At 41.7% G+C, this 72,089-nt stretch overlaps 2 protein-coding genes and 1 long non-coding RNA gene across 6 annotated transcripts; 1 reads left to right on the top strand and 2 right to left on the bottom strand.

The window, feature by feature from the left end:
- The first annotated feature begins 41,379 nt into the window (after positions 1–41,379).
- Positions 41,380–42,381, top strand: LOC131251132 (putative disease resistance protein RGA1). Its single transcript, XM_058251665.1, has 2 exons — positions 41,380–41,864; positions 41,965–42,381. The coding sequence occupies exon 1, from the start codon at positions 41,381–41,383 to the stop codon at positions 41,852–41,854; it is 474 nt and encodes a 157-aa protein (XP_058107648.1). The 5' UTR covers position 41,380; the 3' UTR covers positions 41,855–41,864; positions 41,965–42,381.
- A 1,568-nt stretch (positions 42,382–43,949) lies between these two features.
- Positions 43,950–47,000, bottom strand: LOC131251130 (uncharacterized). Its single transcript, XR_009173596.1, has 2 exons — positions 45,544–47,000; positions 43,950–45,366 (listed from the first exon to the last, which is right to left on the bottom strand). It is a non-coding gene; the product is annotated as an uncharacterized LOC131251130 (long non-coding RNA).
- Positions 47,001–49,681: 2,681 nt separating this feature from the next.
- LOC131251129 (UBP1-associated protein 2A-like) lies at positions 49,682–55,442 on the bottom strand. 4 transcript variants are annotated; one of them, XM_058251661.1, is made up of 2 exons: positions 53,841–55,442; positions 49,682–50,004 (listed from the first exon to the last, which is right to left on the bottom strand). In XM_058251661.1, exon 1 carries the CDS (start codon positions 55,343–55,345, stop codon positions 53,852–53,854), a length of 1,494 nt encoding a protein of 497 aa, XP_058107644.1. In that variant the 5' UTR covers positions 55,346–55,442; the 3' UTR covers positions 49,682–50,004; positions 53,841–53,851. The 4 variants fall into 4 exon arrangements, with proteins under 4 accessions (XP_058107644.1, XP_058107645.1, XP_058107646.1 ...); XM_058251662.1 differs by having other exon boundaries at positions 53,852–55,441; XM_058251663.1 differs by having other exon boundaries at positions 49,967–51,777.
- Between the last annotated feature and the right edge of the window lie 16,647 nt (positions 55,443–72,089).

Genomic DNA, 72,089 nt, shown 5'->3' with positions numbered 1-72,089 from the left:
CGAATTCTACTCAGTTCGCATCGACTCACCCAGGTGGTTCAAATCGATTAGGGTCTGAATGAGTCGGATGAGTCGAGTATGCCGAGTCGAGTCGAGTCGTCCTGTGCCCAACTCTACATATGACTGAAGCTTCTAATCTCATCCTGGTGCTTCTCTAAAGGGTGTAAGATGTGGAAGGCTAACGGCATGAAGCCTACAGCGATGGTGTCCCAATCATATACATCATTTATTCATTTTATTTGATTTCTATACTTAATGCATAGCATGGTCCTTCATTTGTAATTCTGCATTATAGTTAATAATTGGTATCGACTATGACGAATCAGTTCAGATCATTGAATCTGTTCGAGCACCCTTAGGGTCAGATCTGTGTGTTCTATTCCATAGACTTTCAAGCTCAGATTTGAGCCATGGGGCTAGATTCCGACATCGTTTTAGGAATCAAATGATGATAGTGGCATAGATGCAGTTGCCATCAGGTCTCAAAACTATGCCGACAGCCATAGTTCTAGCCACAAATCCTTCTCCAATCCCCTTCTTTCTCCTCGTTTATCCACGCCTATATCGGTTCCATGGGTCTCCCAACAATCATAACCATTGATTTCGCCCTAGTTCCTTCAATATCTATCGAATCTGACGTCGATTACCGCGTATTGAAGCCGGATTCTATAAGAGGAGGTTAGTGATGTATGCATGTGTTGTTGAGCTTGTTTTTTCGACATTAGGATCACCACTCATTTCTAGGAAGAAAGGCGATTGTCATCCCTTGCTTCCTCTTGCGACAACGCCTTCTTTGGAGGTGGCCCGATAGAAGGGCATTTAGGGTTTGAGTTTTTTAAAACCCCTTTCGGTTTCAAAACCTTGTGAGGTCTCCATCTAGCACCTGCAGTGCCATCGCCATCACCGTATGGTCGCCAGATTCCACAGCCCTGTCGTCCATAGAAGCTGCCATGACTGCAGCTTCCAATTGCTTCTTCTTCTTTTTTTTGTTTCCAACGATATTAGCAGGGACTACAACTCGTCAATGCTATTACCAGTCAGTATCTTCGATGGTGGCTGACCTAGGAGAAAGAAGGTAGGGCAGTGCAGACGGTTAGGGTTTCTCTACCCTTTTTCAGTCGAACAGGATATAAGGCTTATGGGTGTTGTGGTTTGGGATGGGTTTTTCTACGGGACTTTAAGCCCATGATCGGGCTTCCCTTATGGGCTTGCACCCATTTTTCATTAAATGGGCCATGTGCACGGCACACTGGTCTAGGCATGTTTCAGTTGTAGGGTTAGCCTTTGTTTTGGGTCATACCTATTTAAAGTGTAAAGGCGGGCCATCTTTTTGGACTCACTCTCTTTTTAACCCAGGGCCAACATCGGGCGCTGTTTAATGCCCTTCTAAAATATGTACATAAGCCTCACTATTAGGCTTGTTTTCAAAATTATTATCTTAGATATGGACTATCCATACGGTTTTTAATGAGCAAACAATTCAAACTTTTCATTCATTGGATGATCAAGCACCTAGATTTTCCATCCTGTGGACCTTAAGTACCAGATGTGATCCATTCATTTAATGGACTCTAATAAAGGATTTGACCATCCATTTAAATGAGATTAAATGTTCTATCTAAACCATCTATGTAAGACCCGTATCCTAAACCGTACCATCCCATAGGCTTCCACAGTCCTTCCGGTCAAATTCCGGCAACCCTCGACCCATATCCGACGTTTACGCGCCATCCTAAGCTGAGTCCTGCATATCAGAGTCCACTCGACTCGAAACTTATATCCTAACGACCACGCCGTCGCTGCGGTTCCAACTCCATGACTCGCGCACCGATCCGATACCCAAGCTAGGAGATGTGGGCCCGCGTTCATTCCAAAGAAACGCCGCGCATTGCGAATTTCGAGAGAATATGTACAACATGTCTCATCAATCAAGTCAAGTACACCACCTATACCTCAATGCCACCTCACCCTATCCCAAGTACAAGCAACCATCACTCTTTTTCCCTAAGTTAACTCTCTCTCTCCCTACCCATCCCTCTTTTACACAATTTTCAACTAAGCCCATACCCTAACCATCCTTTTCTTACAACACTCATCCCATATCATCCCATCACTCCTTTCTCTCCCTCATTTCTCAACACTCTCCCAAGCAACAAATTCCAACGTCCAAGCATTTCTAAGAGCAAACAAGTGTGGCCCACTTTCCCACTCTCTCATCTCCCATCTCAACCATTCATTCTCCATCAACCTCCATTAAAATAGAAGGCAAGGAGCATACAAGTCCAAGGGGCTAAAGAAGAAGGCCGATAGGTGGGTGATCCATTGTTAAATTTCATTTTTGGGACCACATGTGGTGGGACCCATTTGAAGTATGCATTGTAAGAAATGAAGGGCCCATAGTGGTTGCGTCCCTCCTTTCCATCTCTCTCTCTCTCTCTCACTCATTTTCTTGGGGTGATGATGAAGCTACATGGCCCACCCGAATGGACCCCACCTTGATCTTATTTGTTGTATCCGCACCTCCAATCCATGGACGGTGGGAGAGGATTGGATGGTGTACCTCACGTCAGCTAACCAGCTGCTATATTGATGTGAGTAAGAACTGTGGGTGCCACCATCCCTATAACCACCAAGCTGGCATATGTGGGCCCCACCATCTGATGTATACATCAAAATCGTCCATACATGCGGGGCCTAACATCAGGCCGTCCAGAGACGCTGGGCGCTGACAACGCTGACACTCCCACCCTCCCACACACACACACACACACATGTATATATATATATATATAATATAATATAATATAATACTATGGTGGGCCACTCCCACGTGGGACCCACCTTTAATGAGTAGACCATCACCGTCCAGATGGGTCTGAATGGTGAGTCTAGGCAATTTCTGCCATTGTAATATATGTGTGTGTGTGTGTGTATATATATATGTATATAAAAATAATATATATAATATTTAATATTATAATAATACTAGAGGTGGGCCACTACGTGGACCACACTATGATGTATGGTATTATCTGCACCGTCCAGTTGCCAGATGGAGCAGCTGGCCTAATATCCAAACCGTCCACCCATCTTACTGGGACGGGCAGGTGCTTTGTGTAGCCACCATGATGCATATGTTGTATCCCTACCATCCATTTGTGTGTGGACGTCGGGCCCACCTTGGTGACATGTTGAGTGCAGCACGGCCCCACCATGATGCATGTGTCGTATCCCTACCACCCATCCATCTGACGTGATGGGCCACGTATGTGGACCCCACTGATATATGTGAACCGTCCATCCTTTTGGCTAACTCACCTCAAGGCTTGAGACTAAAAATAAGATCGATCTAGTTATCAAGTGGACCACACTACAGCAAACAGTGGGTATGACCGTCTACCAATGAAATCCCATTTTGGGTTACAGAAGTTTTGAATTAATATGATATTTGTTCCTTCCCCCTATCCAGGTCTTTGTGACCTTGGGAACAGACTGGATGGGAAAATAAACTCTATGGTGGGCCCACTAGAAATTCAACCATGGAAATTATTAACACCACTGCCATTTGTGGTATGGTCCAAATGATCTTTTGATCTGATTCATTGTTTGGATAATGCTTTAAAATGATATCTATAGATGGATGAATGGTGAGGCCCAAGTTGTGTGGCCTACTTGTTATATTTGGGAGGCCTAATACCGTGTATTCGGGGCTCATGGGTTGAGGCCCACTGTGATATATTTGGAGCCCATGGGTAGAGGCCCATAGTGTTGTGTATTATGCCCATTTGTATCAGCCCATTGAATTTGGCCCATTTAATCGGCTCATTTAATTTGGCCCATTTATATTGACCCGTTTGATTCGGCCCATTTGATAAGCCCAATTGATTCGGCCTATTTGATCGGCCTATTTGACTCGGCCCATTCAACTCGGCCCATTCGACTCGGCCTATTCGACTCGGCCCATTGATTCGGCGCATTTGAATCGGCCCATTTGATTCAGCCCATCGATTCGGCCCATTTAATTTATATGAGGCCCAATGAGACGTATGTGAGGCCTTTGTGTGGGCCGAATATGATGTATATGAGGCCCATTGCAATGTAAGATTCCACCACGATGTATGTAATGATGTTTTGGTGGCCATGTCTTGGGAGCAATGATGGTTTGACGTCCACATTGTAAGAGCAATGATGGTTAAATGTCCGTATTATAACTCTCCCTAGGGCCCATTGATAGGTCTGTACCTGTAGTGTGTAGGCCATCTAGGCCCCTCTTCGTTATGAACAGGATCCATCACCACATAACATGTTTAGTATAGTTCCATAATCCATGCTCATACGCATCACATGTATGCTTGATATGAGGAGTGACTGATCATAGCATATGCCTTCGGGCATATTGTTTATGGGCTCCCTAATAGGCGGAGTTGCCCTTTATGAGCGTACGGTATGTGCAGGATTGTTGCATGACTGGTAGTGTGACTCATACACTTTGCATTTGTGTGATGGTGATTACTGTATGCCCTAGCGACATCAAGGTCATAGCCTCCACAGACACATCGTGGATGGCCAGATTGGACACTGGAAATACTGTTCTAAGCATCGGGGTCCCATAGATGTCCCTGAGTAAAAATTCCTAAACCCGATGGTACCAGAGGATGACTGCAACATCGAAATCGAGTGGACACATGAGCGCACGAGGGCCAAATACCATGAGGTCGTGTCTCTCACTATGTCGTGGTCGGTTGAAAAGGGGTGTGGCCTTACTCGCCCGAGGGTAGGGGGCATTGCTAGGCTGAGTTTGACCAGCTCGTGAATGGGTCCGCTATCGACGTGCCGGATAGATATTGGCAGATTATTGGTTAAGCGGATAGTGAGGTTTCTTACGCTCACTTGGACTGCGTACCTGGGAAAGGGGTAGTGCCATTTGGAGGGTACTAAACCCCGATGATTATCCAGACTGAGAACCGTCCTGATATTTGATGCTCTAGTAAGGAGCTACATTGATATATGGATGAGGATTGGCATGCATAAGTTGCATTTCGCATCGCATGACCTTGATATGGCCGATAGCATAGCCTTGGTATGGCTAATTACATTCGTGTACTCATCAGCATGATTTCACATTACTCTAATATTACATTTTGAGCACGCTCATATTGCGCACACACTTACACAACCTTCTAAGCTTTCTATAAACTTATGCACGATTGATGCGTGTAGGTGGCGCCAAGACGCAATCGTAGCTTCACCACAGTAAGAGCGTGCAGTTGACCTTCAGGAGTTTCCATTACTATCATTATCTTGTATTTCCCTTCATACACATTGTACTCAAAGTTTTTTATCATAGTAGATTTTATGATGGTGTTCTTGTGGTTATTGTTCGTGGGTTATTCTTATAGTTATGCTTATACTAAATCAAAATCATGTTTGAAATCCTCCTTGTAGGATCCAAGCATTGGAACCTGGTGTACAGGTGTTGGGAGCCGAGAATGGGGTACTACGGAGGCTGTTAGCGCTGGATTCGATGATCGAAAATTTTGTGAGCCCGATTTCCAAGTTTGGGGCGTGACAGAAGTTGGTATCAGAACATAACTTAGGAACAACTCAGAATAACATCACATACCTAGTATGAGTTTAGGTCAATTAGGTTCCGAGTGCGTAATCTTCTGATTTAGTCCCTTAATGTGCCTTAGGGAGTTTTCAAGGATTGATAGGCGCCTTTGTTCTTTTCTATAGGACATGCCGCCTAGGAGAGCGACTCCCGCTCTACCACCTGAGACTCCCGCTTTACCACCTACAACTCCCACTCCACCTCCAGAGATCCCTGCTCCCCAGCCTGAGAATGTCGTTCCTCCACCTGAGACTGGTACAGATCCGACCGTACCTATGAGTGTCTCCCAGTTACAGCAGATGTTGCAGGCTGTGACGGCTGCGCTTCAGGGACAAAGCAGGCGCCTAGTTGTTTTGCCAGCATAAGCAGAGCAGGAGCGTGCGAGCACCCTACTTCGAGAGTTCTGACAGCTCGATCCTCCGCGTTTCCAAGGCGAGCCAAATCTGACTGCAACCGAGAGATGGCGCTCCAATGTCGAGAACATTTTTAATACTATAGCGTGTATGACCCATCAACAGGTCCGGTTGGCAGTATTTCTTCTCTAAGGTGAGGCCGAGCACTGGTGGACCTCCATTACTCATGTTGCAGGGCCAGATTTCGTATGGGCATGGGAGGATTTTGTAAACCGATTCGACCAACAGTACTTCCCCGACCACATTCATCGGCAGCGAGCGTTAGAGTTAAAGACTCTAGTGTAGGGGGACATGTCCGTGGCGCAGTATGTGGCCTGTTTTGTGGCATTATCGAGGTTTGCGCCATATTTAGTTGATGATTGGGGGCGGAAGGCCCACCATTTCGAGAACGGCTTGCGTTACGGTCTTCGAGGCCGTGTTATTGGGCATGACCTCCTGACTTTCCAGGCAGTAGTACGAAGGGCCCAGATTTACGAGACTGAGTGGGCCGGCGAGCAAAGCAATCGAGATCAAATGAGTGGTTGAAAGAGGGAGGCCCCCTCCAATAGCTCTCATCAGCATCGACGGCTACAAAGGCACAAGATCCACCCATCTGCTAGAACACCAGCAGTACCAGCGGCACCTTCAGCGCCACCCCAGCAGCCGTTTACATGGATTTGTTTTGGATGTGGTGGGACAGGGCACCATGTGTATGAGTGCCCTCACCCTCATCTGTAGCAGTCGGGAGGACCACAATAGCCTCTAGCGCAGTAGCAACCTCAGCCGTCGATGCCCCAACAGTAGCAGAGACAGCGGTACAGGCCACCACAGAGGCAACAGCAGCATCAGGGACTTCAGAGGGAACAGGAACCTCCCTAGCCAGCTCAGGTTAGGTTCTACGCAGCTCAGTAGGACCCACAGACCTCCGAATGAGTCGTTGAGGGTATACTTTCAGTCTTTGCATGCATCGCTTGAGTTTTATTTGATTCCGGTGCTTCGCACTCATTTATATTCGAGGGATTCTGTCGTTCGATTGGATTTTCGACAGATTCTGCTCGAGAGGGGTTGACCGTATCGATACCTTGGGGAAGACTACAATATTAGGCCGCTTCTTCATCTTACCCCGTGTTAGTGGGAGAGATTTTCTTACCCGCCGACTTGTACGTGCTACCAATGTCAAATTTTGACGATATCTTGGGCATGGATTGGCTTGTCGAGTACCACGACATCTTGGACTATTCCGCGAGGATGATCACGTTCTGCATACCGGGCTTGCCACAGTTTTAGTTCGTTGCCGAGCCTAGAAGAGTGTCATTGTCTGCTTTGATGTCCTATGCCGTTGAGGAGCCCATTGCCTTGTGTATTGACCAGTTGCCGGTTGTTTGCAATTTCCTCGATGTGTTCCAGGAGATTCCAGGATTGCGGCTGCACCGTCATATTGAGTTCAAGATCGATCTTTTGCCTAGTACCGCTCCTATTTGAAGGCCCCGTATCGTATGGCACCGATGGAGTTGCAAGAGCTGCAGCTGTAGTTGGACGAGTTGCGTGAGTTGGGATTTATTCATCCTAGTAGTTCACCTTGGGGAGCACCGATACTCTTCGTCAGGAAGAAGGATGGCTCATTAAGGCTCTGCGTAGATTACCACGAGCTCAACCGGGTCACGATTAAGAATAAGTACCCGCTTCCGATGATACATGATTTGTTTGATCAGCTACAAGGTGCACAGTTCTTTTCGAAGATTGACCTACGTTCCGGTTATCATTAAATTCGGGTCCGAGAGGAGGACATCCCGAAGATAGCTTTCAGGACATGTTATGGTCATTTTGAGTTTCAGGTCATATCCTTCGGACTGACCAATGCACCTGCGGCCTTCATGCAGTTGATGAACGAGGTCTTCCATCCATATCTCGATCAGTTTGTTGTGATCTTCATCGATGACATTCTGATATATTCGAGGACCCGTGAGGACCATATGCAGCATATGGAGATTACATCACAAACCCTCCGTGCCCACCAGCTCTATGCGAAGCTAGAGAAGTGTGAATTTTGGCAAGAGGAGGTGAAGTTTCTCGGTCATGTGGTGATGAGGGAGGGTGTCACAGTGGACCCCTCGAAGGTTGAGGCAGTGCCGCAGTGGAGCTAGGTCACGACTGCGTCCGAGATCCACAGTTTCCATAGTTTTGCGGGATACTACCGGCATTTCATTGAGGGCTTCTCCCGTATCGCAGCCCCATTGACCAGGTTGACTTGGAAGGGCACAGAGTTTGTTTGGAGCGACGCCTGTGAACGAGCATTTATGGAACTAAAGAACTGCCTCACGTCTGCTCTTGTCCTCACTCTTTCCTCTGGGAGTGATAAATTTGTTGTATTTATTGATGTTTCGCGTATTGGTTTGAGTGTTGTCCTGATGTAGCATGGGAGACTAGTAGCCTTCGCATCTTGTCAGCTCAAGGTCCATGAGCTGAACTACCGCACGCATGATTTGAAGCTGGCAGCAGTCATCTTCGCACTGAAAGTGTGGAGACACTATCTCTATGGGGTCAGGTTCGAGCTCTTCTTCGACCACAAGAGCTTGAAATACCTATTCTCTCAGTCCGAGCTGAACATGAGGCAGAGACGCTAAATGGAGCTCCTGAAGGACTATGATTTTAATCTCCAGTACCACCCAAGTAAGGCAAACGTGGTGGCGGATGCCCTCAGCCATCAGTGAAGGGGCCTGGTGGCACATATGATGATTTAGGAGTGGAGGATGTTCAAGGATATAACAGAGTATGACTTCGATTTTGGTCTGCAGTCTTCTATCGTTCATTTATCGAGCCTATTGATTCAACCCTCTCTTATCGCAAGGGTGATCGAGGCTCAACGGACAGACGAGTCATTATAGGATTACCGAGCAGAGGTAGCATCTGAGAGTCAGATAATTGGCAGATTGGATCTGATGGTGGACTTCGCTTCAGAGGCCGATTATGTGTCCCGGATATTCCTGAGTTGCGTAAAGATCTTATGATCGAGGCACATCAATCGCGGTTTTCTATCCACCCTAGCTCGATGAAGATGTATCATGATATGAGGAGATAGTATTTTTAGGCGGGGATGAAGTGCCAGATCGCTAGTTTTGTGGCTGAGTGTGACACATGCTGTAAGACCCGTGTCCTAGTCCGTACTATTCCATTAGCTTCCGCGGTCCTTCCAGTCGAATTCTGGCAACCTTCGCACCATATCCGATGTTTGCCCACAATTCTAAGTTGAGACCTGTATGCCAAAGTCGGATCAAACCAAAACCTATATCTTGGTAACCGCGTCATCGCCGCGGTTCCAACGCCCGACTCTCGCACCGAACCGATACCCAGGCTAGAAGATGTTGATCTGCGTTTATTCCGAAGAAATACCGCGCGTTGCAAATCTCGAGGGAATCTCCACGATATGTCCCATCAATCAATTAATCAATCAATTAATGTTAGGTACAACCATACCTCAAGTACAACAACACAACCCTACTTTTTTAAAAATTCACCCTCTTTCCACCTCACCATTCCTCTTTTTCCCATTTTCAACAACAACCATACCCCTTTTTCAAAATTTTCAACCCAACCCACCACCCATCACACCTCACCCATCCATATCATCTCTCTCTCTCTCTCTCTCTCTCTCTCTCTCTCTCATTTCCCAAATCTCCTAAGCCACTCAAGCCTCTCACGTCTAACCCCTCTCTTCCAAAAACATCAAGTGTGGCCCACCCTCTCATCTCTCATCCACACCATCCAAACCCCATCATCCACCGTCCAAGGCAAAGTCAAGGAGCATTTGAGGCCAATGGAGCAAGGAGGAGGCTTAGAGGTGGGTGATCCACCGTTAATTTTAAAATTTAGGGTCACTTGTTGTGGGACCCACTTGATGTATGTGTTGTATCAATGGAGGGCCTATAGTGGCGGGGTCCTTCCTCTCTATCTCACTGTATCTTCTCTCTCTCTCTCTCTTTGTAAAATAGTGATGATGAATGGGTGTGTGGCCCATCTATTGTGTGTGTCCCACCATGAAGTTTAAATTTTATCCATGCCATTCATCTTCATGTGGGACCCACCTGACGGGTGTGTTGGATCTACCCCATCCAGCCCATTAGCGAGCCCAGATGGAGGGGGAAAACATAAATATCAAATGGTCCAAACCGGTGGGCCATGTACATGTGGGACCCACCATGACATTGTGTTTATCCCAGCCGTCTAGCATCCCTGGACGCTGGACGTGAGGCAGGGGTAGCCAACATGGAGTGTGTATACTGACGCAGGTGTGTACTAACAAAAAAAAAGGGGAAAAGTTCCTTTTGGGGTGGGCCGTTCATGAAGGCCCCACCTTGATGTATATACACAATCCAAGCCGTCCATCCTTCTCCTCAGATCATTTTAGGCGTTGAGCCAAATTTTGGGACCAATCCGATTCTTGAGCAGGCCATACCATAAGAAACAGCGGTAATACCGTTAAAAAACACTTTGAATCTTCTATTCGCCGAGACTACATTACATATTGGTCTCATTTAGCCAATCAGAGGCCGTAGAATCCAATGAACGGATTGGATTTTTCAGATGTGGGCCATACCTCTGAAAATCTTCAGATTAAAAAAAAAAATCCAGCATGCAGCAGCGCTGCTGCTGCTATCAGAGCGCGGCTGGGGTTCACGGCCCCAGCTGTGGGCCCCACAGTGATGCTTTTCGAACATCTGCTCCATGCATTTGATGGGTCCCCTTGAACCAGATGACTACCCCAAAAATCAGCTGTGTACAGAACTCCGGTGGGCCACACCATTTAAAATCATGTGAAGACATGCCTAAATATATAAAAACACTTGGTGGGGCCTACCTGAAATTTAGATGAAGCTGAAACTTGGTCTGAACGGTCAGCCAAGTGGGACGCACCCATGAGTTGGCTGGATCTGTGGACCACATCGCAGTGGGCCCCTGACTGTGACCTTATGGTCAGTTTGGTAAACAAATAAACATTACCGTGGGCCCCTGGTCCACACGAACCGTTAACAGTTTGGATGGTAAACAAATAAACATTACAGTGGGCCCATTTTGGACGAAAAATAAATATTACAGTGGGCCCTATCCAGGCCCACGTGACGTTATGAATAGATTAGATGATAAATAAATATTACAGTGGGCCCTACCCTAGTCCACATGACCTTATGAACAGTTGGTTGGAAAATAAACATTATGTTGGGCCCTAGGTTGCTTGGAAAATAAATACTACTGTGGGCCCCGATCTGAATGACCTTATCAATGGGTTGGATGGGAAATAAACATTATGGTAGGCCCCACATGGGACCCACTTATGTATGTATTATAAACCATACCCTCCATTAGAGTGGACTCCATCATGATGCATGTGTTTCATCCAACTGTCCAACCATTTTGGAGATAATTTAAGGCCCATTGTTGAGGCCCACCTTGATTTGTATAGGGCCCATATTATGAGGCCCATTGTGAAGTATGTAAGAATCGTGTGTTTAGGCCCAGCTTGATATATTTGTGGCCTGCCCACTAAGGCCCACTTAAAATATATGAGCCCATGGTTTGAGGCCCATTTGATGTATTTGGGCCCTTGGGTTGAGGCCCAACAAGATCTATATAAGGCCCATTACAACGTGATTCTACCATGGTTCATGTGTTGATTATTGTAGTGGGTCATGCCTTGGGAATAATGTTGGTTTGACATCCACATTGCAAGTACAATGTTGGTTAAATGTCTGCATTGTCACTCTCCCTAAGGCCCATTAATAGGCCCATACCTGTAGTATATAGGCCGTCTAGGCCCATCTTCATTTTGATCAGAGCCCATCACCACATAACATGTATAGCATAGATCCATGATTCATGATCATACTCATCATATGTATGCCTGATATGAGAAGTGACTGATCATAGCATATGCCTTCGGGCAGATCGCTATAGGCTCCCTGATGGGCAGAGTCGCCCCACATGAGCGCTCGGTACGCGCAGGATTGTTGCATGTTTGGTAGGGTGATTCATGCACTTGCATTTGTGTGATCATGATTATTGTATGTCCTAGCAACATCAGGGGCATAGCCTCCACAGACTCATCATGGGTGGCTGGGTTGGATACCGAAAATGTTTGGTTCTAGCATACGGGCGTCATAGATGTCCCTGGGTGAAAATTTCTAAACCCAATGGTACCAGAGGATGACTCCAACGTTAAGACCGAGTGGATATATGAGCGCATGAGGGCCGAATACCAGGAGGCTGCGTCTCTCACTGTGTCTTGGTCGGTTGGAAAGGGATGTGGCCTTACTCGCCCGAGGGTAGGGGGCAATACTAGGCTGAGTTTGACCAACTCGTGAATGGGTCCTCTATCGACGTGCCGGATAGGTATTGATAGACTAATGGCCAGGCGGATAGTGAGGTTTCTTACGCTCATTTGGACTGTGTGGCTTGGAGAGCGGCAATGCCTCTTGGAGTGTATTAAACCCTGGTGATTATCCAAAATGAGAACTGTACTGATAGATGATGAGGATTGGCATGCTTGAGTTGCATCTCGCATCGCATGGCCGTATTATGGCCGATAGCATTCATATCTTTCACCGCATAGCCTTGGTACGGCTGATCGCATTCTTGTACTCATCATCATGATTCGGCATTACTCTGACCTTGCATTCTAAGCACGCTCATATTGCGCACACTTACACCACCCTCTAAGCTTTTTATAAGCTTATGCACGATTGATGCGTGCAGGTGACACCAGGACGCAGCCATAGCATAGTAGCAGCAGGAGTGTGCAGATGAGCTTTGGAGTTTCTATCTTTTTGCATTATCTTGTATTTTCCCCTTTCAAACGCATTATACTCAAAAGTTTTTTATCATAGTGAATTTTGTGGTGGTGTTCTTGTGGTTATTGTTCATGGGTTATGCTTTTGATTATGCCATTATGAATCAGACTGATGATTATAAATCCTCCTTGTAGTATCCCAGGATCGGAACCTGGTGAATGGGTGCCGGGAGCCCAGAATGGGGTTCTACGGAGGCTGTCGGCGCCGGATTCGGCGATTAAAAATTTTGTGAGCCCGGTTTTCGAGTTCAGGGCGTGACACATGCCAGCGTGTCAAGGCCGATCATCAGAGACTCCCTGGTCCATTACAGCTGTTGAGCATCCCGACGGGGAAGTGGGAGCACGTATCAACAGATTTCATTATGGGTTTGCCGAAGACTCAACGCGATCATAACACCATCTGGTTTGTCATGGACCGTCTGACGAAGTCGGCACATTTTCATACCATTCGTGAGACTTAGCATTCGGACCGGCTTGTCAGGCTGTTTGTTAATGAGATCGTGAGACTGTACGATGTTCCTGTCTCAATCGTTTCAGACCAAGACCTGAAGTTCACGTCTCAGTTTTGAAGGAGCTTTCAGAGAGCGATGTGCACTGATTTACAGCTCAACACTGCGTATCATCCGCAGACTGATGGCCAGACCGAGAGGGTCAACCAGATCCTTGAGGATATGCTTCGGGCCTGGGAGATTGATTTCGAGGGTAGCTGGGATGAGTATCTGCGATTGGTCGAGTTTGCATATAACAACAGCTATCAGGCTACCATTGGCATGGCTCTTTTTGAGGCATTGTATGGCAGACCGTGTAGATCTCCGAGTTGTTGGACCGATGTTGGAGAGAGGCATCTCCTAGGTCCCGAGCTTGTACAACAGATGTCAGAGGCTATCGATATCATCAGGCAGAGGATGCGCACAGCTCAAAGCCGGCAGAAGAGTTTTGCTGACCGTCGGCGTCATCCTTTGGAGTTTGCAGTAGGGGACAGAGTGTACCTTAAGGTCTCGCCCATGAAGGGCGTGGTTCAATTTGGACCGAAGGGCAAGCTTACCCCGAGATTCATAGGACCTTTTGAGATCACTGGGCGCGTTGGCGCCGTGGCCTATCGACTTGCCTTGTCATCTCAGTTGTCTGGCATCCACAACATTTTTAATGTCTCTATGCTGAGGAAGTGTGGGTCAGACATCTTTCCTGTTATCGATTGGCAGCCGCTGAAGGTTCGCGAGGACGCTTCTTACATTGAGCAGCTAGTTCGTATCCTTGATCGGAAGGAGCAGGTCCTCCAGACCAAGGTCATTCCCTTTGTGAAAGTTCAGTTGTTTCTGTTGATGAGGCATCTTGGGAGCGCGAGGCCGAGATTCGAGAGCGTTATCCTGATCTCTTTAATGATTGATTATATGTTGTATCTTGTATGCCGTCTCCAATTTTTATGAGTTATGTCGTGATGATTGTGTAAATTTTGAGAGGAAATTTTTATTTGGAGGGGAGAGCTGTAAGACCCGTATGTTAGACTGTACCATTCCGTAGGCTTCCATGGTCCTTCCAGTCGAATTCCGGCAACCCTCAACCCATATACAACGTTTACACGCAATCCTAATCCGAGTCGCGCATATCAAAGTCGACTCGACTCGAAACTTGTACCCTAACGACCGTGCCGGCGCCATAGTTCCAATGCCGTGACTCTTGCACCGATCCGACACCCGGGCCAGGAGATGTGGGCCTGCGTTCATTCCGAAGAAACGTCACGCCTTGTGAATTTCGAGAGAATCTCTACAACATGTCCCATCAATCAAGTCATGTACACCACCCATACCTCAATGCCACCTCACCCTATCCCAAGTATAAGCAACCACCACTCTTTTTTCCTAAGTCAACTCTCTCTCTCCCTACCCATCCCTCTTTTATAAAATTTTCGACAAAGCCCATACCCTAACCATCCTTTCCTTACAACACCCATCCCATATCATTCCATCACTTCTTTCTCTCCCTCATTTTCAAACACTCTCCGAAGCAACAAATTCCAACATCCAAGCATTTCCAAGAGCAAAAAAGTGTAGCCCACTTTCCCACTCTCTCATCTCCCATCTCAACCATTCATTGTCCATCAACCTCCATTAAAATAGAATGCAAGGAGCATACAAGTCCAAGGAGCTAAAAAAGAAGGCCGATAGGTGAGTAATCCACCGTTAAATTTCATTTTTGGGACCACATGTGGTGGGACCCATTTGAAGTATGCATTGTAAGAAATGGAGGGCCCATAGTGGCGGGGTCCCTCCTTTCCATCTCTCTCTCTCTCTCTCTCTCTCTCTCATTTTATTGGGATGATGATGAAGCTACGTGGCCCACCCGAATGGACCCCACCTTGATCTTATTTGTTGTATCCGCACCGTCCAATCCATGGACGGTGGGAGAGGATTGGATGGTGTACCTCACGTCAGCTAACCAGTTGCTATATTGACGTGAGTAAGAACTGTGGGTGCCACCATCCCTATAACCACCAAGCTGGCATATGTGGGCCCCACCATTTGATATATACATCAAAACTGTCCATACATGCAGGGCCTACCATCAAGCCGTCCAGAGACGCTGGGCGCTGACAACGCTGACACTCCCACCCTCCCACACACACACACGTATGTATATACATACATACATACATACATACACATATATATATATATATAATATCTACATATTGTATATATAATATAATATAATATATATATATATATAATACTATGGTGGGCCACTCCCACGTGGGACCCACCTTTAATGAGTAGACCATCACCGTCCAGATGGGTCTAGACGGTGGGTCTAGGCAATTTCTGCCATTGTGATATATGTATATATATGTATATAAAAATAATATATATAATATTTAATATTATAATAATACTAGAGGTGGGCCACGACGTGGACCACACCATGATGTATGGTATTATCTACATCGTCCAGTTGCTGGATGGTGCAGCTGGCCTAATATCCAAACCGTCCGCCCAACTTGCTGGGATGGGCAGGAGCCTTGTGCAGCCACCATGATGCACATGTTGTATCCCTACCGTCCATCTGTGTGTGGACATGGGGCCCACCTTGGTGACATGCTGGGTGCAGCACGGTCCCACCATGATGCACGTGTCGTATCCCTACCGCCCATCCATCTGACGTGATGGGCCACGTATGTGGACCCCATTGATATATGTGAACCATCCATCCTTTTGGCTAACTCGCCTTAAGGCTTGAGACTGAAAATAAGATAGATCTAGTTATCAAGTGGACCACACTACAGCAAATAGTAGGTTTGACCGTCTACCATTGAAATCCCATTTTGTGTTAGAGAAGTTTTGAATTAATATGATATTTGTTCCTTCCCCCTGTCTAGGTCTTTGTGACCTTGGGAATAAACTGGATGGGAAAATAAACTCTATGGTGGGCCCACTGGAAATTCAACCATGGAAATTATTAACACCACTGCCATTTGTGGTATGGTCTAGATGATCTTTTAATCTGATTCATTGTTTGGATAATACTTTAAAATGATATCTATAGATGGATGAATGGTGCGTCCCAAGTTGTGCGACCTACTTATTATATTTGGGAGGCCTAACACCACGTATTCGGGGCTCATGGGTTGAGGCCCACTGTGATATATTTGGAGCCCCTGGGTAGAGGCCCATAGTGTTGTGTATTAGGCCCATTTGATCCGGCCCATTTGATTCGGCCCATTTATATTGGCCCGTTTGATAGGCCCAATTGATTCGGCCCATTTGATTGGCCCATTCGACTCGGCCTATTCAGCTCAGCCCATTGATTTGGCCCATTTTATTTGGCCCATTCAATCGGCCCATTTGATTTATATGAGGCCCAATGAAACATATGTGAGGCCTTTGTGTGGGTTGAATATGATGTATATGAGGCCCATTGCGATGTGAGATTCCACCACGATGTGTGTAATGATGTTTTGGCGGTCATGCCTTAGGAGCAATGATGGTTTGACGTCCACATTATAAGAGCAATGATGGTTAAATGTCCGCATTGTAACTCTCCCTAGGGCCCATTGATAGGTCCATACTTATAGTGTGTAGGCCGTCTAGGCCCCTCTTCGTTATGAACAGGATCCATTACTACATAACATGTTTAGTATAGTTTCATGATCCATGCTCATGCACATCATATGTATGCTTGATATGATGAGTGACTAATTATAGCATATGCCTTTAGGCAGATTGTTTATGGGCTCCTTAATTGACGGAGTTGCCCTTCATGAGCGCACGGTACGCGCAGGATTGTTGCATGACTGGTAGTGTGACTCATGCACTTTGCATTTGTGTGATAGTGATTACTATATGCCCTAGCGACATCAGGGCCATAGCCTCCACAGACATATCGTGGATGGCCGGATTGGATACCGAAAATATTGTTCTAAGCATCAGCGCGTCATAGATGTCCCTGTGTGAAAATTCCTAAACTCGATGGTACCAGAGAATAACTCCAATGTCGAGACCGAGTGGACATATGAGCGTACGAGGACCGAATATCATGAGGCCGCATCTCCCACTGTGTCGTGGTCGGTTGAAAAGGGGTGTGGCCTTACTCGCCCGAGGGTAGGGGGCATTGCTAGGCTGAGTTTGACCAGCTCGTGAATGGGTCCACTATCGACATGCCGGATAGATATTGGCAGATTATTGGCAAGGCTGATAGCGAGGTTTCTTACGTTCACTTGGACTGTGCGCCTGGGAAAGGGGCAGTGTCATTTGGAGGGTACTAAACCTCGGTGATTATCCAAACTGAGAACCATACTGATATTTGATGCTCTAGTGAGAAGCTGCATTGATATATGGATGAGGATTGGCATGCATGAGTTGCATTTCACATCACATGGCCTTGATACGGCCGATAACATTCATGTTTTGCACTGCATAGCCTTAGTACGGCTGATTGCATTCGTGTACTCATCAGCATGATTCCATATTACTCTGACATTGCATTCTGAGCACGCTCATATTGGGCACGCACTTACACCACCCTCTAAGCTTTCTATAAGCTTATACACGATTGATGCGTGCAGGTGACGCCAGGACGCAACCGTAGCTTCGATGCAGTAGGAGCGTGTAGTCGAGCTTTAGGAGTTTTCGTTATTATTATTATCTTATATTTCCCTTCATACGCATTGTACTCAAAAAAAATTATCATAGTGAATTTTTTGATGGTGTTCTTGTGGTTATTGTTCGTGGGTTATGCTCATAGTTATGCTTATACTGAATCAAAATCATGTTTGAAATCCTCCTTATAGGATCCTAAAATCGAAACCTGGTGTACGGGTGCCGAGAACCAAGAATGGGATACTATAAAGGTTGTCAGCGCTGGATTCGGCGATCGAAAATTTTGTGAGCCCGGTTTCCAAGTTTGGGGCGTGATAATCCATCTTGTGAATGTTAAAGCCAGACCTATGAATGCTTATTATTTGATATTCAGATCATATAGTGTAGTACTAATGAGGCCCAATTTTGAGCCCATTACCCATCTTTTAGGAGCTGACATAGACCATTAGAGTAGAAAAAGTGAAACTTAGCCATTTGCTTCACTTTAAGGACTTTCTACCTTTCAATGGCCAATGCCAAGTACTTATTGGGCCAAATCAAGCTAATTCAGTAAGGATAGGATTATAATTACAATCGTAAGTCTAAATTTGTGGGATTGGTTCTAATAGTGTTAGTCAGCACTATGACCTTAATCAGTCAAGATTTACATGAATCCATACTTATTGGGATTCAGGAACAGGATTGCATACAGGTGTGTTCACGTTCCATATAAACAGTGACGAAAATGCAGACAATCATCGTAGTGACAGGGACATGAACAGTATGGCGTAAGAGGTGTTGGTGGTGTAAAATTGAGAGACTCATCTCATTCACAGGTGTTGAGTATATCGGGTGTACATAATAGGCATTCCTTAACTTCATATTCAAGAGAATCACTTACATGTCATGACTTCTTCCCATAAGAGAAGTAATTGATGGTGTGACCGATTCTCACTAAGATTAATTGGTTTGGCTCATCTCCATCCCAGGCAATTCAATTAAAGACCCCAAACAAATTGAATTGATAAATTTAGCTTGATATTCAATTTTATGTTACAATATACTAATGTGAGTGTATTTTGTAACCAGTTACAATTCCAACTCAAACGCGTCATGTTTTTGCCTTAACTGGGTCAAATTATGTTCAATGGAAAGAGTCCATAGAGATTGTCCTGGGTTGCTTGCAATTTGACCTTGTCTTGGATATACCAGAACATCCAAAACCATCTGAAAATGCTACTGAGTTAGAGGTCAATCGTTACGAGGCATGGTCTAGATCCAACCGTATATGTCTCAAAATTATGAAGCACTTGATTTCTGAGACAATGAGGGGTGTCATGCTTAATGTGGATAAGGTCAAAATTTTCTTGACCAAAATAAGAAACCGATTTAAGAAATTGAATAAAGATAAAGTGGGTTTCTTACTAAATAAATTAACCCGTTCATCCTATGATGAAAATGAAACATTCTTGAATACATTGTATAACAAATCAAAGTGGTATTTAAGATCTGCTCTTTTGATCTGAAAATTAAAGATGACCAATTGGTTCTTAGTCATGAACAACCTACCTCCTCAATATAATAGGTTCTTAGTGAAATATAATACATTAAATGATAAATAGACATTAGACGAACTAATTTCTCAATATATCTAAGAGGAGGAAAGGCTCAAAACACTAAGCAAGGCACATAATGTTAATATAATAACCTCAGTATATAGACATAGACATGGAAATAATATGAAGGAAAAAAAAACAACATTATAATAAGGGATCATCGAGTCCATCATCCGAAAATTATAAAAACCAACTTAGGAATTGATCAAACAACAAGTGGGCTAAAAAGAATAATTGCTTCTTTTACAAGAAGTCAGGCCATCAGAAGAAAGACTACATAAAGTACAAGCAGTAACTTTTAAAGAAGGGTCATAATACCATTGTTCAACAATCCCAACAACATGAATCAAAGTAAACTAATCATTAAGAATAATTACAAGCTTCACCTCTTAACCCTAGCAAAGAGATTAGTTAATCATAGACATGATTAAAATAAAACTTAAAAAGAAAAACATAAAAATAGAAGAAGAACTGAAGGATTGGAGATGGAGGACTCCACAAAGGCTCCAAAACTCCATGCTCTATCCCTTTTAACTTAATTCATATATAGGAAAGCTTCAAACATCTATTTAAATAGAAAAAATCTGCACTGACTTGAAACCAACTTCAATTTTTGCACTTTTGTTACGCTTTGGCTGTAGCCGACTATAACCTTCGGTCGCACCAAACATGTCCTTTGGTAACATCGAATTTCTCTTCAGTTGCAACTGAATTTCTTCAATTTGTATCAGAAGTCTTAGTCATCCTTAGGTCACACCGAACCTTTGGTGACACCGAACCTGGCTTCGATCATACCAAATGTCGAGTCGAATTATTTTTGAAAATCACAGTTTCTTCCTGGACTGTTTTGTGTACATTTGGTTAAAACGAACCAACCTTAAGTGAGACCGAACAATCTGTTAGTTCTATTATTGGGACTTTGTGATTTAGCCGGTCTTTTCTCTCTCCCTTTGTACTTGATTTTCTTGTATCTTTGGCTTGAATTATTTATTAATCGCCTCTAAATCTCCAGATCTTTCTTTGATCATTCTTTGAGCTTTAAATATTCTTTTTAATCATTCTTTTCTTCTTATCTTTCCAAATCACCTCGCATAGAAAAATAAACTTAATTAGATCAATTAAGCACATTTCACACTCAATGGTAAATGACTCTCCTAAACATGAAGTTAAGCAATGTTAATAATATAAATTTAAGATACTCATCACCTGTTGGTGAAATGGGTCTCTCAGCTTTATATCATTTACATTGATTACTTCACATCGCTTACATTTCTGCCAAACGGTGATTGTCTACTTTTTCATCACCGCTTGCATTGAATGCAAATGTAACCATATACAAACCTACCACTGTATCCTAATATTATGAGTCAAAATTCATATGATATTCTTCAACAATTGGGGTCATTGTGGTGGCTAACATAACCAACTCCAATCCCACAAACTTAGACTTAGGATTGCTATTATAATCCCGCCCTCAAACAATTACCAATCAAACAGTCCAATTTAGCCCAGGAAGTAAAAGTCATTGATCATTGAAACACATGATTTTAAAAGAAAACAGGCAGTTATGGACTTAGGATTGCTATTATAATCCCGCCCTCAAACGATTACCAATCAAACAGTCCAATTTAGCCCAGGAAGTAAAAGTCATTGATCATTGAAACACATGATTTTAAAAGAAAACAGGCAGTTAGGTTTCCCTCTCCCTTTTCCTTTTAAATCAACGGTCTATGTCAACTTCTAGAGTATGGGTAATGGGCCTATAGCTTCTAGAGTATGGGTAATGGGCCTATAACTGAGCTAAATCGCAACCCTATATGATCTGAATATCATCAATGAGCATTCCAAGTCTGGCCCTTAACATTTCCAAGATGAATGGCCCAAATTAAATGTTTGACATGATTTAGATGGACCATGAGATCCTTACAATAGGGTCCATAAATGAATAGTTTAGATGCTTAATCATCCATCTAGTGAATGATCCAGATGGCGTGCCCATTTTATACGAAATAGATGGTTTAGCTTTAGGATAACAAGGCCCATAAACAGGTCCAAAAGGGCGGCCCATAATGTGCTAAAGAGTCCCTCAACTAAAACGGGCCCAAATGGTCCTACTATAACAGGCCCAAACCCAAAAGGGATACAAAATGTGCCAAAAAGAAAGAAGGTCCTCATTAAAACTTTGAATAAGCATAAGCCCACTGACAAGGCCCAACAAGTACAAGTCCAAAGGGAAACGACCTACTGATATGAGACCAAGCTAATGGGCCACACAGGGGAGCCACATTAGATCAAATGGCCTACCACAAAATCTGGAATGGGTACAATCCCATTCAACAGGTCCATGAACAAAGTTCATCCATATTTCGAGATCATTTTGGAGCATTATAAAAAATAAAAAAATAAAAACATCATATCCAAAGATCAACTGGGCCACACCACAGAGCAGCAGGAAAATTGATTTTCACCGTGAAAAATTTTGTAGGGCCCAACATAACATTTATTTTTTATAAGGTCACAAAGACCTAGATGAAGAGGAAAAAAAAATTTTGATAATGATCCAAAACTTCTGTGACCCCTAAAAGGGTTTCAATGGTAGACGTTCAATCCTCTATTGTCTTTTATAGTGTGGTCCACTTGAGAGCTAGATCTATCTTATTTTTCATCTCAAGCCTTAATACAGAGTACGCCAAATAGATGGACGGTTTGGATATAACACATACCTCATAATGGGACCCACAAAAAGCCAGGAAAATTAAAAAAAAGCCAGGATCCTATAGCTGCAGATAATAACCACCGTAGCCATAACCATAGTGCCGTTAACCCGGTCGACCCCAACTCACTATCCACCTATTGAGATCGCCCAGTTGGGGTCGACCGGGTTAGAGCTGTGGTTACGTAGCCATAACCATTGTACTATGCAATTTTTTTATTTTTTTATTTATTTTGACATGCATAATTTTATTCTACCTATATTTTTCTCTAATACATATTTATATAAATATGTATATATAAGCGTATATATAAGCATATAAAATAAAATAAAAAATTCTCTCTTTTTTTCATTTCTTTCGTTATTCATTTAACAAGAATATCTTCTAAACCACAATCAGTTACTTGACGTACCACGGATGATTTTGGGGTAGGAGAAGCTACTTTAGCCAACCAACCTTGTTATTTTCCAAGATTCCATCGGGTCACTGGTCAAAAATCCATTTCATTTACTTCATGGTCAATTTCAATCAGTTTGCAGTCAATTACATTCATTTCATTCACTTCGCGGTCAATTTCATATACTTCGCGGCCAACTCAATTCATTTCACGGTCAATTCCCTTCGCTTCACGGTCAATTCCACACATTTCGCGGTCAATTCCCTTCACTTCACGGTCAATTCCATGCATTTCATAGTCAATTCCAACGATTCCCCTTCACTTCAAGTCAATTCAATTCATTTCGCGGTCTCCCTTCACTTCACGGTCATTTCCATGCATTTCACGGTCAATTCGCTTCACTTGATAGTCAATTCAATGCAATTCACGGTCAATTCGCTTGAATTGACCGTGAAATGCATGAAATTGACGGTGAAGTGAAGGGAATTTACCAAGAAATGCATGGAATTGACTGTTTAGTGAAGGGAATTGACCGTGAAATAAATGGAAATGACCGTGAAGGGAATTGACCGTGAAATGCATTAAATTGACTGTGAAGTGAAGGGGAATTGCCGGAATTGACCGTGAAATGCATGGAAATGACAGTGAAGTGAAGGGAATTGACTGTGAAATGCATAGAAATGACCGTGAAATGCATGAAAATGACCGTGAAGTGAAGGGAATTGACCGTCAAATGAAACGGAATCGCCGGAATTGACTGTGAAATGCATGGACATGACCGTGAAGTGAAGGGAATTGACTGTGAAATGCATGGAATTGATCGTGAAGTGAAGCAGAATCGCCAGAATTGACAGTAAAATGCATGGAATTGACTGTCAAGTGAAGTGAATTGACCGTGAAATGCATGGAATTGACCGTGAAGTGAAGGGAATTGACCGTGAAATGCATTGAATTGACCGTGAAGTAAAGAGAATTGACCGTGAAGTGAAGGGGAATCGCCGAAAATGACCGTGAAATGCATGGAATTGACCGTGAAATGCATGGAATTGACCGTGAAATACATGGAATTGACCGTGAAGTGAAGGGGAATCGCCGAAAATGACCGTGAAATGCATGGAATTGACCGTGAAGCGAAGGGAATTGACCGTGAAATGCATGGAATTGACCATGAAGTAAAGGGAATTGACCGTGATGAAGGGGAATCGCCGAAAATGACCGTAAAATGCATTGAATTGACCGTGAAGTAGAGAAAATTAACCGTGAAATGTATGGAATTGACTTGAAGTGAAGGGGAATCACCGAAATTGACCATAAAATGCATGGAATTGACCATGAAATGCATAGAATTGACCATGAAGTGAAGGGAATTGACCGTGAAATGCATGGAAATGACCGCGAAGTGAAGGCAATTGACCATGAAAAGCATGGAAATGACCGTGAAGTGAAGCGGTATAGCCGGAATTGACCATGAAATGCATGGAACGGTCGACCCCGTTCGGCTGAAAGCTGCTTGAGCTCCACTTCTTCTTTTATACCGAACCCACTAAAAGCAATTGGCGTGAAGGTCAATGCAGAGGATGTATGTGAGATAATTTCGAAGGGTCTAATGCTAAATTCTTGGAATCGTCATATATTAAGAATCTATAGTTTCCTCAACAAGTTTGGGTGGAAACCAAAATCACAGGATAAATCTAAAACTCAGGTGTGGCCCAAAGAGCTTTGAGGGGGAACGGGGTTGACCCCATCTGGACCCGGTTGATTTCAGGGTCAATTACATGCATTTCACGGTCGATCCCGGCGATTCCCCTTCACTTCACGGTCAATTCCATGTATTTCATGGTCAATTCCCTTCACTTCACGGTCATTTCCATTCATTTCACGGTCAATTCCCTTCACTTCACGATCAATTCCCTTCACTTCACGGTCAATCCCGGTGTAGACACCCCACCCAGGCTAACATCTTGAGAAAGCTAAGACAATCCGGGAACCGTGATCATATCCTAAACCAAACCCTAATCCCAGCCTGAACCCTAAACCTAGCCTAACCACAGCCTAAACCCTAACCCTAGCTAAGACCCTGATCCAAACACTAATCAAACCTGAGCCATCACAAGCCATCATTCAAGCCAAAGCATATCCAAACCTTCACCCACAATCAATCCATTTCTCAGGCCATTTTTAGGTAACAATCGAGCCAATTTTGAGCCATTTTCAAGCCAAATATCCAAACGGACTTTGTTCCGCTCTCAGGACCCAAAAAAGGACCCACCGATCAAATTTCGGGAGAAACCGTACCGAAGCGGTAGTTTGACTACCACCGGTGGTCGTCAAACTACCCCTTCCTTTTAAAAAATGTGCACGGAGCCAGCCACACGAGTTTCAGACCAAACCCAGCCCAGGCGGTAGTTGGACTACCGCCGGCGGTACTCCGATTACCGCCGCTCACTGGACGCGTGTGTCCTCCGAGCAAAGTTGTCCCTTAACCCGAAAGTCAACTTTCCTCAGAATTTACCCCTCTAGGCTTTACTATTTACCATTTTACCAACCCTAAGAGCCAACGGGAATGCGCCACGTGGCACTTCTCTCTCCTCAACCACTCACAAGCTGCTATGTCATCCTTTTAACCCTTACCTACCTATCATTTACCAAAGGACCATTGGAGAAGGCTATAAATAGCCCTCTCCTCCTCTCATTTCAACAACAACTTCTCATTTCCAAAGCTAAGTAAGAAAGAGAGGGAGTGAGGGAGGAAGAGAGTGAGGGTGAGGAGGAGATCCCAAGTCTCCGAGTCCAAATTTTTCAGCTATCCTCTTAGCCTACTCCTTACCTTCCCAACCATCCCAATCCCCAAGTTTAGCCCGGATTGATCATGACTCAGTCCATGTCTTAGTCTACTCAAGATCAAGCCAAAGATCCATTCATTTTACATACAAGCACTCATCATAACATCTATTTCCTTCTCAACCCCCCTGCTTCTCTAAATATCTAATGAACGTATGCTTTGTGACTTGCTATACATCGGATCCTGTCACATCAGAAATTCCTAGTAATCTAGTCCATTTTTCTTCACCTTTTGACATAAGCATCATTACATCTGCTTTCTAGACACATTCCCGGACGTATGCTCTGTAGCTTGCAGAAATTTCAGACTGGCTGCATCAGAAATCCGCGTGTGTGCCTAGTCCTATCTCGACCACATCATCCATCCCTGGAGATTGTTTTACCACACAAAGTAGAGATCATATGTTCGTATGGGCAGAGAGGGTGCCTAACACCTTCCCTCTTTATAACCGAGGTCCCTTACCCGGAATCCTGGATCGCAGGCCAGGAATTAACCTAAGGTAGTTTTCGGATTTCTCCAACCTTACGTATTCCGCGGTTCTAGCCGACCGTGGGATTCTGAGATTATTCAGCTAGTGGTGACTTCAACATCTATAAATCAGCCTAATCATCCCCACCACCAAAACTATAACATTTAAATCAGCATGGGCGCCGATTTTCAGTGTCTACAGAATGGTGACTCTATTAGGGATATGCTAGACCACACTAGCTGAGACCCGACTCGAAAACGTGTGGTATACCAATCTCAAGGGACATTCATCACTGCATTCACAAAAATAAAATAAAATAAAATAAAACATCTTTAGCTTACACTTGTTTGGGCATCAATCCTAGCCACGACCACTCAATCACATGCAGTTATGCCTACCCATGAAGAAGAGCCGGAAGCTCTGCCAGCTCCTGAAGCATCTGCATCGGCACCGATACCAACACCGGCACCAACGCCGACACTTCCGGCAACTCCAACAAACTCACCAACTGCAACAGCCATAAATGAGATGGCCCAAAACCTCAAAGCATTGCAAGAGCTATTACTTCGCCTGGTACCAGGCGCCATACCAAACATGCAGGCAACATAGCCTAGTGTGCAAAACAGCTCAATCCCACAAAATTCTTTTGTTTTCTCCATCATTCTTCTAGTAAATCATGTTCTCCCTCTTCCCGCGGAATCAGCTCAACGTACAACTCCCGCACATCTTCCTCCTAATAGGAGATCCAATCAATTCCAAGGAACAAAACCCCTCTCGACCAGTCCCTCCGAAATTGAAGAGCTCCGAGAGCAATTACAAGATATATAGAGGAAGCTGCGGAAGCAGCAGGAGGTGGATCTCTCATCCATCAAGTTTAGGGATCTTTGTCCCTTCCCTGATGCAATGGTACCTCAAAACTTTGAGGTACCAAAATTCAAAAGGTATGATGGTACGGGGTGTCCTATGGACCATTTAAGAGTATTCTATGGAGAGCTTAATACTCTAGCAGGTAATAATGGAGCATTGATCCGTTTGTTTCAAAAATCCTTGAAAGGCAATGCGTTAGATTGATACACATCATTAAACTACCATCGAATTAAAACTTGGGAACAACTTTTCCAAGCTTTCATTGATCATTTTGTGTACAATCTTAATGTAGCATCCAAAAGGGCAGATCTTGCTACCTTAAGACAGGAATGATGAGTCATTGTCAGCTTACATTGGATGGTGGCGGGCAATGGCCTCTAGAATGAAAACACCCATTGATGACGAGGAACAAATCTACATGATCATCCACTCGGTAAACCCAAGTATCTCTGGATACCTCGTCTCGTATCCATATGCCAACTTTACCCAACTCATCCGTGCTAGGGAACAAGTCGAAGCCAGAATAAGAGCTGGGATGATCTCCCCTTAGTGGCCTCATCAGGCCTCCCCAGTACAACGGATAGTGGAAGGAAGGTCTACCGGATACGAGAACGGTAACAGAAATGTTCCTGACCTCCATCCAACAGAAGAAGACAAGTCGCCTCTACCCAAGGTGCTCAATTCGCTCCTCAAGAGGGACAATGGCAACAACAACAGCAAATAGAGATTCCTCAGTACCCCAATCATGGTCAGCAGATGAGGATGACCCGGGAACCTAGGCAGTTTACACCGATAGCCCAAACTTACAGTGAGATACTGACCATGCTAGTCCAAAGGCAAATACTTACTCCACTACTACCTAGGTCCCTACCAAACCCTTTGCCGCCAAATTATAATGAGAATGAGTACTATGCATACCACCAATCCCGAGGCCACACAACGAACCTTTGTTTCGCCCTAAAACATGTGGTCCAAGATCTTATTGACAACCAAACGATTGTGGTTACCTCTCCTACTGTTGCCACCACCAATTACACCCTCCAGAATCCCCTGCCACCGTATCAAATATGCCCCAGTTCATCAGGAACCCCTACTAACATATCAATCAAGGAGAGCCACCCCCGGTCAATCTAATCCAATGCATCCATTCAATCACTGTCAGCCCAACAACAATACCCCCAAGTCTACAAGGGGCACACCCTATTAACCCAATTTATTCGCTCTCAAATATGCAAGGGGCATCTCCTGCCGGTCCAATCTCCATACTCCCAAGTCTACAAGGGGCACACCCTGCCAGTCCAATCTCTTCACTCTCAAATATGCAACGAGCATCTCCAACCGGTCCAGTCTCCATGTCCCCAAGTCTACAAGGGGCACACCCTGCCAGTCCAATCTCTTCGCTCTCAAATATGCAACGGGCATATCCAGCCGGTCCAGTCTCCATTCCCCCAAGTCTAAAAGGGGCACACTCTGCTAGTCCAATCTCTTCGCTCTCAAATATGCAACGGGCATCTCCAGCCGGTCCAGTCTCTATTCCCCTAAGTCTTAAAGGGGCACACCCTGCCAGTCCAATCTCTTCGCTCTCAAATATGCAAGGGGCATCTCCAGCCGGTCCAGTCTCCATGCCCCCAAGTCTACAACGGGCACACCCTGCCAGTCCAATCTCTTCACTCTTAAACATGCAAGGGGCATCTCCATCTAGTCCAATCTCCATGCCCCCAAGTCTACAGGAGCCACCACCGATCAATCCAGTCCATACATCCTTTGTCTCACAAGGGGCACCACCTACCTATCCGGCCCCTACTCCAATCCTCATGATCCAGGAAAATGCTCCTTCCCCGATCAACATACCGCATGCCCTAGTAAAATTAGGGCCCAACTTTAATCATGCAGTAACTTTCCAAAAAGGACATTCTGGTACTCAAAAGGATTTACCTAACTCCACTCAGTCTTCAATCCTCCAAGAGAAGAGTCTAGGACGAGTGGTTCCCGCCTCTAGGAAAAAGGTCGAGGAAGAGATTAACGTCGAGATCTCGATTAGCCTCAAAGCGTTAACTATCACTTTTCCAGTCTTTGACATCACAGCTTCATTTTATCTCCTCCCTGATCGGTCTTGGATCCATAGGGTCAAGGCTCTCTCTTCAATTCTTCACCAAAAGGCGAAGTACATTTTTAGAGACAAGGCGCTAACCATTATGGATGATCCTGAACAAAATTTTTCAATAAAAGCAGTCAACCGTCGAGAGCTAGATATTCTGATCGTAGACATACAATGCTCTGATGAAGATATCTCATACCATAGTCTTGAGTTCGAGGCTGTGAATTGCATACCTCTTGCATGTCCCATCGGATCAAACTATGTCTTCACTCCAGTCGAGCACCAACATTTTTATCAGCTCGAATATCAAGAGAATGCAGGCATGAGAGGACTGGAACATCTGCCTCCTATAGGTGAGATAGCAAAGCACAGATGTATCAAAGGACGGCAAGATCAGCAAGAAGAGGATGATCCCTTCATCCACACATCAATCAAATCCATCAGAGAAGGGATCATCTATTCGGTAGGCAAGCCAAGATCCACCGTGGAGGATCAAATGAGTAAAATGAGCCCAACTGGGCTATTTGGAAATGACTCGGGCGAGGGGCAAGAATTGCCTCTCATTAATTGGACCACAGTCTGGGGCCCACCTGAGTAGGAAGAATTCAAAGACTTATAATGCATTGGGGATGAGCTGAGGAAAGTGACATCCAACACCAACTCAGAACACAATCCTGAACTCATCACGACATTTGGGCACGACGATGAGGGCCCACCTACTGATCTGTTGGCCCTGCCTCCTGAGGGGAGGGAGTGCAGGGCAATAATTGGTTCGCAATTCCCAAGATGGCACAATAAAAGCAAATAGTATTTTACCCCTCGAGTTGAATCAAGCAATCCCTGATTCACATCGCCGTCTTTATATATAAAAAAATCAGAAAATTCTCAAAAAGCCAAAAACACTGGATATTTCTGAAACACCAACAAAAAATCATATACTTGTCAAAAAAAAGTCAAAAAATTTCAAAAAGCCAAAAACATTAGATATTTTTGAAATGCCAAAAAATTCAGATACTTGTCAAAATCCAAAAACAATAGAAATTTCTTAAAACACAAAAACAATTAAAAAAATCTTTCAAAACCCACAAGCAATAATGTGCCAAATGCATTTGTTACAACACTCGAGTTTAAAGTCGACTCATATAATTTCGATCTAGAGTTAGACTTCAAACTCATGGGTTTGAACGAAGCCCAGGATGGGGAAAAATGATGATCCAACTCTCAAGCTAGAGGATTCCCTCAGAAAGCTCGAAAAAAGGCCAATGTCATCACAGATGATTTTGAAGATGTGAACTTGGGATCCCTTGAGCTCCCTAAAACAATACGCATCAAGAGATCCTCGCCCCCTAAATACAAGCAGACAATGACCGAATTCCTGAAGCCTGGGGCTATCTAACTTTGGTTTCTCCTATGAAGCCTTACTCAGATCAAATGAAGAACCAAACATACACCATCTGTTATGAAGCCTGAAGTCAAGCCCCTTAAGCAAAGCTGTCAAGATGATGTCTGAAGTCTATGATGGAGTCCTACTGATGAACGATGAAGATAAGTTAATGCAGCATGTCAGGAAGTGCTTCAAGTATTCAAAGCTTGCATAACAGATCCATGTGCATGCTTCAAGTCTTTATAACCTGACAACACTCTAGCCCTTCTTCATTAAAAGTTGCAAACATCATCAAAAGAATGAACCCAAAGGCATCCAATGGTCATGAGTACATTCTCGTGGCAGACAAAAGCAGGTGTCAACAACATCTTACATCATCAGTACAAATGAAGAAAGAAGTCAAAGAAAATGATTGGTGGTAAGCTTGATGCAACCAACTACATCTCGCAGACATAAAGCGTACGGCGATCGCTAGGACCAACAACAAGCAAGTCTGAAAGAAAAGTTAGCAACATGGTAACAATGCACATCTTATTATTGTACTTACTAGATCCAGGGGGCAAGTCCAGGTCATCCTGGGATGATCTATTGATCGTTCGAAAAATTCTTCCGGGAAGCACCCTTCGTCTCGCCATCATTAGGGGCAAAGACCTTCCAGGGCCCACCAACGCCGACAACGTGAACATCTATCACGGGTAAGCCTACCTGACTATGCCAACAACTACAATCGTAAAGCTGAAATCAAACGATAAAAGGTTAGCATCTTGAGGTACATTCCATCATCATTCCTTCCTTCCAATAAGTGTTCCAAAAAAAAAATAAAGGGTTCAAAAAAAAAGTTTTAAAAAAATGGACGAATAAAGCGCGCAGTCCGAAAAAAAATAGTCGAACTCAATGAGTGAGAACACAAGTCACCAACCCATTTCCCCTTAGGATAGTTTAACCCAATGTCAACAACTTTACGATCGTGATCAAAGACAAAGTCAGGTAGCTCACCAATCGGCCGACAATGAATGAAGTCTAACCTCCCTCCTCTGTTACTTTAAAAGAAAAGGAAAAAAATCAAAAGAGAAATAAAATGCCTAAGCAAAACGGGCAAGGTGAAAACCCGAAAGGGCGCCTTAAGTAAAAACAGCGGGCATGTAACGGACTTAGTGAAAACCTAAAAAGGCACCAAAGGTAAAAAGAGCATAGCTGTCAAGGGGCCGGTGAGAGTAAAAACTCAGGACATGATGAAAATCTGAAAGGACACGATGGGCAAAAATGACGAGAAAGCCAGTCGTGGTTACCTGAAAAGGCGCTACGGGAAAAAATGGCTAGAAAAGAAAAGAAAAAAAGTGCAGGAATAGGAGAAGCCAAGGTAACAAGTGAAGAAGCACAAGGAAAAGATAAGTCCCGGATCAAAATTCTGCCAGACTCTACCCAAATCCAAGGGGCATGATCCTAGTATGCGTAACTTTCAAGGAATCGGGATCTCTAATAAACAACTCAGAATATTGGATTCGACGTGGGCTAAGTTCAAAATTTAGATTCCACCATCCAAGGCACAAATCCAAACATAAGTAAACACTGACAAATTTGGCACAAACAAAAATTTTCAATCCTTTCAAAAAGTCTTTCTATACATTGTTTTCATTCCTTTATAAGAACAAAAATAAAAATATACATGCATATACAGAACAAGCGGCCAACAAAGTCGGGGATCCACCACGTCAAGCTCAAAGCCCCAAAGGCCCACATTTCAAAGCTTACAAGGCCCACAGGTTCAAATCCCCAAAGGTCCACATTTCAAAACCCACAAGGCCCATAAGTTCACAAGGCTCACATGTCAAAAGCCCACCAAGCTCATTGTTCAAAGGCCCATGGTTTAAACCCAATTTCAAGGCACATAGTCCTAGGCCCTTATGTCCAAATTAGGCCCATGTTCCCCAATTGTCCCATTAATTCATTAGTGGAGGTCATCTGGCTATTCAATCCAGATCACTGTACAATAAAAACTGGATGACGACACCCTCCCGCGAGATCGGACGGATGTTTTAAAAATCTCAAAACTATCTCAAATAAAAACTGTTAGCCCCGCCAACTCATCAGTGGAGGCAATGCGACTGTTTACTTAACTTGTGCAATAAAAAACCGGACAACGACACCCACCTGCAAGATCAAACGGATATTTTTCAAAATTCAAAAATATCTTCAAATAAAATCCCCAGGGAGTCTAGCTCCAAAAGGGATAGCTTTCAAACAAAAACTTTCAGAAAATGCACGCGGCGCGCAGTACACTGAGGAATCTTCCATATTCTCTGGTTGCGGTCAGTGCAAACAGCGAAATAAGATTCGATCCCTTCCGGTTTCCCTGGAGAATAATCGAATCCGTACATGATACAAGTTCGGTTGGCCTGATCTCTATATCTGGACAGTCGTACGAATGCGAGTAAAAATGATTGGATCTATCTCTGGAAAGAATAATCAAACTCGAAGTGATAACAATCCATTGTAACCAAAGTATCAGAATCAGTAGACTGCATGGTAAAGGATTACCTGCACATACCTAATCCGGGATGTTCGCAAAATTTGATCGAGTCCAAGTCGGCATAATGAGTTCCCCGTAAGGACGCACCAACGCGCAGGGCAGCTAACCACTTTGATGATCAAATGGATCAAATACTCCTAGGGTTATTACGTAGCAAAGGAACGACAGATCAAATAGTACGGGAATCCTCGTAAAGCTGCACCAACCCGCAGAGGCCCTACTTTTCATACTTACCCTCCAATGCTATTAACAATTTGACGTGAAAGGGTTGTAGTTGGTGACCCGTAATGCCACACCAATGCGCAGGGACAATCACAACATTTTCCTCAACCCACATGATATGTGCAAGTCATCTCTTTGCCAAAAAGTCAACTGACAATAATACAATGACAAGCAACAGATTCGAATCACTATCCTTTCTGACCAGAAGGGTGGGGTGTCCACTAGCTTTGGCCTTCGGTTGCTCGCAACCTCGACCAAAGAGGGGCATCCATAGACACCCCACTCAGGCTAATATCTTGAGAAAGCTAAGACAATCCGGGAACCATGATCATATCCAAAACCAAACCCTAATCCGAACCAAGCCCTAATCCCAGCCTGAACCCTAACCCTAACCTAACCATAGCCTAAAACCTAACCCTAGCCAAGACCCTGATCCAAACCCTAATCAAACCTGAGCTATCACAAGCCATCATTCAAGCCAAAGCATACCCAAACCTTCACCCACAATCAACCCATTTCTCAAGCCATTTTCGGGTAACAATCGAGCCAATTTTGGGCCATTTTCAAGCCAAATATCCAAACGGACTTTATTCCGCTCTCAGGACCCAAAAAAGGACCCACCGGTCAAATTTCGGGAGAAACTGTACCGAAGCCAGCCACACGAGTTTCGGACCAAACCCAGCCCGGGTGGTAGTTGGACTACTGCCGGCTATACTCGGTACTCCCATTACCGCTGCTCGCCGGATGCGTGTGTCCTTCGAGCAACAACTGTCCCTTAGCCCGAAAGTCAACTTTTCTCTGAATTTATCCCCCTAGGCTTTACTATTTACCATTTTACCAACCCTAAGAGCCAATGAGAATGCGCCACGTGGCACTTCTCTCTCCTCAACCACTCACAAGCTGTCATATCATCCTTTTAATCCTTACCTACCTATCATTTACCAAAGGACCATTGGAGAAGGCTATAAATAGCCCTCTTCTCCTCTCATTTCAACAACAACTTCTCATTTCCAAAGCTAAGTGAGAAAGAGAGGGAGAGAGGGAGGAAGAGAGTGAGGATGAGGAGGAGATCCCAAGCCTCCAAGTCCAGATTTTTCAGCTATCCTCTTAGCCTACTCCCTACCTTCCTAACCATCTCAATCCCCAAGTCTAGCTCGGATTGATCATGGATCAGTCCATGTCTTAGTCTACTCAAGATCAAGCCAAATATTCATTCATTTTACATATAAGCATTCATCATGACATCTATTCCCTTCTCAACCCCCCTACTTCTCTAGATATCTAGTGAACGTATGCTTTGTGACTTGCCGTACATCGAATCCTGTCACATTAGAAATTTCTAGTAATCTAGTCCATTTTTCTTCACCTTTCGACATAAGCATCATTACATCCGCTTTCTAGACACATTCCTGGATGTATGCTCTGTAGCTTGCAGAAATTTCGGATCTGGCCGCATCAGAAATCCGCGTGTGTGCCTAGTCCTATCTCGACCACATCATCCATCTCTTGAGATTGTTTTACCATACAAAGTAGAGATCGTATATTCGTACGGGCAGAGAGGATGCCTAACACCTTCCCTCTTTGTAACCGAGGTCCCTTACCCAGAATCTCGGATCACAGGCCAGGAGTTAACCTAAGGTAGGAGAGTTTTCAGATTTCTCCAACCTTACGTATTTCGCGGTTCTAGCCGACCGTGGGATTCTGAGATTATTTGGCTAGTGGCGACTCCAACATCCATAAATTAGCCTAATCATCCCCACCACCAAAACCATAACATTTAAATCAACATGGGCGCCGATTTTCAATGTCTACACCCGGCAATTTCCCTTCACTTCACAATCAATTCCATGCATTTCATGGTCAATTCCCTTCACTTCACGGTCAATTCCATGCATTTCACGGTCAATTCCATGCATTTCAAGGTAAATTTCCTTCACTTCATGATCAATTCCATGCATTTCACGGTCAATTCCATGCATTTCATGGTCAATCCCGGCGTTGATGTGAAACACATTCTTCGAAGAAAAGCCTACAACACTTCACGTTTATCAATGCATTCATGTCATCTTAAAAAATGAATGCAAGTAGCCTTTAGTAGAATGGAACATGGAAGATGTAATGTGATAGTAGGATGGAGATTTAATGAAGAAAATCGGTGAAAAGAAGGAATAGGGATGGAAGAGATGAGTTCGGACGAGTATTTGAGGGAATAGGGATGACAGAGATGAGTTCAGACGTGTATTTGAGTGTAAGGGAGTGAATGGAGTGAAATGCATCGAATTGACCGTGAAATACACGGAATTGACCGTGAAGTAAAGGAAATTGACCGTGAAATGAATTGAATTAACCATGAAGTGAAGGGGAATCGCCAGAATTGACCGTGAAATGCATGGAATTGACCGTGAAATGAAGAGAATTGACTTTGAAATGCACGGAATTGACCGTGAAGTGAAGGGAATTGACCATGAAATGAATTAAATTGACCGTGAAGTGAAGGGGAATCGCCGGAATTGACCATGAAATTAAGGGAATTGACCGTGAAATGCACGGAATTGACCATGAAGTGAATGAATTGAATTGACCGTGAAGTGAAGAGGAATCGCCGGAATTGACCGTGAAATGCATGGAATTGACCGTGAAATGAAGGGAATTGACCGTGAAATGCACGGAATTGACCGTGAAGTGAAGGGAATTGACCGTGAAATGAATTGAATTGACCATGAAGTGAAGGGGAATTGCCAGAATTAACCGTGAAATGCATGAAATTGACCATGAAATGAAGGGAATTGACCATGAAATGCACGGAATTGACAGTGAAGTGAAGGGAATTGACCGTGAAATGAATTGAATTGACCATGAAGTGAAGGGGAATCACCGGAATTGACCGTGAAATGCATGAAATTGACCATGAAATGAAGGGAATTGACCGTGAAATGCACGGAATTGACCGTGAAGTGAAGGGAATTGACCGTGAAATGCATTGAATTGACCATGAAGTGAAGGGGAATCGTCGGAATTGACCGTGAAATGCATGGAATTGACCGTGAAATGAAGGAAATTGACCGTGAAATGCACGGAATTGACAATGAAGTGAAGGGAATTGGCCGTGAAATGCATGGAATTGACCGTGAAGTGAAGGAGAATCACCGGGATTGACCGTGAAATGCATGGAATTGATCGCAAAGTAAATGAAATGAATGAAATTGACCGTAAACTGATTGAAATTGACGGCGAAGTGAATGAAATGGATTTTCGACCATCAACCTGATGGAATCTTAGAAAATAACCAAGTAGGTTAGCTAAAGTAGCTTCTCCTACCCCAAAATCATATTGGGTACATCACGTAACTAATTTTGGTTTAGAAGATATTCTCGTTGAATGAATAAAGAAATAAATAAATAAAAAGAGAGAAAAAAATTTTATATGCTTATATATACATATTTATATAAACATGTATTAGAGAAAAATGTAGGTAGAATAAAGTTCTCCATGTAAATTTAAAAAAAAAAAAAAAAAACCGGGCACAGATTGCCGTGGCACTACGGCATAGGGAGCCCCAGCTTATCAAAATGCTGAGAAAGCAGGGGCATTTTCGACCTAGAAATGGGGCCGTACCGCTGGGGCTTATTTCTGGAAGCTAAAAAGCAAGTGGGCTTTAAAAGGTTGGTGGGCCATATATGGTTCGTACAGTAGGAAATTTCTCAAAAAAAATACCCCTCTTGAGGTGTTATACAATACTCAAGCAGCGTGTGACGCTTCATACGCCAGCACTCAGAAATTGCGTGCGTGGCATACATTAAGTCAAGTTAGACAGGCAATCCACACTTTGATCAACTCACATACCCAAAAATCAGATTGATTGAGCAATCATCACCTATGATTCGCGAACACTTGTTTGTTGAACGAGGACCGTTGGATATTTCCTTTTTAACAGTCGAATAAAAGTCAATTAATCCGATAGTTAGATAATCAAATAAGTTTACCTGTTGGTTCATGATACATATAAAATGGGAAACATATTTTGGACAGTTTAATTTGAATTTATTTTATTCCACGTGTGCAATTTCCATCTAATATCTACTGCATGCGCATCATCCATCACACTCTTGCTGAGTATCAAAGCTTTTCTCCTATCCTTTGTTTTTTCGTTGACCGGACGCAGACTTCCTGCCAAAGCCTTCAGCATAAAGTTCCTGCCTGGGATGCTTAGATGGGGCCCACCTTGATGTTTGTGAGAAATCCACCCCGTGCATTCATTTTAAGAGCTCATTTTAGGAGATTTGACCAAAAATTAGGCATATCCATAACTTGAGTGAGCCACACGAAGGAGAAATTTTGGAAAGAAATGCCTACCGTTGAAACCTTCCTGAGCTCTACCTTGATGTTTATATGCCATCCAAACCGTTTATAAGGTCATTCCCACTGCGATGAAGTGAAAACACAAAATATTCAGCCTAATACAAAACTTTTGTGCCCATACAAAGTTTCAGCGGTGTTCATTGAATCCCCACTATTTTCTTTCGTGTGGCCCACATGAGTTTTGGATCCTCCTAATTTTTGGTTGCATGTATTAAAAACGGATGGACGGGTGAATTTCTCACATACATCGGATGGGACGCGGATTGCGTCCTACCCCCGCCAGTAATCCGTCCGGGTAGGGCTCCGTGGGGCCCACCTTCATGTAAGTGTTTTATCCAAGCCGTTAATCGCTTTTCTAATATCATTTTAAGGTATGATCCTAAAAATGAAGCAGGTCCACAGCTCCAGAGGACCACACTAAAGGAAGCTGCAGTGATAATGACAACCACCGTTGAAACCTTTGTAAGGGCCACCGTGATATTTTTTTACCATCCAACCTATTCCTAAGGTCATGTAGACGTGGATGAAGTGAAAAAACAAATATCAGCTTGATCCGAAACTTCTCCAGCTCCCAAGAAATTTTTAATGGTGGACGTTCAATTCCATCTTTGTGGTCCACTGGAGCTGTGGACCTGCTTCATTTTGAAGATCATACCTTAAAATGATATGAGAAAAGCGATTAACAGCTTGGATAAAACACTCACATCACGGTGGGCCCCACAGATCCCTGCCCGGACGGGTAGGACGCAGTCCGCGTCCCACATGCATCACAGTGAGACCCACCTAGCATCCCAGTGCAGGAACTTGCTGCGAATAGCGACTCGCAGCAAATCCGCGTCCTGGTTGACCTGACTTTCGGCTGCACAAGGGGACTTGCTATACACCATCAAGAATAGACAGATAATGGTCCCAAAACTGATGGTTTGAATCTTCCAATCAGTGAATTTTCTAGGCATTTCCAATCTGCAGCTGGGATCAAGACCAATGGTCTGGACCACTGAAACATCGGCCCCATTAGTACAAACTGAAATGGACTGATTGTACCCTGCATGTTATGGCCTGGAAATTCATATAGTTTTCCATTTACCTCATAATAACATTTCTTTACTTGGATCATTCATCCAAATTTGCTTTGGCTGGTTTGTTTATCTTGACGCATCCATCCAGCAAGCTGTGTTATTCTCTTCAAAAAATAAAATAAAAAATAAAAAATCAAATAGATCGCTCGTTTCAGCACCTACATGAAATGAGTTGAATCATCATTTTGTGCCAGTTTGGTAGAAAACAAGAGCCCATTCCACACGCCAACACCTTATAAACGCTAGGCAATCTTGAAACATTTTTGTCCAGAAACTCAATTTGAGCGCGTTTCCAAACGCAGTTTTAAGCATGGCAGATGCTCTCATCTCATTCGTCTTGGAGAATTTGAACTCCATGGTCCAGCAAGAGCTGGGCCTGTTGATGGGTGCCACTGGTGAGTTTGAAAAGCTTTCCAGCACATTCAAAGCAATTCGAGCGACGCTTAAAGAAGCAGAGAGCCGGTAAGTGAAAGAAGAGTCTATTAAAGATTGGCTGGGGAAGCTCAAAGACGTGGCCTACGATGTAGACGACGTACTGGATGAATGGAAGGCGGAAATTCTACAGTTGCAAATCAACAGAGGCGGAAGCAAAACAAGTATCAGCAAGAACAAGGTAGACATCAGTTCCTTCTCTCCTTGTTTATGTTATAAACAAGCTGTTTTCCGCCATAAAGTCGGGTATAGAATTAAGAAGATTCGGAAAAGATTAGATGAGATTAGGGATGAGAAAAATAGCTTCTTGTTTAGAGAAGATCGTGAAGAGTGGAGGCTGGACACAGAAGAGAGGATGACGGGCTCGTTGATAGATGAATCGGAGATTTATGGTAGGAATCCTGACAGAGAGAGGACAGTAAACTGGTTGGCAGGTGAGAGCACTGGACCAGAGGAGGACCTTCCTGTAATTTCTATCGTCGGTATGGGCGGTATTGGCAAGACGACTCTTGCTCAGCTAGTCTATAATGATGAGAGGGTTAAGGAGCACTTTGATAAAAGAATGTGGGTTAGTGTGTCCCATGATTTTGATGTGCGGAGGATATGCGAAGCCATCATGGAAGCGGACCGTGGGTTTCCTGATAGAAGTTTCTGCGAGTGGGAAACACTACAAGGCCTTATGAGCCAAAGGCTAAAAGGGAAGCAGTTTTTACTTGTGCTTGATGATGTATGGAATGAAAATGAAGTGAAGTGGGAGAAACTGAGGCTTCCTCTCAAGGGAGGCGCAAGAGGAAGTAGGATTTTGGTCACAACTCGCAGCCAGAACGTCGGTAAGAAAATGGGTACAACCCAAATTCATTGTCTGGAGCAATTGTATGAGGACGATTGCTGGTCTTTGTTCAGTCGTAGAGCTTTCGCAGGAAAGACGAGAGAAGAATGCTTGGAGCTGGAAGAAATTGGTATGAAAATTGTAAATAGGTGTGAAGGGGTACCTCTAGCTGCAAAGACAATGGGAAGCGTCATGCGAACCAAAACGACGAAATGGGAGTGGGAGAACGTATTACAAAGTAAAATATGGGACTTACCTGAAGTTGCCGAAGGTATCTTACCAGCTCTTCTTTTGAGCTATTATAACATGCCCCTGCATTTGAAGCAGTGCTTTGCTTTCTGCTCCATATTTCCAAAGGATCATCTGCTCGAGAAGGACCTGTTAATCAAGTTGTGGATGGCAGAAGGTTTCATTCTCCCTGAGGGGAGAGGAGAAATGGAGAGAATTGGAGGATTATATTTTGAAGATTTAATGGGGCGATCGTTGTTTGATGATATTGTAACAGATATTGAAGGGAACGTAACACATTGCAAGATGCGTGGTGCGGTCCATGACTTGTCCCGATTTATAATGAACGAGCATCTTTCTGCAGGAATGGAAAGCTCAAATGACAGCCATGTGAATGCCCGACACTCCTCATTGATTTTCAATCCGGATGTCACATCAATTCCCCCCTCCTTGTATAAGGCCAAGAATCTGCGCACTCTCCTCTTCATCGGATGGTCAAGAATCAGTGACGTCCCTCGCGATCTTTTCCATACCATGAGATGCATTAGAGTCTTGGATTTGAGTGGAACTAAAATCAAAAGGTTGCCAAATTCCATAAAGAACCTAGTACATTTGAGATTCCTCAATATGTCTGCAACCGAAATAGAGGAGTTGCCTGAATCAGTGAGCAGTCTCTATTTTCTACAGACATTGAAGCTCAACGAATGCCGCAAGCTTTGGAAGGTTCCGACAGAGATGGGCAAAATGGTTAATCTAAGGCATCTTGAAATCGAAGGATTCAACCTTCTCCAGTCATTACGAGGCATTGGGCGATTGATTTCCCTCCGTACTTTATCTAAGTTTAGTGTGGGGGATGAGAGGAGCGGATGTAAGATCGGAGAACTGAAAAACCTTAACTTCCTGCAAGGCAAAATTGTAATAGATAAGCTACAGAGAGTTGAGAACCGAGATGAGGCTATGGAAGCAGAACTAAATAAGAAGCCGAACCTTCATGTTTTGCATTTATGTTGGGGCGATAGGGTCGTATCAGAAGGCAATGCGATGGAGAGGATGGAAGGCGTGCTTGAAGAACTCCAGCCCCATACGAATGTGAAAAAGTAGAAGCTCGTGAATTACATCGGAAAGTTTCCAAGTTGGATGGAAGATCCATTGTTTGCTAACTTGGTCACTGTGGAATTGTATGATTGTTGTAAGTGCCAGCAGCTACCAGCGTTTGGGAAGCTACCATCACTCAAATACTTAGAAATATGGGGAATGGATGAAATAAGCTACATCAGCAGCGAATTTTATGGGAACGTTGCTCAAGGGACGATGAGAGCATTTCCCAAGTTAGAGAAACTCTCTTTCGTTTTAATGTCTAACTGGGAAGAATGGGAGTTGAGAATAGAAGACGACGTAATGCCGTCTCTCCATCATTTGAAGATTGTGTTCTGTCCCAAGTTGAAGGCATTGCCACGCCAGCTTCCTCCTGCTATATCAGACTTAGAAATTGAAGATGATGGAAAGATAGTGTGGACGCCATCACTTCCGCCCTTCCTCGAGCGTTTGATCATAAACTATAAGGTGAGATCGTCGTTAAGGCCATTACCTGTCATCCCCAACCTCAAGCACTTGAAGATAACGGGGCTCAAGGAGAACGAATCACTCCCAGATGGGTTGGGACAGCTTGAAGCGCTCCAGGCTCTTGAGATCTCTTACTGTCCGATGTTGAATTCTTTACCTAAGGAGTTGCAACACCTCACTGCACTCAAAGAACTGAGATTGTTTGAGTGCCCGCTCCTGAAAGAACGGAACCAGAATGTCCTAGGGGAGGATTGGCGTACGATAGCACACATCCCCAATATATGGATGGACGACGAGAAGATCCAGTAAAAGAAACAAGGTAACAGTCTCACATATATAAGTTTTGGTTAGATTTACACAAAATGCCACTCCTATCTTGATTCCAATTCCGATTCCCTAACCGATGCTTCTATCCGCAGGTATCTGTACAGTGGCGATTGGGGAAACACCCTCCCATCAAAGAACTAACGAGGAAGATGCCAAGAACGGTGCAAAACGCTTCATTCATCTAAATTGGTTGTATTTGCTACATTTTAATTTTTTAAAAGGGAGGGACGAATAGAAACATAGAGATGTTTGTGAAAAGGCCTGTGATCCCTAAATGTGCGTGTGCATGATCTTTGATTAGCTAATGTTCAATGGAATGAAGGATTACATGCGGCCAACTGAATGGTAGGTGACTCTGTAGTTGAGTGCTGTGGGGCCCACCGTGATGTGCTGCAGAGTTCATAGCCGTCCATCAAATGTGTCCGGTCATGCTAGCCTAGGCTCCAACTCAGTGCGACTCAATCATCCATCCCATCCCTCTTCAAAATATGTTTTCAAGTCTCTCTCTCTCTCTCTCTCTCTCTCTCTCTCCCCCTCTCTCTCTTGTATCAATGCATAATGTTCTTTAATAAGATTTCATCCGTGAATTATATTATGATTGGATTTTCATTTTCTGCAATGCTACAGTGACCGGACGCGGATTGCCTGCAGTCCTAACCTCATGGGTCCCACCCTGATGTATCATGCCCACTCCAAACCATCCGTTTTGCCACCTCATTTTAAGGCATGAACCCAAACAACAGTAGGGTTAGCCCTAGAAAGGTTCAGATGTGTTCGTTTGTCCCTACTGTTTCCTGCGGCATGTTCCACTTGAGCTTTGAATCTGACTCATATTTGGACTCATGTTGGACGGTCTAGATATAAAACATCATATCAGACCATGCACATTAAGAGGTGCTGAAATCCATTGCAGCCCCAGCTGAAGGTAATCCACGTCCATGTGATTGCTAAAATGTTGGAGACAAGTAGCCAGATCGGCACAAGGACATTCAGAACTGATCCACTTCGGTTGGACTGCTACCAGCATAAAACGCTTGCAGATGACGCAGGCCTGACCATTTAGGTTTTCCAAGGGCATTTTCATATTCACCACACGCATAAGCATCGCACCCATGAATGACACAGATCTTGCACAAAATGAGCTAGAACGGCTTGAACCTCCTTGTTTTGGCACACTTCATTACAAGCCACGCTCTAAGTATTAGTCTGCAAGCTAGGCTCATACAAACCTCAGCCCAGCCAAGAGTATCTACATCTTTAAAAATTGTATTCCGTCCAGTCCAGATCACCCGCACACTCTCTTGCAGTATACATGGGTCAGAAATTGAAGTTGAAGGATAAGCACCCCACACACACTACCTTGCAGCAATTGAAGATGAAAGAGAAGCACAGCCATCGTCCCTAGCACCCTTCCTCAAGCTTTGACTATAAACTGCACAGTAGGATTGTCACTTAGGCCATTACCGATTTATCCCGAACCTAAAGTATTAGAAGAAATTGGGGTTTAAGGAGAACAAATGGCTCCAAACTATTGAATCTCTTGTTGTCCGACGTTGTATTGCAACAACTAAAATTAGTTCTCAATCCAAACGGGTGACGGGAGGTCAAGGTTGAACGACAGCAGAGCACAAGATAGCACACATCTCCCATAAAAGCAAGGATTCAGTAAAAGGAACGCCCTTCAATGAAAACCTATGCGATCATAGATAGAATTGGATCTTTCACCAAATGTACCAAAACAACGGATGACCAAGACAAGCTCTTAACAGCAATCCAATTGTTATATTCCCACAAATCAAAAGGCTTCAGTCCATCCACCATCAGATGTAACAGTCCGTGGTCAGTCAAGCATCAATAGAGTTTTGACAGAAGCCAACAAACCACTAGCACTACAACAGGAAAAAGGCATCATCCGATGCATCTCACACGGCCCATTTCTTTCCTGACGCGTTTAAGGCTATGACACCCTTTCGCAAAACTCAATTTTTTAAATCTTGTCTTCCTGAGATCAGATTTTTTAAAATAGGAAAAAGAGTGGTTTTTAAAAATTAAACATTTTTTCAAAATATAAGCAAGAAAAAAAAAAAAAAAAAAAAAAACATGGCAATCCAATCTAGACACGGTTTTTTCAATGAAACACTATTCTCAAGTAACGAAAGCTCACTGAGAGAAATAGGGATTGGTGGCCTGTTGCCATGCATTGATACAGAGGACGACTAAAATGAAATGTTATATAGTAGGGACTTAAGACTGTTTTATATGCTGATTACTTGAAAAGCATTTGAAAGGAAACGTCCACCAATTCCATTCGAAGATCAAAGTTTTTGATTCTATTCTTATATAAATGTAGTCATTTTTTCACTCCATTTCTTCGCCTTAAAACCCAAACTTAATATTATTTTTTTCATTTGTTCAGCAGTTTTTGTTTCTTTTTTACTGTATTTCTAACAAAATAGACTGATTTAAACATTTTCCCTACCCTTTTTTGAACCAAGGCTGTTTCATTATGGACCCACCGAAGATCTGCTTTGAACACATTAAGATCAGACATGGCAATTTCAAACAAGGAGCAATTGAGATAAATGGTGCATCAGAGAAAATTTAGAAATCACCATAGCCCATCTTCTTTCCTCAGTCAATAGAGAATGCTTTTAAAATGACGGTCAGGATTTATGCAGACACTTCGGTCCAACTGCAGTGAGGGCCACTTGAAAATCTGCATCATCTAACAATCATCAGCATCTTTCCCCATCTGCATTTTCAGTCCAACTGCAGTGTGGCCCACTTGACCTGAAAATCTGCTTCGTCTAACAACCATCTGCATCTTTCCCCATCTCCTTTTGTTTCCCCCCACTCGGTCTTCCTGTACGCTCTGTATGGCCTATTGCTGCAGCCATTTGCCTCCAAAAAGATTGACAAATTTCCAAGTACTACCACCCCCAAGACCAAATAGTAGAAATCAATAAAACCCTTCTTCCAACTCCCCCCACCACAAAAAACATTACAAAACCAAAAAACATAAACTCCTCATGGAGACCAGCATTTAAATCCATGGAAGTAATGTAAACAGCTTGAAAGATATGCTGCTCTTTAAAGTGTGACACCTAACACTGTCAATGAAATGGGTGGGGGAAAAAAAAAACCTCAAAACTAGAACCACCACCATCACCATCGAGCCTTGTCCCAGCTTTCTTGGGGTTGCCTCCCATGATTGCTTTCCCATAGTTCGACAAACCCCTAAAATCATCATGGCTCCTCTACCCAGCACATCAATACTAGGCAGTGCCAACCAAATCATGTAAGAATATGAGTAAATGTAAGAGATTTCTCTACACAACCCAACTGCATTGCTCTTTCTCAAATTTCTTTAAAAATAAAAAATAAAAAATCCGTAGATATATGGTGTATCCCAAAACAGGTTTCAAAATTGAAAAGCTTCAGACGCCCAGAAATCCCATATTCCCCACTTCAGCACAATCGTCTTTCGCATATGACTTTCAAATACCCAACTGCATTGCTCTTTCTCAAATTTCTATAAAAAAATAAAAATAAAAAAATAAAAAATCCGTAGATATATGGTGTATCCCAAAACAGGTTTCAAAATTGAAAAGCTTCAGACACCTAGAAATCCCATGTTCCTCACTTCAGCACAATCGTCTTTCGCATATGACTTTCAAATATCCAAATCGGAAGGTAGAATTTCAACCAGTGGCAACTCAAGAAAGTACAATTTATAAAACCATTTTCGTGAAAGGTTCACTTTTTAAGAACACTCTGGATAAAGAATATTGAATATTTAAATAACCAGTATTTTGAAGTTCCAACCAAAATCTTGAAAATAAAACTTTGACTCACACAAATTTTACAACAAGTTTCTTTGTCACAAAATAAAAGGGAAAACCCTGAGCAGTTTTGAGTTCGCAATGATAGTAGATTCCAAACCAAAAGGTTTTTCAGATTTCTCGAACTATTTGTAGTCAACAATAGGTATCTTCTCAAATTCAGCTATGCAAATGTCCAGAATAATGTTACCTGGATGGCGGATCCAGTTTGTTATATGGGAAAATGTAGGCAGTATGCAACTTCCTCCAATACGTGTGGTACACTAGGGTGGATCATGTGGGGCCCTCCAATTATACACTAAGAATATGCAATGCAGTCTTATATGTGAATTGGTAATGTAATTTATATAGGAAATGATTGATGTTATTATTTATTTTTATTTTTATTTTATTTTTTTCAGAGAAAAAAGACAATTGATGTTATTATTGTAATTTAATAACAATAATAAATTGTAATTATTGATGTTTGATGTTATTATTGAGAGATAACAAAGATGATTGATGTCATAAGAAATTATTGATGTTATTATTGTAATTTAAGTTCTATGAATTGGTATTGAAGTTCAATATGCATGCTATTGCAAAATAAATAAATAAATAATAAATATATATATAATATAATATAAATTTACATTATGAATTAATCAGGTCTCAAGAACAACCAGTTGGACACAAGTTATGGTCCACCCAACTTATAACTTTCAATCTTTCATGTGCATGTGACATCCCAATAGGTTGGCCCCATGATGAGGATCACCTTGTGCAGAAATCAACCATGTTCACTCATTGAGTAGACAACCCTCATGTTTTTCCATTTATCAATGGAAAAGTATTGTTTTCTATGGTATGGCCCACCTGATGAGTTGATGGGGCCGATTATTGTAATGGTTAATCCTCATGGAAGGCCAACCTACTTAGGGTTGGATGTCACATTCACTTAATAGATTTGAAGTTATCTACTGGGTGGACTGTAACCTTTGGTCTAACCAGTTGGAATATATACACCCTTCTCATTAATCAGTACTTAAAAACATAGGACCATACTGTCGAGAGGCCAAGTTCAAAAGAGAACTTTCTGGTTTGGTAACTAATATGTACATTGGGGCCCATGGTTGATCTATCCAATCCATTGAACTGATGGCCCCCATCATGGATGAAACAAGCCCAAAAAATCTATTCATTTGGTCAAAACTCTGAAGTTTCCATTGCTGTAATGTAAATACACAGTTAAGAAGAAATGCACCAACAGTCCACACTCAACGGAGAAAAAAACAAAAGATAAATGGATTGGAGAAACCAACAATGGGCCCCACAGGCACAGATAAGGTACCAAACAAGGAAGTTCCCTGTTCTTAGCAAGCAGGGAACTTGGCCTCTAATTTCGGATAAGTAGGAATATCAAACAGAATCATAAATGATCGATAACTCGGATCTCGTGATCTGGAACAGAAAGCATAAGAGGGTTGTTGATTTAGATGACATTGGTCAAAACACAGGATGCACCAGTTAGTACACATTGGTTCAAGTTGAAGGCCCTAAAAGAGCAAGGGGTAGGCCCAAACAGACATAGGTGGAGGTAGTAAGAAAAGACTTATGACCTTTGCTATAACTGATGGTATAGCCCTTGATAGAGTGGAATGGCATAACAGGATTTGTATGGCCAGCCCTAATTATTTAGGGTAAGGATTAGATGCCGATGATAATGATGGTGACGGTCTAAACAAAGAAAAGTGACATTTTTTAATCAATCCCCCATAAGGATTCTCAAAGTACAAATCAAAAGCTAGAGGTTGAGTGGAAAATAATTGCTCATGCAGATTTTACTGAATCCAGAAGGTAAAACCTCTGTTATGACCCACAGATGCTACCAACAGACCTCACGAATGAGGAAAAATGTTGATACTCAATCTTCTAACAGGATTCTTAAAACCCAAATCAAAAGCTAGAGGTTGATAGGAAAGTAATCACTCATATAGATTTTACTAAATCCTGAACGTAATTTGAAGTTCTTGAATACGCTGTTTTTTCCTAAACGAACTCAATACTGACGAAACCAAATATAGAAATGAAAACCCTTTCTCGACTTTAAATGAATTTAAATAGAAATTACTCAATCTTCTAACAGGATTCTTAAAACCCAAATCAAAAGCTAGAGGTTGATAGGAAAGTAATCACTCATATAGATTTTACTGAATCCTGAACATAATTTGAAGTTTTTGAATACGCAGTTTTTTCCTAAACGAACTCAATACTGACGAAACCAAATATAGAAATGAAAACCCTTTCTCGACTTGAAATGAATTTAAATAGAAATTACTTCTTTTCCATGATCTCGTTTTACAAAACTCATTGTATGCAATTTTATATCCTTCCATACTCCAAACCAGTAAAGATCAGTGAGGCTGTTTACAAAATAATTTGCTTGAAACTTTGACATGTTCACTTTTGATAAAGAACCTCAATTTCACAACAAATCAGTTGGAGGGTACCATGAAACCACCAGTTCCAGAAACTGACCAAGGGTAAACCCATTACATACCTTCCATCAACCGAGAGATGTTGCCAAGCTACCTCACTTGATGATGATCATGGAACCATAGCTAAGCATCTTAGCAATTAGGTCCCATGCAGCTGATTTCATTTGCTTCATGATAATCACAACAATATAAAAGAGGGTATCCAATTATCCATGAAAGATTTAAACAACACTTTTCCAAACCAAGTTTATAGATTTTCCCAAGAAAATTATTATACTAGATTTGAAAAAAAAAAAAAGAGCTTGATTTGAAAAAGAAACCAGACTTGCAATGTTCAAAATAATTTATAGTTCATCAAGAAATTAGCATGTTCAAACAAGATTTGACCGTCTTCAGAACCTCCACATTTGGGAAGAAGGCATAGCCACCGACGGATGAAGACAGGTTAAGACAGCCTCTGAAAGCCTCGTAAGCTGGTCAAAACCAATCCAGCTTTAGTCACAATAACGATACAAGGAAATTTGGAATGGGGTCCTTCTGGTTTTATCATTAGTCAATAGAAACTGTTGGGAAGCAAAACATAAATTTTCACTCCTACTAAATCAGCTCTCAGAAAATTACACAAAGACCAAAGTTTGTTGCAAAGCATCAAATCACTTCATATGAGACTGGGCTATGGAACTATCTTTAGAACTGCACACTAGATTCAACAACAGGAAATATTTTCCCCAAGGACTTCCAAAAATCAAGAAAATTCAAAATTGGTCAGCTATCCATGCTTCTGAGTATTATTTGTGAAGGTCAGAAAAAAAAAAATATGAATGTCAGAAATTTGTATTCTTAGAAGATCTACTCAACAGCATAGATAAAAAGGAAGACAATATTAAATGTTACTATGGTATTCAAAGGTTCCCTTGCACTGCCCTTAGTAACACCTGCAGCAAAAAATCTGGTAAGCCACCTAAGAGCGTGAGAGCCTCTACTGTAAGTCAAAGCACAACCAGAGTGGAATAAACATGTCAAAAAATGTTGTTAGCTGAGAGAAGAAACTCCATTCTAGAGACTGTTTAGTAAACACGTCACTCATAGCAATAATATGCTAGTTGCAGGTGAGATTTTTTTTCTTTTTTTCCCTTTTTTTTGCAGCTGAGATATTTGAAAATAAAATAGGAGGCAAAAATTCTGGTAAGCCACCTAAGAGCATGAGAGGCTCTACTATAAGTCGAAGAACAACCAGAGTGGAATAAACATGTCAAAAAATGTTGTTAGCTGAGAGAAGAAACTCCATTCTAGAGACTGTTTAGTAAGTACGTCACTCTAGCAATAATATGCTAGCCGCAGCTGAGAATTTTTTTTCTTTTTTTTTTTTTTTTGCAGCTGAGATATTTGAAAATAAAATAGGAGATGAAAAACAGTTTTCAACAGAAACAATCAAAACATACTAGTGAACCTTGAATCAATTCAAGTAAAAAAAAAAAAAAAAAAGCAAATTATTTAGCAAATAGGCAACTCATAATCGATAACACCCTTTCAAATCCAAAGTACATAAAGCGCTTTTACTCTCAAGTTCAAAATCCATACATCGGAGCTCTTCCAGGAAACCAAACATAGGGCTTAAAATACTACAGAGTTTTTAAGGATAACAGAAGAAGAAAAACTTGAACTTTGGTTGACAAGCCTAAATTTGAAGTTCTTTAGTAACCAAAGAAATAAGACTTGTCACAGAAAAAGACGCTTTTGCATGAGTGCAGGAGTAGGAACTTCGAAGAATCATCTGCCCAGAACTAAATGGATTGATGCACCAATGAAAGATCTGCACAATGAATAAGAAAAATATAAAAAAAGCAATTTCAAAAAACAAAATATTTCCAAAACATGAACCTTAAATACAAAAGGAACAAAAAAAAAAAAAAAATCAGATGGGAGCCATGATTTACCATTTGGAATTTTCTATTGAGATTTCAGAAATACAAACTCCCCCTATTTATCAAATTAGCAGTATGCAAGTATATGCATAAGATGTTACAAATTAAAGGTATGGAATTAAACACTAGATATGGAATGTTAGAAATGCACAATTTTACTTACAAAATTAGGAACTAAAACAAAATTGTAGACTCGCAGAATCAATTAAGCAACTTGAAAGAAAAAGCTTGCAAAATCAAGAAAAGCTACAAAGTAACAAAATAATCAAGAAAGATTTTACATTTGACTTACCGCAAGCCAAAAACAGTTCCTAATATAAAGAGAAAATCAACCCAAAGACAACTTCATGTGACAGAAAGAAGAAACACGAGGCACAATAAATTTCAAAAGGACTTGCTATTTAAGTAATCTGGAAAGCATGTGTCCACTACATACATAAAAGAACTCTGCCCATTAACAAAATGAAGAAATTTCATCAAGATCAAGTGATTCAAATGAAACGAGGAAAGTTGATGCACAATATTTTAATGTTTATATCAAACAAATGCATGGAATCAGTTTACCTCCCTTCGTGATTCCCAATATGAGTTTAGGAAGGCCCTTGAACAACGACAGTATTCAATTCTACCTTAAATAGAGGTTAAAGTTGAAGCATGGAACCTACAACAAGCATCCACCTCAGTTTTTTTAATGAATATCTCCATATTTTATTGAGATGCACCCATCGCTGGGTTTCAGTTTATCAAGGTGCACTCATGTGAGGTTCATTTCATCAAGGGGAAAACAAAAGAAGAATAGTTCAACACAATGACCTGCTAAACAGTGCAACTTGATCAGGTCCCACCAGTACCACTTGAGGAATTTGTACTCTAGACCATAGGATACTCACTAAGCTCATTTCATTCCACAAAGAAAGTCTTTGAGCTCATTTCATTCCACAAAGAAAAGATGGTAGACCCTCAATAACAGTGGTACTAATTTAGGACAAAGTCATCTTTTTTAATTTCGTTCAGATAAGTTCTATTTTTCTATTTAGCAGGTTATGAACATCGAGTAGTATCATATCTAATTAGCTGTTCTGAGGTAGCTTCCACATTGAAAGTAGAAACCCATCTTTAATTAGAGAACCTGATTATGATGATTTTTTTCCTATTTCCATTAGGAAAAAGATGTAAAGATTCAGACTTTGGTGCCGTTTGATAAACTGAAAATAAACTCTGAAAGTTAAGTACTGAATTGTACTTTTGAAATAATTTTAGGGATATTTTAGTCAAAAGTGAAAAGAAATTTCAATACGCCCCCACTTTCAGCATTCAGCCTTTAGCATTGAGTGGTAGGAGGGGAACTGAAAGAAAGACCCATCTTTTTTGTTAAAATTAATTTAAGTACTTAATAATCTGGATTGCCAAACGATCTGAATTGTATGAGTGCTCACAATAAGTGATAAGTGTTGAAAACAAGTTTTTATCAAATGGTGCCTTTGTAATTGATAAGTTTTAACCATAAATATGAACCTTTTTGTAACTCCGTCTGAAACCCATACAGAACGGATAGTATCCTACATCAAATGGCATTAAGGCCAACCTCAGGCATGCTCCATGAGAACCATGATGATCATGCACCCAGAGTCTGACACAGTCGACGATAACATACCCAGAGTCTGACACAGTCACAAGTGACTGAGATTAGCAAACTAGTATTGTATCTTTGTAGAGCCCTAGCAACAGAAAACAAAGAGCATAAACAAAACCCAAATTATCCCCCTTCTTGATCGCTTCCAACATTCCATCCATTTAGTGAAATCAAGTGACCTGAACAACAATCATTAACACTGAAATACATCTTTCATAGATTCAAACATGCTGACAATACATCTCATTCACTATAAGAAAAGTATTATGATAAAGATAGATGAAAGATACAACAGACTTCTATGAGATTCCACCTGCTTCCAATCGACATGTTATCCCAACATGCTGACATATATATATATATATATATTGCAATGAAGATTGATGAGAAAAAAGAAAAGAGTTCCATTAGGTTTCACCAGCTTCCAATCTACATATCTTCATGGTGTTTCATCTCAAAGTACCAGCTTCAAACAACTTTGTGAGAGTTGTCCTCATTCCAAAGTTCTGACCATGATGAATTTCCTCCAAAATTTTAAATGTATGCAGCTACCGAACCACGTCTTTAGATTTGAGGAATTCCATGCAGAAACAATCATGTTGCAGCAGACATGGTGGGGCACACCTTTGTTGCAAGTGGGCCACATGTGCAATATGTGGTGGGGCCGAATTATGACTTGGCAATGACAAGTGGTTGGAAAATTAAAGATTCTAAGGAGAGCCATGTCACTCTTCACTTGGAAAATTGTAGAAAATAAATGGCATTGCTTTTCATAAGAATGCATGGAAAAGGATTCATGGGGAAAGGGTCTTTCCTTAGGAAGTTTAATTAGTGGGAGGCTTTGTGGGACCCTGGGTCCATTTTTCTTTAAATTGTATGGTTTAGATGCAATTTCATGCAGTCCCAAGGTAGCTATTGAATGGGCATGGTTCATGATATAGGGGGCAAGGGGAAAAACGAATTTGATCAATCCAATGCTAAGTTGGAACAAGTGTGTTTTGGTAGACGTTTGCTCCCTTGTAGTAGATCCTTAAGATGAGTGGTTATCTATGAAGTGACTTCTTCTTCCATCTGAGTTTCTTGTGAATTTTCTCTTCCCTTTGCATCTTTTCTCATCTCTCTCCACAATAAGTATTACCCAGTGACCAATTATGTAAAAAGACTGCTGATCAAAGCTCAAAATGGAAGTTGCTGATAATTAAGTTGATCAAAATGACCTTATTAGATCATGGTAAGTATACTTCATTATGTATAGAATCCACAAGTCCATGGATTGCAGATATAAGCAAAGGCAGTACGAAGGATGAAAAGCATGGCGATTCAAGAAGACAAAATTTTAATAAAATCATTTAGTTATGTAATCTAGATGCACTCAAGAATTCAAAAATATAGAAAGAAGCACCGAGAGTGGTTTCCTAATTCTTCCCAACGCTACAATTGTTTTCTATTTAATTCCCACGATAACAATTTCAATACTACCACCAACACAACTCACAATCAGTGATTTCATACTTCTTCCCAACAACACCAATTTTCCATTTAATTTCCACGATAACAATTCCAATACTACCACCAACGCAACTCACAATCAGTGATTTCATACTTCTTCCCAACAACACCAATTTTCCATATAATTCCCACAAATATCTTTTGAATACTACTCCTAACATAACTCAATATTTGGGCTGAGCGCAACAACAGATGCTTCAGGAATTCTTCTAGTTCAGCAGCAGGACTTTTCTCCAGAGTGCTAGTTTTCTTTAGAGACAGGGCCCCCTAGCTGCAGGGGTTCCTGTTGTTTGTCCTGTCTTGTCCCTTTCCGGGCTGTAGCGCAGGGGCTCGTTCTCCATCTAGGCATTATTTCTGTTTTTTCCTCCTTGTTTTTCTTATTCCCCTGTTGTTTTGTTTTTCATTTTTTCGTCTTAGTGGTCTGTAGTCCTTTTTTTTTGCAATAAAATATTACTTTTCAAAAAAAAAAACAGTTCCTATAACACTACCACAAGTCAGCAATAAGTAAAGCAACCAGAAAAATACATCTCAAATGATAGAAAATACAAGACCAAAGAACAATATAGACGGCATGTGTTATACCTGCAACATACCTAATGGCCCATGTAAGGTGGGATACCGCCCATATGACCCACTCCCTGCTGAGACCTCCCAGCATTTCCCTGCCCCATTTGTGGATTTGGGTAACCACCCTGCATTGCAGGCTGATTCCCGTACCCACCCATCACATTCGGGCCAACATTATTCCCAACCTGTTGATTCCCATACCCACCCTGAATACCATGGCCCGCATTATTCACCATTGATGCAGGCACATTCTGATTAACTGGAGCGGCCATCCCTGCAGTCCCAAGAGTCCCAAGCAGGTTCGTCAGCCCAAGACCCGCTCCCTGGGTTGCAAGAAGTGCAGTCAGTGCCTGCCCCAGTGCAGGATTTATCCCCGCTGCCGCTGCAGCTGGCGAGGTATTGAATGGCATCCCAGCAGGAGATGGGGCCATCATGTGCCCAGCCCCTGCAGCACCACCACCATGATTCCCCATCCCGCCCATGAAATTGGGGTTGTTCTCATTTCTCGGGAAATGAGACCCATGGGGCGTACTAGACTGACGGTGAGGGTGATGGGCGAAGTGTGGCTTGTTTGGCTTCGGCCCATCAATCGCCTTCTGGCAGTGCAAGATATGCCCTTCAAAGTTCTTGTGTGGATCCTCCAATGCCTTGCGCGCACTCTCAACTGATTTGTACACGAACAGTGTGAATCCCTTCGGCTTCCCCGTCTGCTTATCAAGCCCAAGCGGACCCTCCTCAATCTCGCCGTACTTTGCAAAGAACTGCATCAAGCGCTGGGGATCAATGTCCGCCGACACATTGCTAACATAGATCTTCCGCTGCGTGTACTCCGACACCGGCGGTGCTGGCGGTGGGGCTGGAGGGACCGGCCCTGTCGACGCCAGCTGGCACGCGGTCATCCTGTTCCCGATCCGCTTCTGTGGTTCCCTCAATGCCTTGCGAGCCCCACTTCGATGCTTGAACAGGATGAACCCGTAGCCCTTGGATTTCCCAGAGATCTTGTCACGGACTGCATTGCAATCCTCGATCTCCCCATATTTCTTGAACACGGCGGAGAGCGCCTCAGCATCGGTGTCCCACCCGAGGCCGTGGACGAAGATCTTGCGGTGTACCGGGTCCGCGTCCGCGGCGTGGCGGATGGAGGCGAGGACGTCGGGGTGGGTCGATGCGGCAGAGCAGAGAAGCTCGATGAGCTGCTCCTTGGGGAATGGCTCAAGGAGCTTCTCGACAGGCTCCTCGTCATCCTCGCCGTCCGATGATGAGGCGTCAGGATCGACGGTGGAGGGAGGAGCTGCGATGGAGGAGTTAGGGGCATTTTGAGGATTTTCCGAATGGTCAGGCTCCTCCTGGGCGTCATCTTCGTCTTCGTCCACGTCATCGTCTTCGTCGAAGAGGGTCGGCTCGTGCTCTTCTTCTTCTTCTTCTTCATGCTTGACTGGCGGTGTCGGCTCCGGCTCCGGCTCCGGCTCCGGCTCGGGTTTGGGCTCGGGTTTAGGCTCGAGCTTGCGCTTCTTGGTCATGGTCGCTGGCGGGAGAAGAGATGCAAAAGCTAGAGTTTGAGAGGAAGAGAGCTTTTTTTTCAGAGCTAGGGTTTTTCGAGCCTGAAAGCATTGGGAGAAGAGGAGTATTTATACAGGAGGAATCTTATGATACTTACTCCCTCATCTCTATGTAGTGCACACGAGTTTTTATTTCTGACAAGTGGGACCCACGGGTCGTAATCTGGGCCGTTCTTCTGTTACTTCCTATCGTAGATGGTGTGTGTGTGAAATTTAAACTATACATGACCATTTTTTTTAAAAAAAATAATCGTGGCCTACAGATAGACGGTCAGGAAGAGAGTATGACAATGGGCCGAAAGCAACTGAAAAGGATCCTGACATTGATCGCAGTGATGTTCTGATATGGATTAGGTCTTTTGGCCTTTTAATCCTGGAGTAATCAGACGTTCTATGGACTAGATTATCTAATTACTGGCCTTTCTTATCATAATTGAAAATACGTTTGCCGAGAAAAATACACCCGGCCTATTATATCACTACCTATCTATATGCGGCTCTTTAGGAGCATGGATTGAAGTGTTAGGCGGAATTTTCAAAATGCTGGATTTAAACCGTATGGGAAGTGTTGGGACTCTTGTTAGGCGGTGCTTGGAGCATGGGATTAGGAGGGGGTGGAATTACCAAAATATAAAGATTACAGGCAATGTCGGAATTACCAAAATATAAAGATTACAGGCAATGTCCTCTAATCTCTTAGCTTTGGAGGCCATCCCACTTTATGTTTGGGAATCGGCTACTCATCTTGTCACTACCGTGCTCTATAGGCCCCACCATGATCTATGTGTTTCATCCATGCCGCCCACCCATTCGTGCATGTCATTGTATGGTATGAGCTAAAAAATGAGTTTGATCCAAATCTGGAGTGGACTGCACAGTTGGCCGTTGGAGGTTTTTAATGGTGTAATTCAATCACTACTGTTTTCCCATGGCGTAGTCCACTTGAGATTTATATCTACCTCATTTTTGGGATCAAGCCCTAAAAGTATATTTTAAAATAGATGGATGGCATGGATAAAACATACGCATCATGGTGGGGTCTACATAGCACCAACCACTAGCCATACGAAACCCAAAATAGAATTATAGAAACCTTTGCCCCAACCACGTGAGTAGTCATACGAGAGATTCTAAAACTAAGAGAAACAAAGAAAGAAAATGAGAGAAGTAAGAGAGAAGAGGAGTGATCTAAGCCATCTCATGTTGGCCCAAGCCTTTTCAACTATTCAGATTAAACAAAGTAGAGGAGGATTTTGAGATATCTAATCATCTCTAATACATAGTATCAAGTTTCTCAGTTCTTCTCTCACATCTCCAGACTCCACCTCCACAATCTCTTTTAAGGCTAAGACATGTAGCTGACCATAAATCTTCGAAGTCATCAAGTAGTAGTGACTCCAAGTCAAATCATACTATCTGCAAGCTAACCACACACAACCCAATGCTCATTAATAGCAAAAGCAAGCATCCTTTTCTTCTTCCCCAAGCGTCCACAATCTAAGGACTAGCGACTTCACTGAAGGATCTGCTGGCCATTGGATAGGCACTACTCAAAACGTAGGACTTTCAATTTTTATGTGGAATTTTCAATTCTAATCCATTTACATTTCAGCACTTTATGTTTTATTTATTTACATTTCATCATTTAATTTTTAACATTTTACTTTCCGTATTTTTACTCTTCCCGCATTTAGGTCCTTTCATGGGAAGACTTTGCACCTATGTCATTCATGTTGCGAGCGCCGCTTGTCATGTACAAACCTATTAGGCTCATAAGGAATGATAGCCTGAATTTTAAAATGCAACGGAGTAAAAAGGGTTTCTAAAAACTTCAATTGATTGTATCAACAAGATCCCTATCTTAGATCTGCCCATGTTCCTCAAAATTAGAAAAAACTAGTTTAATTTACTTATATATAAAGTAAAATCATCATTTATGTGTTGTTGTTAAATCTCCCAACGTAAGAAGCTTCTCGTAAATCTATCCAAGATTAAGAGGGTAGAGAGCCACCATCAAGATCCCAGTGGGAGCCAAATTGGCTTGGGCATCTCTCTCTCTCTCTCTCTCTCCTTATTTTCCTTTTGGGTAGGGACAACTACCAAAAAAGGGAATGGTGTGGATATCTAAGTCCCTCTCTCCCCTCCCCTCCCCTCTTGGATAGGATCTTAAAACAAGGAGTTTGGATTGCAAGATAATGTACACCATATGGTGCTCTACCACCCTATGGAATACCTGTGTACATTACTGAGAAGTATGTTTATGTACATGCCTAATCCATGTGCCCCAACCATCTAAATCCCTCTACTATCAATGGTCCCCATCCTTGGGCAATTCCTTACCACCCAGGGTATGGATCATGTTAGATCTCAACCTGTGGATGTCCATTAAACATGATTTAAAATAAATCAATGTTTAAGAATGAAAATTAATAGTTGAAATTTTTTAGCCCAACCAATTAAAACCTCAAAGGTGTTGGCCAAGCTTTTAAACACTTATGGATGGTCTAAACCTCAAGATCAACTACATATTTATGTTCCAGGAAGACCAAGTGGATCTTGTGTTGAATCGTGCATACTTCGCAGACACTAGTGAAGAACTTAAATACACCCACTTTCAGTAGCTATGCAAAAACCTCGTAAGAAAGAGCCAAAGTATAATCAATTAGGGCCTTTCGATCTGCACATCCTTGGGCCATGGGATTTTAATAAAGCTAATGTAACCACAAACTTATTCAAGTCTAGGCATGATGGATCTCCCAATCTTGATACTTGTAATTGATCCATGCCAATGCACATGACTAAAGTCCCAATACAAGGTACCATTCATGGCACATTGTCATGCTCATGTGAGGTAGGGAATGAGGTAAACCAACACCAAGTCAAACCCGACAGGTGGACTATCCATCCCGACATCAAGCTAGTTCCCTCACATAAGATGACCATCCAATGATAACACGGGTATGCTTAGGATCATGGATGGTCATGGACAGAGCAACGAGATCCATGGAGCTCACCTATCCATTGGCTACCAGGCTATTGTGTTCAATCTCAAGCATCCAAGACATTAGAGGTGATGCCTCTCAAACGCATTAAACATGTTTCATAAGAATTAATCCAAAAGAAGTTAAATGCATCATGCCATATAATTAAGATTTTAAAATATTAGTTTTCTAGAGCACATCCCCAACAATCTCCTACCTTCCTTAAAACTAATCAACTTCCAAACACAATCACATACTATGAGCGTAGCCATTAAAAGGTGGTCATCAACCAGCAGAGCTTCAACCAATTGCAATAAAATTTCAAGCTTGGAGGAATGGCGCTAATGAGGTTCATCCAATCATCATCAGTAATAGTCGGCATGGTCTCAATATTCAGCACACTTACACCATAGGATGGGAGGCCCACATGCATAAAAACATCTATTAGGGTAATCTCCCACTCACCAAAGGGTACTTGAAAGGTATAAGTGTTGTCTCACCAATACTCATAAAGGGCAGCCACCAACATCCTATTAGCCTGAGGAAATCAAAGAGTAAAAAAGCCTGCAAAGGGGGAAGCTTTCAAAATAGCATCCAATCATGGTTGTGGGCCAGGGAACCACTTCTCCCAGTTCTCACAAGCTCCTCAACCCCTGATAGATGGCAGAGAAATGCCAGGCCAAGCTCCAGATGAAAGATGATTGTTTTCATGAGGAATGTGGGCAAGATCAATATCGGACGATGATGAGGCACTAGCTTGGTTACGGGACTGATGAGGCATATCTACACAAAAGCGGATTGAGGTAAGTATCCCATCCCATCTTCTTCTTAATCTATGAATGACTAGTTTAAAGTGAGACATGGAAAATGCTCCACAAGACATAACAAGTCTAAAAAAATATTTCACATGAGCTTGTCCCATGACCTGCCTCGAGATAGGCAATATGGACAAGATGGTACTCAATAAGAAAAAGGAAACCCCATTCAAGGTACAAGCCTCAAGTATGAGCCCACAAATAGTTTTAAGGTGGAAAATGAGGCATCCTAACTCCTGATTCACTCATCTCACCACCAATGGTGAACCTTGTCAAGTGCCACCCCGTAAGGCCAATTCCTTTAAAAAATACATGGCAACGATAAAAGGACCAAAGGTTTACTAGCGGGGCACTTGAGAAAGGCCAAATGAAAGTCCATTCAAGTACTAAAAAGTCCACAAACCCCTTTTAAAAGAAAGTTAAGAGGGGAGATCAAGGCTACCCCATTTCCCACACTTACAAATGGTTTCATATGGACTAGTTATGGTCCATTTATAAACAAGAACGGCAAAGTAACATACTTACACGTTCAAATGAACTCGAGATTTCCAAGTCAAGGCCCAAAAGAGGTAGCTAAGTGAACAATCTTCCCAAAGTGAGCCTGTGAAAAGAACTTGGGCTTTACATACACATTAAGAAGCTAAGTCCTTGACTAACATTGACTTGTGGCACAAAAGCTATTTAAGGCCCACCAAAGAAGGCAAAAGGGTGTAGCTATCTTTGAAAAGGCCGAGCTTATGTCCTAGAGGGGGGGTGAATAGGACTATGCCAAATTAAAAAATAAATACGAAATTGAAAGAAAGATAGCATAATCAAATAGTAAAGAAGCACAAGTAAATAGCAACCTCAAATGTACTAGTCTTGAGAGGTTGATACAAACTTAGTTCTAAGGACAACCTAACACCAAAAACCAAAGGCTTATGGTAGGACAACCTTACTAGAACATTTGTAAGTATCAAAAATCCAAACCAATAAAGAGGCAAAGGAAATAGCAAATAAAATAAACTAAGTTATTACAACATTTTCATAAGTGCATAAAATAAATTACGCCATTCACCACAAATGCTTAAAATAAATTACAACATTCACATACATAAGCACACTCAATCATCCACCACAACTCCAGGAATTATAGTGGTTCGCTTATATGTACACCAACTGTTAGAAAACAACCACAAAACTACTCCACTCCTAATATCCACTCCCTTGGGATATTAGCGTTCACTATGGGAAAAGGTTTTCTAAGGTTTACCTTAAAACTTTCACAATTGTGTTTTTGATTGGGCTTACACAATTTCAAAAATTTCACTCTAAGATTTCCTGAATTACCTCAAACAAATCAAAAAGAGATTTTTCTAGCACAACCTCAAAAACCAAAAAGATATAAAATTGTAAATGATATTTATCTGAAAATTCTCCTTTGAAGAAGCCCGATAGAATTGATCCGATGAAGACGAAGATGTTCAATGTCCAGTCTCTCAGATGAAAATGTTCTAGTTCTAAATGATTTTTAATTAAATCAACCTAGGCTAGCTTGATTTGATTTTGATCTCAAGAAAGGGAAAATCTCAAATCCCTTCTTAATATAAGATTGGAATAAAGATCACAAAATCAAATTACAAAAGCTAATTTAAAAGAATCTAAAATGAGCACAGAATAGCTTAATAAATTCACAAACTTATCTCTCAGAGTGGTGTCTTAATTTTGCTTTAATGAATGAATAAATTCTGAAATTCTTACTCTATTTATAGGTGAAAAAACTGTTCACTCGACTGGTCTAAGAGTCGGTTCGACTGGTCGAAGGACTAACAAAATTTCAAATTTTCTTGCGCGATGAGATAAGGTCGTTACTCGATTGGTCGAGTGGCCTGCTCGACTAGTCGAGCAATGCACTCGACTGGTCAAGTGGGACCAGAAAAGCTTGCTGGACTTTGAGTCGAGCCTACACGACCGGTCAAGCACTGTTCACTCGACTGGTCGAGCAGTCTCCAAGACTGGTCAAGAGCCCAATAGAAAATTTTGAAAAATAGCAACAAACCTTAGACTGGTCGAGAAAACTCTTAGACTGGTCGAGTCAATACTTGGACTAGTCGAACAAGATTTAAGACTAGTCGAGAAAATGACCTATAAACATATGAAATGACCCACAAAAAATATGCAATGAATATGACACAATCTAGGGTCATCCAAACCTGTTTGTGAGTAGGAATAATTGAAACATCATTCGCTTCAGAGACTTGATATCTTGTGATACTTGAAGCTTGAGTTCGATCTCTTGAACTTGAGCTTGATTCACACTTGAGTTCTTGAGTCTTTAGCGTACAGTAGTTGAACTTCAAACTTGAACTTGAGTTCTTAAATTTGAGCTTGAAACCATGAACTTCAACACTCTTCAATTCAACTTGAAGATGTAGGCAGGTTTGATGAAGATCTAGAGAACTTAAAAATGTACGAAAACTCAAAGCATGATACAAATACTAAATAGTTTGACACAACAAAATTTGACAATACTACGGTTGTTAGATTTACACAATAGCATTTACAATCTTAGCCCAAGAAACTTAAACCCTAAAAAATACAAAAAGTAACAAGCAAACCCAAGAATCCCTAAAGAGGGATGGGTCACTTACCTCACTTAGGCCCAACATGGAATCTCAAGCTCATTTGAACATAAAAATTTAGTGTGGATCATTTTATCTTGTACATAGGAGTCCCAGAGGATGTTTGGGCCACCATGGAGAATTTTAAGGGCCAAAAAATTGACGTGTGTCATTTCATCTCAATGGGCCCAATCACTTGCGAAAAGAAAAGAAAAGAAAAGCATGGAGGCATGAAAAAAGAGAATATGAAAAGGGGAGCCAAAATGGAGCTTGGGTCCACCCAAATATACATGGGGCTCAAGGAATCATTTTGGATCCATTCTTTACATAACACAAAAGACTCCCAAAGAAATAATACTCCCCATAATATCTAGATGTACATGCAAGGAGTATTATTTGTACAAGTGAGAAGGGAGGAATAAAGTATAAAGAGCAAAATGGAAGAATGGAAAATCTCGAAAGCGTAACTCAATGCACCACTTGAGCTTTGAAATATTCTCACTATCCACCACTTTGCACCACACTCAAATCCTCAAAGAAGAACCTATGGAAGAGAGAAAAAAATAAAAGAAAGCATGAGAAAGTTGTAGAAAGAAGGGATGGATGGAAGGAAGGGGACGCATAAATGGACCATACCTTTACACTTACCTCCTCAAACCAAGAAGAACACCACCCTTGCTATCCAAACTTCAGGAAAAACCCTAACTTCGAACCAAAAGAATGAGAGAAAAGAAGGAAAGAAAGAGAGCTTGAAAAGAGAGAAAATAAGGAAGGAAGAAAGAGGATAAACTATGAGAATGATGCATGTTGGAAGGGCCACCAAGGGCCGGAATATATAGAAGATGAGACCACACCCTATTACTCGGCACTTGAAAGAAACTAGGGGTAAAGGCGGGACTAGCAGCAACCAGCTTCCCTCCATTCCCCCTTTTGGTGAAATGACTTGGCCTATATCTCTCTCCTTAGGAAGAGAGGGACCTTGGGAAGACCTCATTGCAAGGAATCTTACACAATTGTCCATAATGAAGTGATGAAAGAGAAAAAGTGAGTAAATGATGAAAATGGTGGGAAAATTTGAATTTTAATCCAAAATCCAATAACTCATGAGAAATTGAAGAAAAATTGGAATGATGATGTGGAGGAGAGAAAATCCCATACATTTTTAAATTTCACAAAAATCATTTCGAATAAAAATTGGCATCGACTACGACCGTAAATTCTCGATCCGATGGAATAAATCATCTTTGAAAATCTTAAAATATTTTCCATGAAAACCAACATCAATCGCGACCATCAATTCGCGATCCGATGGACTGAATCACTGTTGACGGTCAAATATTCCATATTAGACTCCAGTTATTGCTTGGATTTATGGACATGGTACTGTTTAATGGCTCACTTTAATTATGTTTGTGATGCAAGTTGTATTTACCAGCTTGGACTGAAATAGGGTGCTTAAAGCATAGATTTAACGCTCTGATGACACCAAAAGCAAGGGACAGACCCCAAGAGACCAAGAACGATTGATTTACATGCCAGAGATCCGAGAAAATTAAGAAACTGAAGCTCAAGTGGCCCGAAATTGGTTCAGAATGCAAGATTACAGGGTTCAAATCATCTGTTTAGCTCAAAACTTCATATATGGCCTGAGGACCATAAATTAACCGTCCACATCAAAATTTAGCCCTTGGATCAGTGTGTAAGTGACCTGATGGATAAGATCAGACAATAACCATTAAGAAAGCATCTTGGACATCCTTGGTAGATCGGGACCCAAACTGAACTGATAGAAAGAGCATGAAAAATGGAGGATGGACGGTAAAATGGAAAATCAAGTGGGCCACGTTAAAAGAAATTCAAAACTAGCCATCTCTGACTGGTTTTTTCTTGTGATTCTAATGGACGATGTAGATTTCCCATTAGAATTCGATCATGGGTCCCACTGACACCACTGACTCCAACAGCGTATTCCATATGCAGGACGTGCGTCCGGAAGTCAGCGGTTTTCACGGCTGCATATGCGTCCATGGCGATGATCGAACCAGCGATCTGAACTGTCCATCATGTAGGGTGCTCAAAAACGTCCCACGGGACGTTCCCTTTTTCAGTAGAAAGTGAAGGAAGATGGGGGTATTTGCGTGTGTTTTCGATGTAAAAACTGTATACGCGTCCGGCTGCAAAACGACTTGCTGGCTACGTAAATATTTGTGGAGGCAACTTCTACAAATAGCTGATCCATCAAGCAGCAACCGACCTCCTTACAGATGTCTATAAAGGGAGAGAGTGGAGAGCAGCGGGGATAACGGGGCTTAGGGATCCGAATTCCTTGGACGTGCACAAGAGGAAGAGTAGAGTTTATAGGGTTTTTATTTTTATTTTTCTGTTTTATTTTTCCTTTCTTTTAAGGTGTAGCCTAATCATGTTGCTAGGCTAAACCTCTTAGCTAAGGCTAAGAGGTGAAGCTTGTAGTGTAACTGGGTTGTTAGCTTTGCTTTGATTCATGGTTATTGAACTCTTATGGATTTTATTTTGATTATTAAGGAATACTTTTAGTTTTTAATGGTTTATCGTGACTTAAATTATAGTAGATCTACAATAGCTTTGAGTATGTTCTTTTCATTATGAGATTGTGAACTTAGGAGGCCCTGTTGTTCACCATTGTCTCCTTGGCATGGTTGGGTAACGGAACCCCTTCCTAACTTTCACAATTCTCTTATGATTGGCTGTGGTATTGGTAAATTACTGTTGTTTGCCATAGTCTCCTGGGCATGGTTAGGTGATGGAATCACTTCCAAATCTACACCAATCATATCTGTTGATGAGTAGATCCATGAGACATTCAGAGATCTGACAAATCTCTTCTTACCAACTAGATAGGATGGGACTCTGATTCCAGTTGTGTCCTTGAATCAATACAAGGTGACTTCCCAATTGCTACAAGTGGATCCTTGGCACCCTAATTCCCACCTTTATTTTTATTAGTTTTTAATTAATCTATTTATAATTATTCCATCATATTCGCTTAATTTAGATTACATCTTAGTCTCGTTCTAGTTCTATTTAGTTTCAGATTACGTACAGGTTTCAGTCCCTTGGGATTCGACCTTGGTCTCACCGAGTTTATTACTACATCACAACCCTATACTTGGGGAGTGAACAAGTTTTTGGCGCCGTTGCCGGGGATTGATGGTTACATTTTCTGAAATTAACTAGTTTTAGGATTAGTTTAAGATTGAGATTTTTCTAACTTTAGGTTTAGGTTTTTCTGATTTCTAGAAACTAACTTGTTTTCCTATTTTGTAGGATCCTGACATAAACTTCTAAATTGATAATCCCTTTCTAATTCCTCTACCTTTTCTATTTTTAGAATTAGGGTTTAAGTTTTAAAAATTTTCTAATTCTAGTATTTTTCTATTTTTTAGGAACTAGTTTATTGTTAGAAACTAGGTTAGTTATTTCCCTTTTTAGAAATTCTTTCTAATTTTAGAAACTAACTCATCTTTCCTTAAAAAAAAAAAAAACTTTCCTTTTTAAGAATTAGTTTATTTTTAGAAACTTTTTAATTTTAGGTTTAGATTTTCTATTTTAGAAACTTTCTAATTCTGGGTCTTCTTTTTAAAAACTTAGCTTCTAAGTTTAGGGAACTTTCCTTTTTAGAAACTAACTTTCTATTTCAATTGTAGGAACTTCCTAACTTTAGACTTTCTATTTTAGAAACTAATCTCTTTTATTTTTTTTTGCAGGATCTTAACATAGGAACTTCTCATTTGGTACCTTCTAACTTCTCATCCTCTTAATTTCCATATTGTTGTAGGATCTTTTCTTTTATTTTTCTTAAGATTAGATTTAGAGTTAGGGTTGCACCATGTATATGTATGAGTGGGAACATCAGTATGTTAAGAAGAATAACATATATTGGGATGATGATTATGATGAAAATCAACCTATGTCCCAAAACTTTTCTGAAACTATCATCGAGAACCAATCGGAATATAAAGATCCACTGGTTAAGAAGTCCTCACGTGATCATATGTAGGAGAACAATTACACCCCACGGATTAACAAAATAGTATGTGAGTGTTGAGGTTATCATAACTATGGGAGTGAGAATTATTATCATCCATCTGATAAAAAGAAAATAATGCGTGATTATATTATGAGTGATAATATGTATTACCAACCATTGATTCTCCCACCTATGATCCGTGTGACTGTAATCAGTAGAAACATCAAAATTGGGGAAATGAACAAACAATATGTTATAATAATTATTCTCTTGGATCCCCTACCTTTGAGATCCAACCAGAAATGATCCAAGAGGATTTAATTCAGCGTAACATGGCCTGTCTTGTGGAAATTAGAAAAGCAATGGAAGCACTCAATTCGCGTCTCAATAGGATAGAGGAAGCTCGCTCATCCCAACCACAACCCAATCCAGAAATACAATGCGAGGAAAGTGATCCTCACTCGCTTTTGAAGAATTCTGGAATTTGGAATGAAGAGTTGGATTGTGTTAATGAGCATATGATTCAATTCCCTAATGAGTCGATCTCGATGATGGTCCAAAGAAATGGTCAAGAGACGTGGGTATCTTTCAAATACAGTGATGATGACACACCTCCCTCACATGACACACAGGATTTCAATGATGAGATAGAGGTTAGTTTATTCGAACCTCAACCCAATCTAGGAATAAAATGTGAGGAAAATAATCTCATCTCAAGTGTGAACTGCACTGAATTGGAAGCTGATAAGTATTGTGATGAGATTCATGAGAGCACAACCCAAATTTCACTGGAATCAATTTCAATTATGGTCCAAGAAGGTGATCACAAGGCACAAGAAGTTCTACTCTACCTATTTGACATGGATAATTTAAATGTGGAGGATGAACCACTTTCACCTAAACCTTCCAACCTTTATGAGGCATGTTTGGATGATTCCCCTAAATTGTGTGATGATATGATTCAGGAGATGGACGAGTTGCTCGATATGACTCTGGAATTTGAAACCGCCTAGTTGAGGCCACCATCTGAACTGTCAAGTTTTGACAATTCAATGCCTCTTCTGAGTAGTATCAATGAATAGAGTTCGCACATCAATACTTTGTCTACTGACCCTCAATTTGTCTGCGCAGGCTGGAGCAAGAGAGCATACCTCCATCTACTTCTAAAGATTATGGAATCCTTAGGCAGATCATTACACATTTCAATGTGAAAAATGAGTCACTCTCAGCTGAGTGTCCCAACTCTTTGGATGATTGCTTGACACACTTTGCAGATTTAAACGATCCTATGATTAAAGAAATAGTGGATGCCTTGCAAGACAATACCTCGGTAGTTGTCACGAACCGAGATAACCTTTATTCTGAAGTACCTCCTCCCCCAGATCCTACATGTTTACCATTAAGGAAGGAGAAGTTGAAAATTGAACTGAAGTCTGACACTTCAGAATGTGTTGAGGCTACATCACTTCCTAAGACGTTTTCTGAACTTTATCTACTTGTAGTCTCTGATTCACCATGGGATACTAATGTTGAAACTTCTTCCATCATAGGTGAATCGTATATACTCTGGATACCTCAAGCAATTCAACAGAAAATTTCTTATGAGGTACATATGTTTCTCTAGAGAGTCATGCTCCAGGGCATCCAAGTCTATTATAAAAAGGGCTTTTGAATGATTTTGTTGAGAAACTTATTTAGAAATTTATCAAGATATTCGCCGAAAGAGGAACCTTGTGGCATGCTCGATTAGTTTTTCCATGCTTTCATAGGACTAGGGTAGTTTGCTTTATGTTGTTTTAGGATAGACGATTTTATGCCATTAGGTTGGTTTGCTTCCTGCATTGTTTTAGGATAGTTTGCTTTCGTGTCTTTACTCTTGTGCTTAGCCGCTCTCATGCTGTGTTCTCTTTGGAAAAAGCTTCTTGGTTCATTCGTCCAGGTACTATCTTTCCATCACTTCTCCCTTAATTTCATTGTCTCATATGCATTGCATGCTCATCTATCTTTTACATTGAGGACAATGTAGATTTTAGGTTTGGGGGTGGGAGATTAGGTTATTTAATCAGTGTTTTCTTGGTCTTGAGCAAAAATTGTGAAAATTTTTAAATTTTTTCTGGAATTTCTTATAAATTCGATGCGATTTTGACGGCCATCTTTGATTTAGAATTACAAGACACGTGATGTTGGTAATTTATGACTCTTGGATTTAGTTATCTATTAGATTTCACAGTTAAGTTTGAATTGTTAATCCAAAATTAGAAGTTATAAATATTAATTGAGTCATGATTCCACATGTCACTTCTCGCTTACACATTAAGGTTTCAATTTGATATTGAAGGGTTAACTTGGTAATTACTAAGCATGTAAGGAACCAGCCTGGAAAATTTGTCGGTCATGATCAATTGAAGAAAAAGAAAATATCCAGTAAAAAAATAAAAATAAAAATAGATACCTTTGGAAAGGGTTGGGCGAATAGTCTTCGCCATAGGTTTGCTCCCTATAGGTGTAGATTTAATTCCCCATGGGTGATATGTGAAAGGGGTGGGTGTACGATCTTCACCATAGGTTTGCTCCTTATAGGTACGGATTTGATTCTCCTCTCCCTTGATGGAAAAATCAAAAGCTGGAAGAATGAAAGAGTGATCTATGAGGCACGTTTAGTTTTTGGGTGTCTTGAATGCTCTTGTTGCTTACTAATGGTATCATGAAATAGCGAAATGAATTTTAATGATAATAAGCCGAGATTACACTATACACCCATCGAACTTAATGTTTAGAATCTTTCTAATTGATGGATTAATACTCTGAGCTTGACTATGGAATCAACTATGCGCTTAAGTCCAAGAGAAGGTAAGGCCCAACATCCATGAATCTTGGAACTCTAGGATCTGAATTGTTTTTTAAAAATCACTCGAGTTTATAGAAACTGTCCTATAATTCTCAACTTATTTTTTGCATACTTTGCTCGGGACTAGCAAAATGCTAGTTGGGGGTTGTGTTGAGGGTTAAATATTGCATATTAGACTCCAGTTATTGCCTGGATTTACGGACATGGTACTGTTTAATGGCTCACTTTAATTGTGTTTGTGATGCAAGTTGTATTTCGAGCTTGGACTGAAATGGGGTGCTTAAAGCATGAATTTAACGCTCTGATGACACCAAAAAAAAGGGACAGACCCCAGGAGACCAAGATCGATAGATTTACATGCCAGAGATCCGAGAAAATTAAGAAACTGAAGCTCAAGTGTCTCGAAATTGGTTCAGAATGCAATATTACAGGGTTCAAATCATTTGTTCAGCTCGAAACTTCATATATGGCCTGAAGACTATAAATTAACCGTACATATTAAAATTTAGCCATTAGATCAGTGTGTAAGTGACATGATGGATAAGATCAAACAATAACCATTAAGAAAGCATCTTGGACCTCCTTGGGAGATCGGGACCCAAACTGAACTGATGGAAAGAGCATGAAAAATGGAGGATGGACGGTAAAATGGAAAATCAAGTGGGCCGTGTCAGAAGAAATTTAAAACTAGCCATCTCTGATTGGTTTTTTCTTGTGATTCTAATGGACGGTGTAGATTTCCCATTAGAATTCGATCATGGGTCCCACTGACACCACTGACTCCAACAGCGTATTCCATATGCAGGATGTGCTTCCGGAAGTCAGCGATTTTCACGACTGCATATGCGTCCATGGCGGTGATCGGACCAGCATCTGAACCGTCCATCATGTAGGGTGCTCAAAAACGTCCCACGGGACGTTCCCCTTTTCAACAGAAAGCAAAGGAAGATGGGGGTATTTGCATGTATTTTCGATGCGAAAATTGTATGCGCATTCGGCTGCAAAACGACTTGGTAGCTGCGTAAATATTTGTGGAGGCAGCTTCTAAAAACAGCCTATCCATCAAGCAGCAACCGACCTCCTTACAGATGTCTATAAAGGGAGAGAGTGGAGAGCAGTGGGGATATCGGGGCTTAGGGATCCGAATTCCTTGGACGTGCACAAGAGGGAGAGTAGAGTTTGTAGGGTTTTTATTTTTATTTTTCTATTTTATTTTTCCTTTCTTTTAAGGTGTAGCCTAATCATGTTGCTAGGCTAAACCTCTTAGCTAGGGCTAAGAGGTGAAGCTTGTAGTGTAACTGGGTTGTTAGCTTTGCTTTGATTCATGGTTATTGAACTCTTGTGGATTTTAGTTTGATTATTAAGGAATACTTTTAGTTTTTAATGGTTTATTGTGACTCAAATTACAGTAGATCTGCAATAACTTTGAGTATGTTCTTTTCATTATGAGATTGTGAACTTAGGAGGGCCTGTTGTTCACCATTGTCTCCTTGGCATGGTTGGGTGACGGAACCCCTTCCTAACTTTCACAATTCTCTTATGATTGGCTGTGGTATTGGTAAATTGTTGTTGTTTGCCATAGTCTCCTGGGCATGGTTAGGTGATGGAATCACTTCCAAATCTACACCAATCGTATCTGTTGATGAGTAGATCCATGAGACATTCAGAGATCTGACAAATCTCTTCTTACCAACTGGATAGGATGGGACTCTGATTCCAGTTGTGTCCTTGAATCAATACAAGGTGACTTCTCAATTGCTACAAGTGGATCCTTGGCACCCTAGTTCCCACCTTTATTTTTATTAGTTTTTAATTAATCTATTTACAATTACTCCCTCATATTCGCTTAATTTAGATTACATCTTAGTCTCGTTCTAGTTCTATTTAGTTTCAGATTACGTACAAGTTTCAGTCCCTTGGGATTCGACCTCGGTCTCACCGAGTTTATTACTACATCACAACCCTATACTTGGGGAGTGAACAATCACCATTTTAAAAATCTCAAAATATTTCTAATGAAAACCAGCTTAGATCGTGACCATCAATTCGTGATTCGATGAACTGAATCATTTGCAAAAATCACCAAAATATTTTCAATAAAAACTAGCATTAATCGTGACCGTCAATTTACGATTAGATGGACTAGATCATCTTTCAAAATCTTAAAACATGTCCAATAAAAACCAGCATCGATCGCAACCGTCAATTCACAATCTCGTGGACTATATCCTTTTCAAAATCTTCAAAAATTATTTCCAACAAAACCAGCATTGATTACAACCATCAACTCGCGATCCGATGAACTGGATCATCTTTCAAAGATATAAAAACATTTTCCCAGAGAATCATAAACTAAAAGGACAACGAATCCGATCGGTCATAAATCCAAATCTTGACCGCAAATAGTGGGACGACAAAATCAATCATGTCTCAGAATCTTGACCACAAAACTGTGGGATGACATAATCGATCATGGATTAGAATCTTGACTACAAACCCGCGGGATGATGGACCCAATTAGTTACAAATCGGAATCCTGATCGCCAACAACAGACATATTTATACCATTTATAATAAAAGTTGAAGTTGACAATAACCAACGATCTGCATTAGTTAAAAAAAAATCAAGTCTAATTACGCTATGAGACAACAGAATTGATCAACCATCTCTAATTGGACTCTTGATCACAACTACTAATTAGATTTGCATCAAATAAACCATACCCAATAGATCTCAAGTCCCGATTGCGACAACCAAAATGCAAGTAATAAAGTACAAAATCCTAAAAATCTATAATCCCCATCCCAACCAGCATACACATTAGCCCCTTGCATATTTTTAATAAAAAAAACCAGCATACTCATAGTCCCATAGGCATCCCCTGTGGAGACAACCAGTAAACTGGACCTATTTCAAAATCATCTTGCAGTAAAACCCCCACGGAGTATCACTCCTCAAACTAAGGTGACTTTAAAATCACAAAATATCTTTAAAGTGTCAGACTTCCGAGGCACTAAGAGATCTTCCATATCTTTGGGTAGGAATCGACGTAAAATCAAATAAGATCCGATATCTCACGGTTTCTCGGAAGATTATCGGATTCGAATGCACATCAAAGAATGATTAGACTGAACTCCAGTGTCAACTTCATCGTATCAAATGCTAATGCTAAGAAAAGATGATAGGCTAAGACTGGTCAACAGAAATCATCTAAACGGTGAAAAAAATAAATTGTAACCTAATTGTCAAAACCAGAAGATTGCATGGAAAAAAGCCACCCATACATACTTAGGCATGGATGTTTGCAGAATTTGATCGAATCCAAGTTGGCATAGTGAGTTCCCCGTATGGCTGCAGAAAGTACAAGGTTGTTAACCACTTTGACGATCAAGCTAAACAAGTACTCTTGGGGTGATCTGGGAAGCAAGAGACAATCCAGTACAGGTCAGTATCC

The sequence above is a fragment of the Magnolia sinica genome, chromosome 7, assembly GCF_029962835.1.
Source record: "Magnolia sinica isolate HGM2019 chromosome 7, MsV1, whole genome shotgun sequence".
Taxonomy (NCBI): Eukaryota; Viridiplantae; Streptophyta; class Magnoliopsida; order Magnoliales; family Magnoliaceae; genus Magnolia; species Magnolia sinica.
The sequence above is the reverse complement of the archived record's forward strand: the minus strand, read 5'-3'. Positions and strand labels throughout refer to the sequence as shown.

Coding starts and splice junctions, on each gene's coding strand:
- LOC131251132 (XM_058251665.1), top strand. CDS start 41,381: ATGCCGTCTCTCCATCATTTGAAGATTGTGTTCTGTCCCAAGTTGAAG.
- LOC131251129 (XM_058251661.1), bottom strand. CDS start 55,345: ATGACCAAGAAGCGCAAGCTCGAGCCTAAACCCGAGCCCAAACCCGAG.